This window comes from Trachemys scripta, chromosome 21 (assembly GCF_013100865.1).
Source record: "Trachemys scripta elegans isolate TJP31775 chromosome 21, CAS_Tse_1.0, whole genome shotgun sequence".
Taxonomy (NCBI): domain Eukaryota; kingdom Metazoa; phylum Chordata; order Testudines; family Emydidae; genus Trachemys; species Trachemys scripta.
Window position 1 is genome coordinate 13,218,090 of NC_048318.1, and position 71,732 is coordinate 13,289,821.

Consider the following 71,732-nt stretch of genomic DNA (forward strand, 5'->3'; position numbering starts at 1 on the left):
CAAGCCAGTGACCCGAGTCAGAAGGTCAGCATAATACAGTATGGACACATTAGCATGGCTGTGAGACCTGAGTCCAGCAATTATAAACCCAGTTTTACAATGCAGTGTGGATGCTCAAGGATGGGATTAGAAGCACCAAGTCTACAAGCCCAGGTCCCACAGCCCTTAGGGTGTAGTGTAGACAGACCCTCAGTGGTCTGACCACTACGAGAATTGGACCAAGTGGACATGGCAAACAACAAGGTACTCATCAAAATAACTTTTAAAGAGCCTTAATGGATTATTTCCTAAAATTGAGATCTCAGAATCAAAAGTTTAATTCAAAGTGTCAGCACTCTAGATGAAACTCACCCCTGTGCAGAGATCCCACCTATGCACTTGTTAAATGCCATATAAGACCAGACATTTTTTAAGCCTTCTGCTTCCCTAAATTGTGATACGCAAATTATGAAGAACACTAGGTTTACATGTCAGAGGATCCCTTTCACAGATCCTTTATGTCTGTAGAGATTCTGCTTGGGGATGCTTATGCCTCATGTTTTAATGTGCATTTAGCAAGTAGATTTAAATGTACATATACATGTATATGTTCCCATTACTCTGGAATAAAAACTGTGCGCCAAATGCATTATTTGTGTAACCAAATGAAGCTCCATTAGCATGAATAGAATCGTGCCCATTTACACAGGTGGTGCATTTGACCATCTGGGCCAGATCCTCAATTGGTGTAAATCAGCAAAGCTCCATTGACTTCAGTTGAGTTGCATCAATTACCACCTGAAGATCTGGCCCTGTAGTGCCAAAGAGAACCTGAAGCACATGGATATTGCACATGCGTTTTAGAGCACAGGCCCTGAATGAAATTACAGAGCCAAAAAGGGCCCTGTGCACGCTGGATACAGTTCTATTTCAGTTTTTCTAAGCTTGATTTTTGAGGTGAGATAAATTGATCCTCTCCAGAGCGGGAGGAAATGGGGGTTCTGGTAGGATAAAAATGGGGGTGACTGATGCTTTTGTATCGTTGCAGGAAAAGGGTTTTTGGGTGTGTACAATCCTGACCCTGAACTGCTGCACAATCTCATTGTGCCAAACAAAATTTCATCTCCTGACAAAAGTGTACCATTGTCAGCAGCAGCTCCAGGTGAGGTTATGCAGCAAGGCTACAAAAAGTAGTTTCTGTAAGATTTGCCTTTGGTTACCAACATTAATTCCCTGCTATTCTGAACTGTGTCTGCAGTGAACCGTTAATAGCTATATTCAAAGCGTACAGACCTTGTCCTCCTCCACCTCATCATATCCCCCCAAGAGATTCCCTCATTCTAAGCCTGATCCAAAGCTTATTGAAGTCAACAGAAAGAATTCAATTGACTTACGTGGGCTCTGAATCAGACCCTGTCTCCACTAGGATATTGCCAAGCAGTTGTCCAGGGTCAAATATCACCACATGCAGAATGTCCACAGCTTTGTTCCTTACAGTAAATCTGTGCCTTCCTTCTCTCTCTCTCTCACTTTAACTGTTACTATGTCAAGTAACTTCTTTATTGGTTCCACAAGCCCCTTGCAAAATTGATATAGGACTCTCTGGCTCATACATCCTAAGGTCCTAGTGATTCTGTTGGCAAAATGATTCTCTATATGAGTTGGAACTATTATTATTTTCAACATCCTTGCAAGAGGGGTGCCCACAGTCAGTTTTACCCATGCTTACCCAGCCTCAAATCTATGGATGAGCCAATTGCAGTAAAATGCAAGAGTGTAGTTTTGTTACACAGTGAAATGCTTTAAGAGCTGGAAATCATGCAGCTAATGCCTCACCTTTAGAAGAGCAATTTAAAAAAGGATGAAAGGACAGTGCACAGTTTCACAAAGTCAGGTAAGAGCCAGAGTGAGAATCAACATTTATCTGCCACCCTGCCTGTAAATTTGGTTTATTCTGGAAACAAGATTTAGTTCTATAAAGTTTAATTATAAAATAAGCAGGAAATACCATATCCTGAGGCCATTATGTATACAGACAGCCATGAAGAGTAAGATCCTAGCCCACTGAGATCTCTGTTTTCACAGGAAAGACTGACAAGGAAGATCCTCAATTTTATTGGGCTCAAAGCCAGAGGCCTTCAAACTCTACATTGCAAATCACGTTTACAGGCATCTTAAATCCCACTACATGCATCAATGGTAACGTTACCATCATCTTCATTGTTTCCAAAGAACATTATCCAGTGTATGATGTGTAAGTACACATTCTAAACCCAATAGAAGTTTGCTAATCCACATTTATCTAATCCAAAGAAAACATGGTTGGCTTTTCCACATCTCTCAACACAGATTTAAGAACAGAAAACTAAGCAGACGGGAGTGGAATCAATTATTATTAAATCTGCATTATTTTTTACAAAACTGGCTGCAGAATATATACTGGTACTTAAGGAAAGAGCTTCACAAATAATTAAAACTAAAGTGCAATTATCATAATAAGTGACCAAAGTGCATTTTGTGATGCCATCTCTTTGCTTTTTAATTGTTGTGTTCGTTCACTTCACTCCTGTGCAACAGGTCAACACAAGTTCTATGCACCACTTAAGTCCCATTTCAGCCCTGCTTTGGCTTTGTGCTGACCCTCTGCACAGGGATGAATTTCATCCTTAGTCACTGTCACAGTGTTACAAGACTCACCATCTCAGGGTGTCCCCTCACAGCAAGACTTGGGATTGCAGCTGTCTGCCCCTCAGTTTTACCACAATAATCTTGCTGCAGTGACTCGGCCCTCTGACTAAGCCATAAAGAGAATTCCACCCCATCCAGGGTATGCAAGTCCAAAACAAACAAAACACAAAGTCTTTACCCCACTCTCCAACAGGCCCCAGCTCCTCCTTCCAAAGGGGTGTCTATCTTCTCTCAGATTCACACACTCTTCTGCCCTCCCTCTGGGTTCAGCTTTCACCCTTCCCAGGCTCCTGACCTTCTCTCCACTCAATCCCTCCTGGGCTCCTGTTGGTTGCTCCCTACTCTTTCCTGAGCAGCCACTCTCAGGCCTTCCTACCTGGAGTCTTCCACAGGCCTATGTCTGCTTTGTGCTCTCCACTTCAGCCAGCACAGGTGTAGCAGGGCAGGGCTAATGGACCAGAGCTGACCAGCCCAAAGCCTTCTGGCCTTAAAGAGGCAGGCTGGCCTGTTCCACATGGGTACAAGGCAAACTGCACTGTAGACTCCTTTTAGTTCCTCTCAACTGCACCCCTAAGATGACAGGCCTGGTGCCCTGCACCTCACTCTGGGAGGTACCACATGGTCCAGCCACTCTTAGACTGGATCTCTGCGCTGCAGCCCCCTGGTTCCCAATCATGTTAACGGTATAGGACAAACCCAGCTTAGGCACCTCTACAAGCTTTCCTTTGGGAGTCTGTGACAGTACAAGTTCACAGTGTCACAGACAGTGTCTTCAAAACAAAACATTCCCTAAAGGTACAAAGCATATAGAGCAAAGGATAAAACAAAATAAGGCTGATATGCCTGGGTCTGACTTAAACCTTAAATTTTCCTTGACAGCTTTTGGAAGTACCACTCAATCCCACTAACTCCATCTCTGGCAGGGAGAAGCAGATGGCACTCTTGCCAGCTTTTCACTGTCACAACCTGGACACCCGCTACTAACTTACCCCAAAGTCCCTTCCCTTTGAGATTTAGGATCCCCTTTGATCCCAGGCTTTAGCCTTATGAAGAGTAAACCATTCTAGCCTGCATGGAGCCAGACAGACAGTTTCTTTCCACTGATGGTCCGAACCTTATCTTTGTCATTGTTTCATTTCCTGTGGGTTTCCTCCTTTCCTCCTTTGATTCAGTTCTTTCTGGCATTCAGGCAGATTATTTGAGGAGCATATGATATTTGTAAAAAGTACGATATATAACTCCCTCATTCTTTACACGTACCTATTCATGGGATTGAGCCATTTGCAAGCGGTTTCCCAGTCATTATTGTGCATTAGCAAGTTTCTGCTGTAATTATGTACATTATTTGCAAAGTATTTTACAAACACATGATGTCAAGAGCCAACTTTTGTTTCTGCTCCTAGAAACAACTTGTACAACACAAATAATGAATTTGACTGGGGAGGATTCCGTAGCCTGGCAGAGGAAATCAAACTGGCCTTCCCCAACATCCTCCTCTTCCTGTACCAATTCGAGCTTCCTGGCACCTATGTCCTTGGGCTCAGTAGTAACCAGCACAAAAAAATGGTTTGTTTCGAGGAATTCTATTTTTGCCTTTATGATGCTATTTTCAGTGGAGTGTCTCAAGTTCCAGACAATGGTTTGGTATCAGGAAACTTCAGAATGATAATGAGTCTCTGTATTTTACGTACATTTTGTTGAGTTGGTACAATGTGTGTTGGGGTGTGTGGACATGTCTGAGTACAGTGGCTTGTGAATGAGTATGTTCGTGTAGTACATTTGAGTGTAAAGAGGTGAGGGGAGAATGGGGTCAGTGAAGATCTGGCCCTCTGTTTAAAATACAAACCTACTATTTGTGTTCAGATGGATAGACCCAAAGTTGCATATGTCTGACCTGCTCTTTTTACACGTATGCTCATTCCATAAAGTATATTAGAGTCATGCCGTATGGTGGACAGTGTTATGAAGATGGGCCATTCTTCCCAACAACTCCCAGGCATGTCATACAAGTGGGCATTGCAAGAATCCCAAACCTTCCTCTGAAACCTGACTGGCCAGCTATTATTGGATTAATAACAGGGCTTCTCATTTTCCTTATTACCTGCCTGTTGCTGATTGTAAGTAAAAATGATATAATACCTCTTTTCACTGCACCACTTCCAGATTTTGGAATTAGGATTAAACTACATGTTGTACACACATTTTGAAATTCATCCCTGTGCAAAGTTCCCGCAAAGCCCTATGCACCGCTTATGCCCTAATGCAAGGGCTTAAGTAGTATTTAAGAGCTGCATAGAAGGGTGAATTTCACCTATGCTTCTTAGTTCAGTAGACCAAGACCTAGATACTACGATGACTGACACTATCAATATAGCAGAGAGATAGATAAAAAGTGTATAATATTGAGAGTTCCAGGGGTTATAAATCATGCCCATGGTCCCAGAAGATATATGTGATTCAGCCACTACTCTAATGTTCATTCTCCGTTAACAAGGATTGTGTTAAATTGGGAACAATCATGTGATCCAGCTACAGCGGGGGGAGAGACAGGAAGAATTCTTTTATTACCAGTGGCTCCCTTTTCTCCAGTTCATCATCCAGAGGCTGGCAGGAGTCAGTGGGTTTTTAGATATTTCTTCGTGAATTACATGATTGTTTCACAAATGAGAGACCCACACCTTAATCTTAGCACATTAGGCAGGGGAGGGATAGCTCAGTGGTTTGAGCATTGGCCTGCTAAACCCAGCGTTGTGAGTTCAATCCTTAAGGGGGCCACTTAGGGATCTGGGGCAACAAAACCAGTACTTGGTCTTGCTAGTGAAGGCAGGGGGCTGGATTCAATGGCTTTTCAAGGTCCCTTCCAGCTGTATGAGATAAGTGTATCTCCATATATAACTACTGTTAAGGTTTGTCTTTAATGAATCAGCCTTTCAATTGCGAGTGAACATGGAGCCAAATTCTGGGCTCCTTAGGGCAAAACTCCCAGTGACAGCAACAAATACAGGATCGGGACCACAATAAAAAAACCAAACAGTGATACAGTCTTTTAGATTGTAAGTTCTTCAGAGCAGGGATATCCTATATGCTCATAGTGCCTAACACAGTAGTGTCCTCATCCTGATTGGGGCCTGTTGCTGCTACTAATAAATAAATAAATAATTGATAATGATGGAAAAGCAGAGATGATTTATTAATTCATATGTCAGCAAACTCGAACTGCTGATGACTGCAATTCCTGCCTCTTGACTCATGTGGTATCTATTAAGACTAATCATTTGTTGGGTTTAGAACAGATCATGTGAATGCTTTAGATTAGAATGTGTGGGCCAGATATTCAGCTGGGGTAAGTCAGCATAACTTCTTTGACTTCAGTGGACCTATGCTGATTTACACCATCTCAGGATCTGGTCCTGCATGTGATGATGCACCCTGTTGTTTGAATGAACAACAGTATAAAAATAGTAATATGTAATAGTCAGAGTAACGTGTTCACTCGGTTTCACTGTGTTTTGTAGCTTCTTTGTCAAGACTTGGGTTGGTCCAAAGAAGGAACGACCTGCCCTCTGTTTCGAAGGCTGCAGCTGAAATATAATCTTGACAAATATTCCTCCAAAGGATCCACAGTGATTTCAGTTAAAAAATGTCATCCCAGGCTGAAGAATAAAGACAGCTTGGATAAAAACTATGGCAACTCTGATGAGACAGAAGGTCAGATAATTTTAAAAAAAGTACATAATAAACAGTTATTCAGGCAAAGAGCTGAATCTAATTTATTTGACATATTCATGACAGAATCCTATTTCTAATTATGTACATTGGCTCATATATTCCGACTTGTCTCCTCCCCTCCTCTGAATTACTATAGATCACTGGAGATAGATTTTGTGGTCATTCAATTTTCTATTTCAGACCCTCTTTAAAAAGTAATAATAAATACTTTCATTTCAGCTTTCTTCCTAGAAACAGGTGAAATCTGGGAGTCTGAAGAACAGATAAACCTGGATTCATTCAATACTAATGTCTTCTTTGAAATTCTGCTCACGCAGTCACTGTCAGTCACAGCCAAACTGAGCCAATTTAAAGAAGAGGTAACTGGTTTATTTGTTTTTTATCATGCTCACATGTATGTACAGATGATCCTAGCAACCATGTGCAGTATTATCTGTAGTATTACTGCTATATAAGGCATGTACTTCATTCCAAATTCTTCTATACCATGAAGCCATTAATATGTATATGCATCATTCATACAAGCTGTATTTAAAAAGCATAGGCCAGCATTTAGGAGATTTGCCTAGGAGTCAGGTAATCTCAGTTCTATTCCCAGTTGTGCTACTGAGGTGACATGTGATCTTGGACAAGTCACTTCACTTCTCTGCCTCAATTTCCATTGGAAAAAGGGAGGTAGTGATGTCTTATCTTTCTTTGTAACAAGGGTTAAGAGCCATAGATAAAATTTAGGAGAATTAAAACGATACATTGGTGTGGATAGACAGCTAATGCAGTTAGTGCGGCTAATGTGGCCTTAACATCAAAATGAACCATATGTGTTATGTTACTCCAGTTTTATACCAATGTAACACAGCTGAAATCAGTGGAGTTAATGAGATGATGATTCAGGCCACTGATCTGCAGCGTATGACAGCATGCAACTGTATGGATTAAGGACAGCAGGGGGAGCTAGTATTACAGTCTGTGTTATAGTGTAGCATGAGAGAATTGTATAAGACAAATGTTTGCATGCTACTGTATCTGTAGATATATTTTAATGCACATGGTTCATTTTGATTTTAAGGCCACATTAGCTGCACTAAAGAGTGGGGAATACTAAAATGTTTACTAAATAGTATGATATTTAGTAAAATGATCTTGTGAGAAGAAAGGCACATAAAGAGGGTACACACTGAAAAATACTTCTTGCCCCAAATTACCTACATGCCTAAAACAGCCCCGAGAACTCCTTTGCTCTGAAATCATTTCCTGAAGGTGGTCCTGCCAGGAATGGCATCATAGTGTCAGCCACTCAGCATTTCTAATATTGCAACATCCGTCTAAGGACGACTATTTCATGAAGATTACTTTCAGGAATTTTATCCAAAGTATGGTGAGGCCCTGACTATTATTATTTATTTGTACTGAAGTAGCACGTAGGAGTTCCACTCATGCACCAGCACACCATTGTGCTAGACACTGTACAAACACAGAACAAAAAGACAGTTCCTGCCCCAAACAGCTTACAATCTCCCCAAACCAGGTAGCAAAATGATTGCCTTACTGTACAATTATCGTGGAGAGGGTTTTGTATAGGCAGCAAAGATTTCCAATCAAGGTGAAGTCATCTAGTATTGGTATTTTTAAAGAAAAATCAGATGCCTGTATGGAATATAATCATTCAAAGATGTATTTGTTTTGTGCTAGAAATTCAGTGGCCTTTGGGCATTAAGAAGGGTCCAGAACAACAGCTACACCCTCATTTGTTTATTTTTCATCTTGTTTTCTTCTCAGTTGAAAATCTTGTATCACAAACTTATGACCGAAATAGCTTCACTCAGAGAGCTTTGGATAATGAGTCTGTGTATCCCAGAGAAGGCAGAATCTTATGACAGCATAATGATGGGGAACTATATGAAAGCAAAATATCAGGTAGAGCTCAGTTTTTCTTAGATTTGTTTACACATAGACATAGAAACTGAAAACCTCAATTTGGCTACATGTATTTTCATAATATTAGACACAGTCATGTGGATTCTTTCATTTCTGTTGTGTAATGGCATATTTTCATAAGCTACCATGCAAATAATATTTCTGCAAAGTATGTGACTGATATACTAGAACATCTGAAAACTCTAAAATTGTTGGAACAATTCAATGTTAATACAGAGACATATTTCTGAAGGTTACTCACTTTTCTGGTGCGTTTCCCCTTTTTTTTTTTTTTTTTTTTTTACTTAGTGTCTGATGCTACTCTCTCCCCACTTGTGGAAGACCATATCTTCTCCCTTGCAGTGACCCAGGGTTCAGTTTTGGAAATGTCATCCATGTGTGTGTGTGTATATTTATTTATTTATTTATTTATTTAGTCGCAGCTTCTTCTTCCATCTTGTTCACAGATAGTGTGTTTGACTGTATTCTTCTGAAAAACCTGTGAAGGAAATGTAACGATTTGCAGTTTATAAATAGAAACACCCACACTCATACATACACACAGAGACACATATATGTACAAACATATAGTTCAAAGGTATAGAAGCAAAATGAACTTGATCCCTTAAGTTCTAGCTGGCAGGTATGGACCAATATTTTGAATCACTAGACCATTCAAGTGAGGACACATGAAAGGCACTTACCCTCCAGGTAATTATTACCCAACCTACTGGAGCTATTGGCCTTTGAGCGCCCACGTGGGGGCAGATACCTTAAAATTGACTCTTTTTCCTCCAGTTGTTACCTTTTTAGTAAAGGACGGAGCCGCTGCAGTCTCAGCTCATGTCCTGAGAAACAGGTGTCTGCATTTTATGTTACAATTAGGCAGAAGAGGAGATGCTGCACAGAAAGCATCTGGCTGCTGAATATGATGAGATTGTGAATAAACAACTTCACTTATTACACTATGATTTGAAATGCCAAGAAGAGCATTGTGTCCTGTTCAAGTCTGCCCTGAGAGAGGCAGTGAGATTGGCGGAAGTACTGACAGAGAAGATGGCTTGTGGAGGGAACAGAGCCATGTGGTCTAAACCAGACTACCAACGGTAAGTAATTTGCTTTAGAACTCTGCATTAAAGTGTTGTTGTTTTTAGACAGACAACGCAGTTGTATAGTACTGAGTCAGTGGGTTGGTTTGTAACCAGCACCAGCATGGGTTTGAAAGTATTGATACCACAAGGTTATTGAAATCATGTTCGTGGAAAGCAGGGCTAGGAAAACTCAAGGAAAAGGAGAGCTGGGGATATTCAGAAGAGCCCAGTTAGACCTTAATGTCCAAAATTATTCTGATTCCTTTTCATGCTTCCTAATGACTTTTTCCCATCTGCCACATCACCGCAGCTTCCAAAGAACTGTCCTGTCAGGCCAGCCTTCCCAGAACACCAGGTAACACTGGTCTGAGTAGCCTGGTCCCAGTGTCAGAATCAGCATGGGAGTATTAATGAAATGATTTTAAAAGCAGGGAAGATAAAAAGCATATGTTTCCTCAGTCCTTAAAATCCTTTTTCTGATGGTATTGATGTTCAGAGATGGATTATGTGCCTGCTGTGGGATTTTCCTGAAATGGATGCCATTCTGCCTTTTAACAGTTTTACCTTATATTCAGATTACTGACATCCATCTTTCTCTTGTGAGTTTCAGGTTATTAGCCCAGATAGATGCTGCAAGCAACAGAATGTCAAGTGCAGTAATAAAGGAGAGTCACAGACTCAAGGCATGGGGTGTGCTGGGAGATGGAACAGGAGCTCACCTCATTATCAAAGATAAAACCAGGCTCCTCACCAAGGAGGAGCTACTGGGTAACTACAAACTCTGGCAACTAGTTAGTGTATGTTCAAAGAGAGCTATTATCACTTTAACTGCTCAAATATGCAGATGTAACCCACTGGTTCAGTGCCCTCTTCTAGTGGCTGATCCATATAATAGGACAATAGCCTACCACTGCTGCTGGCTAGTGCAGTTGCTCAGGTAGCAAAAAAGAGGATTTGTTGTGTTGTTATGTGTGACCATCTATGGAATTTCTTCAGATAAACAATTCTGATAACTGCCACATTTTCATTGTTCTTCCTTAGGCTTTTGATAAACACACTGAGAGGTGTCTGTGTATAACTGTATGTCCTTTGTTAGTGATTCTATATCAGTGGAGAGGGAAAGGAACTATTTTGTAGCTGAGCTGAGTTAATTTGTTCCTGTTTGAATGTTTGTTTGTTTTTAATGTTGCTGGGTGTGTTTTGTTGTTGAAAAATTAATTAAATATTATGATGCCTAGAGATCTAGTATAAGCATTTTTTTTTTTGCTATTATTTAAATCTTCTGAAATTAAAACATAAAATCTACCTTGGACATTTCCATGTGTACTACAGATTAGGGCAACATGAATCTGTGTGCAGAAATCTGAGATTGTTAGCCACGCTCATATGGTTGCATAAGTCCCATTAGCCTCATGGGAGTCATGCATAGATATTGAGGAGAGAAAAGAATAAGGATTGGGAAACTGTAACTCTCTTCCCATACAAAAGAAGTTGATAGGAAGATCTGTCTGTAAGCCTTTACTCTCCTTCCTGACTCTCTCTGACCTACATGTGATCTCTGATCACAAACTATCATAAAGAAATAGCCATAGATTTCTGATTGAACCTAAGATTGGAATCCAACTGTAGACATACAGATTTGGAATTTCAGAAACCTAGGGTCTAATGGAGGATCTAATGTTGTTTTTCATTTGCTTTTCTCATCTGTCACTTATTGCTCTCAGACTCGGATGGCTGTGTGAGGGCACCTGACACCCTCTACATGGATCCTATAACTGGACTCTTAACTCCCAACCCAGACTGTGTCATGCTGTTGGTCAATCACTGCCCCATGCCTGTGTCTAGGGATCAGTTCCTGCACCCCGAGACTGGAAAAGTGCTCCCTGTGGCTGGTAATGTTGGCTATGATCCAGTCAGCTCTAAACTGATCTCTGCTGTTGACTCTGCTTCAGGTATGGGACACATGGGGATAATTAATATATCCACTTGCCTACGTGGGGAATGCATCTGTGGGAGCGATTTTAGTAAAGCCTAATATACTTATCCATATTTTTCTTATAACAAAAACCTTATTTGCAGATTGGCCTATGACCACCTCATTGCCTGCTTGGCACTAGGAGATTTTGTTCACCTTGAATTGGGCCTTGCCATGGACTGGATTTACTGAGCACACCACGCTTATATAAAGCAAATGTTTAAATATTTCCTGTTTCTGATTATTATTTTTCTCTCCTTTCTGTTCATTAAATTGTACAAAATATTATATGCTAAAGAACTTCTCATGTTAAGTAAGTGGCAAAAGCAGGAATTAAGTTGGAAAAGTATGTCAACCAAAGAAAGGGAATTCACTCTCTTCATTTAATTCTTCATATGAAGAAAGAGGAAGTTTATGAAAATGATCATCCTTTGAAATCCCCAATATGTCTCTGTTCCCAGCTCTAATGCAGAGAATTGTATTAGCGTGGGGATTAATTCCCTTATCCATTGAAGAATAAAATAGTTTGTAACTGTCAAATCTCTTCTGTTTCAATATTTAGGTGAGCTTTGTAAGTCTGAACTACCCATATTCCCCTATGTTCCGTATCCTATCTCTCCAAGGACTGGCTTACCACTGAAGACTAAACTTCCTAGCTTACAACCTGACAGAGTGTTTAAACTGGGAGGACTCATGCTAGATCCAGCTACAGAAATAGAAGTCCCAGTGCTAGGAGTTACAATCCATCCCCAAACAGGACAAAAACTGTCCTTGGGTGGGACGTACATGAATCCCCTTACAGGAACAGTGACGCCTCTTGAAATTGGAGGGCCTATGATTGAACCAGAGGGAGGAAAGATTGTCCCAATACTTGGAGTCAGTTTGGATAATAACACAGGTAAATGATCTTCATGTTTCTTGGGATGGAAATTCAAAGTGAGGTTGTTTCTTCCTTCCCTTCATCCCCTCACACACCTCTCCCATAGCTAGTCAGTGGGTAGATGTTTGCTATAACCTTATTGAGGAGGAAGATGTCCCATCTAAAAGGTCTATAGAACTTGTAGTTCCCACTGGAACGATCGATGAATAGTCAAACAGTTAAAAGAGGGCAGAGAAACTCAATAGCCCACCATGGTGGCTCAATTAAGACCCCAAATATTGTTTAAAACACCCCAACATCAGCTAGCGCCACTGACAGTTCTGCTGTATGTGTGTGTATAGCACAAAGTGACACATAGTGCAAATGCAAATTATCATCGATTCACTAATCCTAAAAATGGCAGCATCATTAGATTCAAACCTTTAACCTCCCCTCCCCACATTTGATTTCTCCTGATGAACGAGATACTACCATAAGCAGCTGAATAGCGGCATAGGTTGGACTCAAAGTATCACAGACAGAAAGCTTTCATTTCCCCAGAATATTATTTCAGAAATTATTGTCCTAAAAATCAATAACCTGCCCCACTTTCCATAAAGACGACTAAAAAAAGAAAGAGAAGCAGTGACTGATGACTAAGAGGTGCGGTAGTCATTAATTATATGACAAAAACTAGTAAAGTTGATCTGACTCTTGGAGATAGTTCAATTGCTCTATTAATATAATAAAAACAGCATGAAATCCATTCTTTAGGGGCTTCAGGGCCAAAAGCTCTAGATTTATAGAAAGCATTTTCCATACACTTATGTTCTTCATAGCTAATTTTAGAAAACATATCATACTCAAAAACAGAGCAAACAAGTCGCACCCACACTGAAGGCATGAGGCAGCCAAAGTGGAATTGTTTTCGTGTTTAGTAAGGCGAGGTACAATATACATAATTTAGAGCCAGAGCCTTAGCTGTTGTAAATTGGTATAGCTATCCTGGCTTCAATAAAGCTATGCTGATTAACCCCAGCTGAGGATTCTGGCCCTTTAGATAAGAAGGCAAAAAGGTACAGTCAGAGTCTGACTGAATTTCCTTAGCAAAGAAGCAGGAAGAGTTCCTGAGATTCAGAGATATGTGTGAAAATCTTTGTAATTTCAACAGGACTAGAGAGCTCCAATCACTCTCTGCAGGGGACACAGGATTTCCCTGCAGGATCTTGCAAGATGTGCAAATTTTGTGTTTCATACTTGCTATTACAGTGGAGTTAAGGGTGCGTGTTCAGGTCCATGATTAGAGACCATCTACAGAGGTGTTTAGTGAGTGGGAGGTTATTCTCTTGATTGACTGTTCACTTAGAAAGTCAGTTCTTAAAAGTTCAACACTAATGCACCTTAATGGTTACCTAAAATACTACATACCCCACAGGCTCTGCTGGGAATATCACTCTACAGCAGTTATTACTGAACAAGATGCATAAAAATGCCAGAAACATCAAACAGCAAAGCCACAATTACATGTTTTTCTTATTCTCTGTCTCCGGGGAGTCAGGCTATGCATAGCACAGGCCTTGTTGGCTCTAATCATTGTAGTACTATATTATCGGACATATTGCCAAATGAAATGTGTCCTGGAATGTGCAATACCTTTCTGGCACTGCCACTGGCCTGCTGGGTGACCTTTGACAAGTCAGGACACATCTGTGCCTCAGTTTCCTCATCTATAAAGTGGGTAGAGTAATCAGAACTGGTCAGAAATTTTTTGAAAATTGTTTTTTCATCAAAAAATGCCCATGTATTGAAACCAAAACTTTTTGTAAAATACTAGAAAAAAATATTGAAAAAAGTTTCAAAATTGTTGAAATGTTTCATTTTGACATTTTTAAATAAAAAATTCAATTTTTCTGGTTCCAAACAACTTTTTGTTTTGAAATCTAATTTCGTTAAACTGAAAAAGGTTTGTTTAAAAAAAGAGAGAAAAGATAAAAATAAGAAATAAACATTTCAAAATTATCAAAACAAAACATTTTGATTGACCTGAACCAAAATAGTTGTTGGTTTTTCAATTCACAAACATTTTCAGGATTTCAATTTTTTTTCCTAATTCAGGACAGTAAAAATTTTCAAACTCTCAAAAATATTCATAGGACAGAAAAACAGTTTCCTGCCCACCTCTAATAATGATACTTATCTCCTATGTGAAAAACTTTGAGAATTATAGATGAAAAGCACTATATTAGAGCTATGTATTATTATCCAACTTTATTGTTAACATTCTAATTTTGCAAATGCAGCGCAATTTTCTAGAGTCAAAGTAACAGATACATTTAAAGTATTTTAAAGTTGTAAATCACTGTAAACAATGGACATCAGCATTTTAGTCTATTTTACATGCGCATTTAGGACCTGATCCTTTTCCCGTTGCAATAAATGAATTTTTTGCCATTGATTTTAATGGAACAGGATCAGGTCTATAAAGTCTGGGTGATGTTCTGATTTCTTTTCACTGTTCCTTGACTACAGGAGATTTGGTCCCAGTTGGGGGGCTGATGGGACCCTCGGGAAGCCTATTGCTTCTTGGAGACTCCTTCTCTGAACCTCTGAGTAGGAAGACTGCTCGGATACATGGAGCTTGCCTTAAACAAGATAAAGTGCTGCCCCATGCAGGAGGTTACCAGGCGCTGTTGGAAGCTAACACTCTTGTCGCCCAGATCCATGTGGTTAAAGCCCTGAGGCAGTATAAAGATTCAATTTGTGAAGATATGTCCTTAGCAGCAGACAAGCAGGAAGTCCTGAAGGCTGCAGTAGAAGACATGAAAAAGTCATTGTCAATTAGGCTCCATCATGCAATTCACCGGCTGCGAAGTTTGGAGAAACAACATGAAATAGCTTCAAGCCTCAAAAGTAATGGTGGCAAATTGGGTACGTACGTTGCATAAAACCTACTGAAAAAAATTGCTTAGAACAAAAGTAATCTGAGCCTATTTTAATGATTTAGAGACAGATTCTCACTGATGTAAATGAATGAAATTCCTTTGAAATCAATGGAGCTATATCTAATCACATCATCAGAGAAGTTGGCCCAAAATAGCATAAGCATTCAGTGCCATATTAGGACTACAGTGGGATGAGAAACACATGCCAAATACCTGCTGTCTTTAGCAAATCTTTACACTATGAACTCAGCCAGGTCTCATTTGGATAACTAACGAGATTCATTGTGCATTCATCAGCCTTTAAATGGCTATTTCCATCAAGAAACAATTCCTATTCAGTTTAGCAGCACGTATTGATATCTTCCTGTAGTAGGTCCTAGCCGGGGCTCGACCCTTCTGGACAGGAGGGGAGCCACACCGACTCACTGCTGTGGGAACAAGTAGTCAGTTAGTCCCGGAACTCCGGCTCTTTAGTGCAGAGTCGGAGCAGCCACAGTTAAAGCTCAGGCCCTTGACTGCAGGGGCTGAGCGAGCAAAGAGTTCAAAGCCCAGGCCCTGGATCAGGGCGGGGCAAACACGGTTGGCTCAGGCCCGGGTTTGCAGGGGCTGAGCGAGGAAACAGTTCAAAGCCCCGGCCCTGGATCAGGGCGGGGCCAACACAGTTAAGCTCAGGCCCTTATTTGCAGGGGCTGAGCGAGTCAACAGTTCAGAGCCCAGGCCCTGGATCAGGGCGGGGCAAACACAGTTAAGCTCAGGCCCTTGTTTGCAGGGGCTGAGCGAGCAACTAGTTCAGAGGCCAGGCCCTGGATCAGGGCGGGCCAACGCAGGTAAGCTCAGGCCCTTGTTTGCAGGGGCTGAGCGAGCAAATAGTTCAGAGGCCAGGCCCTGGATCAGGGCGGGCCAACACAGGTAAGCTCAGGCCCTTGTTTGCAGGGGCTGAGCGAGCAAATAGTTCAAAGCCCACGCAAGGCACGCCTAGGCTTGCTGTAGCCGAGTGTCGGGTGAGGGGGATGCCTGCCACCCGTGAGTGGGGGTGGCAGGGGGGAACGCAGGCCCACCCACTCCACTGCGTTCCAGCCCGGGGCCCTAACAGCGGTTGCTGCCGCTGCTGGTCAGTGGGGTATCCAGACCGCAACACACTGACATAGGCTCACATTCAGTTGCAGCCGGACCGGGGTCGGCTATCCCCGGGCCACTTCCGTGATCCCCCTCAGATCCTACCTCGGTCGTTGCGCCGGGATCGGGCCAGTCCACCTGCATGGGCTCCTCTGGGCCGGGGCTCGGTGGCAGGTCCGGTAGCTCTGCCGGGAAGTCAGGCCAACGGTCCTCAGGCGGCTCCTCTGGGTAGCAGCAGGGGCGGAGGGGTTCGGGTACAGTCTCACCCTCGGGGTTGGTGGGGTGAGGCTCCCAGGGATTCTCCCAGTAGCGGGCGTGAACGGGCTCCGGCGGCCCCTCCTCGTAGCGGGCCCGGGGTAGCTCAGGCCAGCTAGGGTCTTCGACGGTCTCCTGGCCGGGAGCTCCCGGCCGCACGTCTGCTCCCTGTGGTGGCTGGCCGCCGACTGAGCTCTGGCGGCCGGCCTTTATACTTCCTGTCCCGCCCCTTGACTTCCGGGGGGCGGGGACAGGGGGTGGTGGTCCCACCCACTCTGGTGCCGGCACGTGGGCTCCCTCTTCTGGACAGGAGGGGAGCCACACCGACTCACTACACTTCCTCTCTTCTTTTTTAAATGAATTAGGGATTATCAAATATCCTGGTACAGAGATGTGGATTCCTGCAGTGTTTGGAATGAAAATCCCAGATCCTGGTGGGTCAGATTTGATGGTGCCCATCCTAGGAGTAGAATGTGATTGGAACACTGGGCATCCAACCCCACTTGCAGGAACCATGGAAGATGCAGATGGAAAAGGTGGAGTAAGAAACCGGATCACACAACATAAAGCCATAGTGAGGCAGTGGCAGGACTGTCACCAATATCTGTGTTGCTTTCAGAATCAGTAATGTGCCGTGACAAAGAAAAAGTTAATGCATTCATACAAATTTGAATGTGAAATTCTGATTGGTGTAGTGTGGACCTGTACACAACAGTCAGCTTCAACTTAATGGTGAAAGAGAGTTAGACCACTGACTGCAGTGGCCTTTCACCTCTGGAAACGTATTCTGCCTGCACATCCGTGTACTTCTTTAGGCCCAGTGGGTGATCTAAAAGGCCCCACTTTAGTCTCTGACTCAGGAGAGCTAGATATGACTCCTTGAATGGGCCAGAGGGGATAACTAGAGATACAGCCCCAAGGGTTGGGGAGACTGCCCCCACAGTGCTCCCAATTCATGCCAGTTCAGGAACAAGAGACATTTGCTTCGGACCTGAACTCAGCCGTGTACATGGCAGCTCAGTGCTGCACGGCTAGCTCAGAGGTTTGTTTTACCAATGGGCTATTTAAGATCATAGTCATTTCCTTTTATGGTTTAATAAATGTCAATCACTGAACTGGATGCACAAAAATTAAATGGCTCACTCTCCTCATCCTCTGAATTCTAAAAAAAAATATTTATTTATTTTGCCTTTCTGCAGGTCTTGTCCCTATCACAGTTGGTGCCAGAACCATAGATCCTATTACAGGTGAGACTGGCCCAGTTATAGGTGCTCAAACTGATCCTTGGACAAACATTGTAATTCCTATTGTTCAGTCCCTAGGAGCTTTACCAAGAGGAGCAGCAGACCCAGATCTGGTAATTAGAGCCTCAACAAATCAGAATTTGTTCCAGATTTGACAATGCTTAGAAATTCCCTGCTTATGCTTTCAAACTATGGGGAGACAATTCTGCTTCCTTCAGTATCCTAACTAAACAGACCACAGCTTTTTCTATTAGTGGATGTGTGAGTTTGTCACTACCAGAGTATATAAAAAATTTTTTATTGTACTGTACTGTATGTACATGAGTGAGCTCCCAGAATAGGGTGTTGTTGGAACTGGAATTAGTATAGAAGGAAATCCAGCCATAACTGGAATTTAGGGTTTTTTTAGACGTTTGTCACCTACTTACAAGGGATTTGGTTACCAAACATTTCTGAGAGTGGTTTTGAGGTGGTTTTATGTGATTTGGGGGCATTGAGTGGCATTTGGGGACGAAGGTAGATAGTTCTGTAAAGAGGGTATTGGAGGCCTCCTAGTTTTAGTATCTTCATTTTTGAATAGGCATTATCAGGATAGACAGACTTCTGTGACATCTTAAGGATCCATTCTGTGGCAGGTACTATTGAGTTCTGGATCAGGAAACTGTAAAGTCTGCTTCCCAGTTTATATTTTCCCACAGTTCAATAAAAGTTAATTTAAATGTTTTATTACACTTGATACTTGAAAATGATCAGAAATAAATTAATTGTTGCTCCGACCTATTCTCCCAATATCCCACTGTTTTCCCTTCCTCTGCACTTTATTTTTCTCATTTCTTTGTCACCCCTTTTTCTCCATCTACATTGTCACGTTCCTCACTGAAATTCATGCTACCTTCATTACAGCTTTGAAGCAGAAACTTCTAAAGTGAAAGTTGTAAACCTGCACAAACTTCCCATTGCAAAGTATTCATCTCTCTAATGCAAAGTAAGTGCCTATACTGTCAGGCTGGAGAATTTGTAGAAATTGTGGAACAAGGGTTTCCTCACTGGCACAGAGAATCACACACGATACATAGGTTTCTGACTTCCTTCAGAACCCTGAAAACCTGAGCTGCTGTTTTTGGTGTTGTTTTTCAGCTGAGCATTCTGGAAAAGGAGATAAATTCAAGACAAATGTACTGGCACCGCCAAAGAGAAAGGGAAGAAGAGCTTCTTAAAGAGCTAAACTTTGTATTTCTTGATGTCCTTGATGCTGTAAGGGAAGGAAAGGCACAGAAGGTGCAGTGGATCTTCTTTGTAACTGGCTTCAAATAATTCTTCACTGGACTTTTTTTCTCAAGTGCTTAAGGGAATCCACTTTGTGCCAAATTTTCAAGCTGATGTTTAGAAATATAGTTGCTTCTCTTTTTGACACAACATGTGTGCTTTGTGTGGGCTCATCTACAGTTGAATTTTTCCACCAATGTACCCTGGTGCTGTGCTAGTGCAAATTGACAGTCCAAGTCTTTTTTTACACCAATACATTATCTACACTTGGTATTTTCACTGGTGCAGCTACATTATTGTGTTATACCAGTGCAAAAATCCCCAGTGTAGACAAGCCCACTCCTGTCGCTATTATTTTAGTAGCTGTTGCCTCACAGTAGCAGAGTAATCTCCAGTAAAAACTCAGAATGGATCTGTTTTAAGGCTCACTGAAATCAATGGAAGACTCCCAATAACTTCAGTGAGTTTTGGATCAATCTATTTGAAATCAGAGAAAGAGAAAGGGATTGGGGAAAGGAAGACAAGACAGAGAGGAAATGAAATGACAGATGTTAGGACAGCGTGTGTATCCTCTGTTAGCGAAGGGAGGAGGCTAGGAGGAAAAGAAAGTATAGATAAAAGCCTTATTCTTTCTAACCACGGCCATCACAGTTATTCCTGTTATCTGTACTGCTATAAGAACTTTTTGGAACAGCTGGGTTTTTTTAGGCTTCCCTGTCACAGGAGATAATATCAGTGATAATTTCTGTCCTGATTCTTACAGATAAGGTACAAGGATAAATTAAAAGTCATTGAGGAAACCTGTCACTTCCTTGAGGAACCCTCTCTTCAGGAAGCTCAAAGAAGAACTGCCAGGGATCGGAGCAGCCTATTGGGCTCTGAACTATCTTTGTTATCTAAAGGTAGGAAGCAGAGGCTTTAACGGGAAGAAAGTGAGGCCCTTCTGTACATACTGTGTGAAAATCACCCCTGTGCAGAGGGCCAGAGCAAGGCTGGTACAATACTTACGTCCCACTTAACCACTCAAAATAGGGCTGAAATGGGACTGAAGTGATGCATATAGGGTAACCAGATAGCAAGTGTGAAAAATCGGGACAGGGGGTGGGGGGTAATAAGTGCCTATATAAGATAAAGCCATGAATATAGGGATTGTCCCTAAAAAATCGGGACATCTGGTCACCCTAGATGCATATGTTGGGCCCTTACTGAAACTGAGTGGGTTTTTTTTTGTTGGTCCCCTCTCAATACCAAAAGAAAGGGGAAGGGCCAATGAGAAATCAGGATCCTGAGACTGACAGTCCCCAGGGCCAATGGGGAGAGGCCAGAGCTCCAGGTCAGCCCGACTGACAAGTCCGGCAGGCCAGTGAGGGAGTGTGAAGCCTGGGGTCCCGTCCTCCGTGTGAGGGATGCTGAGAGCAGAGCTAAGGGGAGAGGGAGCCGGAGAAGGCCGAGTGGAACTGGGGAACTGACGGTGAGCCGGGGCCGGGCTCCAGCGGGGAGCTGCGGGGACAGAGCTGGGGGGTGGACGCCGGCCGTGCCACCAGTAACACCAGAGCCGGGTGTGGTGAGCAGCTGGGGAGCGCGCGGGGGCACCTGGGCAGCCGGCCCAGCCAGGGAGATGGCACCAGGCCAGGGGTCCCGTGAACGTCCCAGAGACGGCTGTTGGCACTTTCCCCCTGCCTTGTTTCCTTGACCCTTTCCCATTTCCCCTCTTACTTTTCATACTGCTCTTTGCTATTTAATACATTGTATTTGCTTTGAACTTAATGTAGTGCTCACTGGGCTGGGGTGTGGAGAGAGCACCACAGAGGGGAGACACCCTCCCCGTCCTAAGTGACCACGACGAGACTGGGGGTTTAGTCACCCAGAATCCTGGGCCCAGCCTTATCGGGATATGAGGCCTCTGACACATGGGAGAGTGAAAAGGGAGTCCTCAAGGTCAGGCAGGCATCTGGGTAAAGGGCGTTGGAGCGAGGACTCAGATCCTTTCACTCTCCGATTCCACCGGGGTAGTGCAGAAGCCAGGAAAGTTCCCTACAATAGCAGGACCATTCTCCGACGGTCTGCACAGGGGTGATTTTCACTCATCTTGAGAAATCTCACTGCAGACCTGAACAATGTCTCTTCAGTTCTGCTGGAATCTCAAAATCCCATGCAAAATCCTGCCAATTGCCCCAGAAATCCCACCCTGTTCTGCAATGGCTCTGTATGTCAGCCTCATCGAGGTTTTTTTTTTTTTTTTTTAACTGCACTATGATTGGTAGAACTCACACTCTGAATAAATCTATAGCAAGTTCTCGTGGGTGTCCTAAAAGTTGAAAGAGGAAATAGCGGGTGAACAGACTTGACAGATAAATCATTTTTGTGCAGCATGCCACAGAATCATCAGAATCAGAAATTGAAAATTCCTTTTAGGGCATTTAATCCATGCCCTTAATCTGTCTCAGAAATTCGGTAGCTTCCCCTATATAACCACTCATTAGGACTCAGTTTCCAAGCTGAGAGTAATTGCTAACATTCTGTACCTACAGCTGAGAAAGATGAAAAAGAGCAAGAAGTACAAGTTATACTGTTGATCAGAAAGGCACTGGAAAAAATGGTTCAATTTATTCAAAAGATGCAGCTGGAGGAAGGCCGATTACAAAGGCAGATGAAGGAGAAAGCATGGCAAAGGAGCAAGAACTTTAACACCGAGACAGCACCCAGATTCAAGCCCAGAAAGGTGAGGTCACTGTTAGGTTGAGTTAAATATTACTAACCTTATTCTGCAGGAAACTATGGTCTCCCTTTGAAGCACACTTTAAGCCAGTTTTAACTCCCCAAGAACCTCCGATCTCATACAGGGCCTTTTCCTCCCTTATCCACAGACCAGGCTGAAGAAGAAAATGAGCAGAATGATATTAAACAAAAGTCAGTCATCCTAGACAGCTGCCACTCAGATAATAAATTTTAAACTTGTACAGAAAAATATAGCACGATGCTGTTACCAATGGTAAAGCCATATTTCCTTTGAGATAGAAAATCCAGTTTGATTGTGAAACAGTGCTGGTTAGGAGTCAAATTGGCCAGACTGAAATTAGGAGTTAGAAAGAGGTATTGTCAAATATGATGTTTAGTGTTATGTTTCTGACTGATACAGAACCTCTTCATGTTGGCAGTTTAAAAAAACATTAAATCTGTTACATGGCATCATAGACATTAGAGCTAGAAAAGACCAATTAGATCATGAAAGATCATCCCCTGGGGACCGATTCTCAAAAGCTTTCCCAGTCATATGTTACATGTATGTAGAGATGAAGCTTCAACTGCTATCTATAGCCCAGTCAAGTGACTAGTTAAATAAATAGGACTCTTTTTCTTTTTATTGTCTTGTGACTTAGCCAGGATGGGCAGGGATGGTGTCCCTAGCCTCTGTTTGCAAGAAGCTGGGAATGAGTGACAGGGAATGGATTACTTGATGATTACCTGTTCATTCCCTCTGGGGCACCTGGCATTGGCCACTGTTGGAAGACAGGATACTGGGCTAGATGCAGGGCCGGCTCCAGGGTTTTGGCCACCCCAAGCAGCCAAAAAAAAAAAAAAAAGCCGCGATCGTGATCTGCGGCAGCAATTCGGCGGGAGGTCCTTCGCTCCCAGCCGGAGTGAGGGACCGTCCGCCGAATTGCCGCCGAATAGCTGGACGTGCCGCCGAATAGCTCCGGAGTGGCCTGCTTGCCAGGCTGGTGCCTGGAGCCGGCCCTGGCTAGATGGACCTTTGGTCTGACCCAGTATGGCCGTTCTTATGTGTTTGTGTTGGTCAGGCCTTCATCTAGCACCTATCAGATTTCAGTGTCTGCAAGCTTTTCCTTTTAATTTTACCCTGTTACTCTGAATTATTCTATCCAAAACAAACCTCCTTGATGTTTACACCTTTCAAATTCTTGCAGGCTTTTATCACGTCCTGCGTCACTGCTTGATCCAGCTGCCATATTTATTTATTTGTCTTTCTCTTAAACTAGTCCCTTGAGGCCCCTTAATCATTTTTGTTACTATTCCCTGAACTCTCTGCACTTGTCTGGATTGCTTTGGTGATGAGATGACCAGAACTGAGTGCACTATTCTCGATACAGTCACACAAGCTTTATAGATAAAGTTCTATTTTAATCATAAGAAAAATGCAATCCTTAATTTAGGCAACTTGCTTCTCATTTGCTGATATTTCATACCATTTTTTCTAGGTCATACTACATCATGTTGCTGAATTTCAGGAACATATAATGAAACAACAGGTCAGTGTGGAGTCTGCATACAGCAGACTGGAATATCTCAGGGACTTGTTGGACATCCAGGCTCTGCAGGCAAAGGTACTGACTTCACCTGAAGGTTTGAGATAATGTTATGTATTACCCAATTTTCCAGCAACGACAGGCTGTTGGTATGTTCTTAGAATAAAATCTTAGCATGGAATCAGACACCCAGAAAAACAAATCACCCTATTTGAGAATTACAAGAATTAGTTTAATTTAAGAATTTATTTTATCATGGACTTTGAAACTTGTACACTAAATAAAAATTCAATTAAGAAATGTAATATTTTGGCAGCAGTGTTAGAATGATGTGCAAGATGTCAGTTTGGATCTGCATTTTTAACAGGTGAACATCCTCCTCCTAAAGGTACTCCCATAAAGCGTGACAATGCCTGCCAGGAACCCGGGAGGTGGGATGTTTCCAGAGCCTGGGCTCCATACTGAGCCCAGATGTTTACACTGCAATTTTATTGCCCTGCACCCAAGCCTCACAAGCCTGAGTCAGTTGACATGGGCCAGCTGCAGGTGTTTTATTGCCGTCTAGACATATCCTGCATGACTTAGAAACACAAATCCCAATGACTTTTAATGGGTCTTGTGCTCCTAAATCACAGAGGTCCTTTTGAAAATCCCACCCTTGGTATCTATAATGTTTTAATTAAGGGCTGTGTCAAGAAAAATTTAGATCCAGATCCAAACCCTGTTGACATCAGTTGAAGTATTTCAATTGGTTTCATGGGGGTTTGGATTAGGCTCTCTGTCTTTTTGAGTGGCCAGTTTACATAGTCTATCTATTTTAGGCTACTTTGGTAAAAAAAAAAAAAGATCACTGGAGTTATCAGGGTGGTCATGTCTGAACACCTCCCCTCTTCTCTTTCTCTTACTTCAAAATGCCTTATGATGTTTGGTCTCCTGAAGTTCCCCTTCCCCCACATCTCAGCTTCTTTTCACTCCTGATGAGTCTGTCACCAACATCTATAGCTGAACTCCAGCTTATTACTCTCAATGAAATAAGGTTATTATAGGGCAGGGTTGGAGAGGGAGAGTTTGACCATGTATATGGCACTTGCAAATGCATCCCACATAAACTGGGGACATTAAACACGTGAAATAAAATTAATTTATTTTTTGTCTTAAAACCCTTTACACAAGCTTCAGGAATGTGGACAGTTTAAAGAGATGGGAGCTGTGGGCCTGTTACCACCCAGCCATACACTCATTAGGAATCCCCAAACTATTTGTGATTAGGCAAGCTTGTAGCACAGTGCACACCTCCTAGTCCTGTTATAAACTGATTTGCATGTACAAGGGTTGCATGGAAATATTAAGAGTGATAAGCTGCATTTCCAGTGGTATTAATGACTCACATGTGAACAGCAAGTCTTTGTCTGATCTGTGCTATTTCAGGCGCTTCTCTCTGGGACATCACAATGCTTTGAAAACTACCAAGGGACCAGATTTTATGGTATTGCTGGTGTCCCCCACGGCACATGCGCAGTCATCCATCGAAAACTGATTCCATTGTTGAAGTCTCTGGTTCAGATACTGGAGGAAAACAAAAGGAGTGATAGGTCACTTGAGACTCTAATTCTTCAGTCAGGTAAAGGTAGAGTCAATAATTTCATTTTATTCCAACTCAAAAACTGTTGCCGGATTGAAAAATTCTGATTTGCTAAAAACTGAAGCTCCAATCCTGCAGCAGAAAGTTAAGCATGTGCTTAATTTTATACATTTGAGAAGTCCGCTGAGTCAAATGTGTACTCAGATGTGTAAAATGAAGCATGTGTGTAAACTGTTTCCAGGATCAGATATGTAAAATGAAGCATGTGTATAAACTGTTTCCAGGATCAGAGCCTATCTTTGCAACCATAAAAATAATTTATAGAAGTTTACAAAATTCAGATAATCTTTTATTAGACTATTCAAAAATTGAAGTGCATTGTGTGTACACTCTCTTTTGCAAACCCCCATCCTTCTGGAAATTTCCAGAAGCAAAAAGTCAGTTTTCATCAGAATGATGTTCTTGCTATAGGCCAGAAAGTCAGAATCAAAACGCCGTCGGTTAAGATTCAAAGGAAAAAATAAGGTCTAAATCTTAGAGATTTTCAGTCTCTACTGATAAAGGAAGGTGAAACTGCAGATTTCTGAAAAGAATAATAAGTGAGGTTTTTTACTCACGAAAGCTTATGCCCAAATAAATCTGTCTTTAAGGTGCCACCGGACTCCTTGTTGTTTTTGAGGAGAATAATGTATATGCTGAGAATTCATCATAATGTACAGTAGATTGTGTTAACTTCCAGGGGGATGGCAGTTTCCTCTTCTACATTTTTGCAAGAGAACAAGATTAGGAGCATGGTGACAGAGTACTTGAGTTCTTGCATCCATGGACGGCAAGTTATATACCCATGTGGTGCTCGGGCACCAGCAATATTCGGAGCCTAGGGGCCCAGCTCCAGGAATATTTGGGGCCAGGTTTCTGCCCTGGCCCCACCTGCCGCCCCCCCCCGCCCCCCCCCCGTGTCCCCCCGCCCCCCCCCGCTGCCCCCCCCCCCGCACCTCCCAGCCCCCAGAGGGAGCAGAGCGTCCCTGCCTCTTCCATCTTCCCTTGTCTCCCTGCAGCCTCCCTTCCCTTTTCCGGCAGGACCCTGCAGCAGCACAGGGGACCCCCCCCACCCACAGTCACCGCTCTTGCCCCATGCTGGGCAAGGAGCAGCCCCATCCCTCACCCCCAGTGAAGCTACTGTTAGGGGCAACAGCAGGGGAGGAGGCGCATGCAGCACCCCTCCCCCCCGGCACCCACCACTGGGGAGGGGAGGGAGATTCCTGGACCTGAGAGGGGCCCTAGGAGCACATGCAGTGACATTGGTGGGGGTGAGTGTGCTGCTGGGGGGGCAGGAAAGGGGGGCTCGTCCCCCAGAGCTTGCTGCTGCCGGCAGGCAAAGGGCTGGGGGGAGTCCTGGAGCAGCCTGCCTGCACCCCAAACTCATCCCCAGCCCTGCCCCGCCCCAGAGCCCACACCCCCAGTCAGAGTTTTCACCCCCCACCGCACCCTCAACCCTCTGCCCGAGCCCTGAGCCCCTCCAGCACCCCAAACACCTTATCCCCAGCCCCAGCCAGAGCCCTCACCCCCCCACACCCCAACCCTCTGCCCCAGCCCTGAGCCCCCTCCAACGCCACAAACTCCCCAGCCCCAGACAGAGCCCCCACACCTAACCCTCTGCCCCAGCCCTGAGCCTCTCCAACATCCCAAACTCCCCAGCCCCAGACAGAGCCCCCACACCCCTACCCTCTGCTCTAGCCCTGAGCCCCTCCCACATCCCAAACCTCCCATTCCCAGCCCCAGCCAGAGCCCTCACCCCCACACCCCAACCCTTTGCTCTAGCCCTGAGCCTCTCCAACACCCCAAACCCCTCATCCCCATCCCCAGCCAGAGCCCTCACCCCCACACTCCTACTCTCGCCCTGAGCCCCTCCCACACCTCAACCCCCTCATTCCCAGCCCCAGCCAGAGCCCTCATCCCCCCCGCACCCTAACAGTCTGCCCCAACCCTGAGCCCCCTCCTGCATCATGAACCCCTCATCCCCAGCCCCACCCCACAGCCCTCACCCTACCCCTCTGCCATAGCCCTGAGCCCCCTCCCACACCCCAAACCTCTCATCCCCAGCCCCACCTCAAATCCAGCCCCATCCCTGCACCCCCTCCCTCCCCCAAACTCCCTCCTAGAACCTGCACCCATCCCTCCACACCCCCTCCCATCCCCAAACTCCCTCCCAGAGCCTGCACCCTGCACCCCAGACCTCCTCCCCCACCCAAATTCCCTCCCAGAGCCTTGGGCAGGTGGGGGGCGGAGTTTTGGGAGGGCGGAGTTTGGGCGGGGTGGGTTCTGGGCACCACCAACATTTCTACAAACCTGCCACCCATGCTTGCATCTTTACTCAGGCCTGAGGATGGATTTGGTTACTTGGATTATACAAGATCTTTGGAATCAATTGGTGTTAGATGCTTAAAGACCTTTGAGGTCTTGCATCTGAAGAAGTGAGGGTCTTACCCACGAAAGCTTATGCTCCCAGTACTTCTGTTAGTCTCAAAGGTACCACAGGACCCTCTGTTGCTTTTTTGAGGATCTGGTCTTTTTTCCCTAACTAAAAGGTTTCAATCCTGGGAAATCTTGAAATATGTAATCTTTGTGCATCTGTCTCCATTCCATCTGTCTCCATTCCATTCCATTCTGCTGCAGAATGGAGTCTCTACCTTCAGCTTGGCAGTAAGAAGCCTTGTGCAAACACAGAAATCAATGGCAAAGCTTTTACTTTCCCTCATGTGAGCATTCAAACTGTAAATTGTGATGTAACCAGACTTGTAGTTACATAAAAGTTCTAACTGCTGTTTATTGACAAACAGAGCTGAAATATACAAGCTATCAAAATGTTGGATACATTTCAGGATGCAAACATTCAGTCAATATGGAATATGTCTGTCTGCAAACCTAGAGAGAAAAACATAATGGAATTTCCAAAGCAATTTAATAACAGTTTCTTTCCTCTATTTTATTATTCCCCTTTCTCATAATTCAACTTCCTTTCCAGTCTCTCAATATGAATGATCAAATTAAAATGTAAAGATTTTTTCCTGTTTTTAGATCGGTAACAAATATATTTTCTTCTTAATGTCTATCAGCCACAATCTCTGCTAAGATCATTAACTGTAAGGTTGGGATTTGAACGATTAGTTTTTCAAAGGTCTTCTCTTCCATGTAATATCTTCAATATAATCAGATCCAGTGCTGTGTCATTCATGTACTGGAAAGGTATAGCTGTTTTATGAATCCTGAAGTAACTAATAATGCATCACTGATCAAGGACCTGATATATGCTTAAGTCCTGTTGAAGTCAATAGGAGAGAAGTATGTGCATAGGAATGCGGTTGTTCGCAGGCTTAAATTTAAGCATGTACTTAAGTAATTTGGTGAATCAGGGCCTACATGATGGCAGTTACAGCATCTAGTTCATTTCACTCTCTATCATTCATCAGTCTCTTTGGAACACACGGAAGATTTCAGTTAAAATGTGGAAGCAGCCCCAAAAGCCTTAAGATTTGTCAGCACTTTAGAAAGAATTGGTGATTATAAAAATACCAAGACTGCATTAAAATAATTAATACAAGAAGAATCAACTGGCCATTCCTCTTCTTTCTTGAACCAGCATTGATTCCCGTTTCTGTAGCGATATTTCAGCTAACATTGCTTGACTATTTCCAGCATGGAAGAGAAAGCTGTCACATAATGTTTGCAAGGTCAGAAGAGGAGGGATCAGCTTGCATAGAGTGCTAAGAATTGCCAAGAAAGAGAGTCAGAATAGATAAGTATGAGCTCACAAATTCCATTCCCTTATAATAATCTAACGTGTTATCTTGCAACATCTATCTCACAATTGTCAGCATCATTAAGGCAAATTCCAAAAAGATGTAGCATCTTTGCAGATCAAGCACGATGGACATATAGTGAACAGCCCAGCCAGACCATCTTAAAGGACCTAGCTAGAGATCGATCCAGATGGTACTCGATCTGCATCTATCACATCAGCTACCTCTTTATTTATCTGTCTGCAGCTCAACATCAGTTGACTGGTGCCCTTCCAGTTCTTCTTCATATGCAATTAATCATTCACTACAATGGAAATTAGATTGAATGAGCCTTGTATCAAATGTTGGGACTAGTGTTCGCTAGTGCATGCTGTTGAAGCTTATTTATATGCTGTTAGATCAAGGCAAGTGTTCCAAACAAGATTTGCTTTCCTAATCGACAAAGCAATAAAGACTTCAGGAACTTTTACATCCAGGTTTGTGAACTGTGCAGGATTTAGTGACAAGTATATAGTACATTTTATCTTGCTACAAAGTTACGTGTATTCTGTATAATGACTTGTTTACAAATGTTTCTTCTGAGTGGTAAAACTAGAATAAGCAGATAACCTATCTAGATTTGTTCACATATTTGGTTATCTTCTGTCCCAGACTGTTACTAGATATACTAGAGAGTACTGCAGAGTGACAGATATTAATCTATTCAAAATATTTCATTGAAAGAATTGTGAAAGGGAGCTTGAATGCGCTGAAAAAAGCCAGGAATTCAGAAATAAATGTAAAGGTCCTTTACTTCTTTTTGGTTTCTCCTGAAGGATACTCCTCAAGAAGCACCTTAAAGGCATCTACAGCTCAGTCTGAGGCATTCAGGACTGCAGCAAGCCAGGAAATTGCTCCAGCTGCCACTCCATCACCTGTGCTGCCCTCTTTTTTCTTACCAGGGGGATCCCATATACAGCAAGAAATCCTGACAAGGTCAGAAATATTAATTCTTCTTTTTTAAATCCTCCTTGCGGTTTTAATTGGGAAAAGGTATTCTTTGCGTTTTGTCCTGAAGTATTATGTAGTGATGCTGTTTGAGCTTGAACAGTTGCTGCAATCCATCCTATTGGTAGACGACACTTGTCCCCCATATAGAATGTGTATCAGCTTGCAAAGTGCTTTAGCATTCTTCATGATAAAGGCTGCATATAAATGTAAGATCATTTCTTGTCATGCTTAATTTATTTCTGATGTTTTGGCAGGTTTTTTTTAGAAAAGCACGCCAGTGAAGTGGTGCATTTAGAGCTGTCCTTAATGACGGAAGAAATAAACATGATCTGCTACTTTTATGAATCAGCCAAAGCTAAGGAAAAGGAAGAATGTAAAGAAAATTGGGTGAGACTGGTGCTGAGTAAGCCTGAAGTTTTCATTCAGAGTATGGGAAATGAGAGTTTTCTTATTTCCTTTCTGAGTGGCTTTCATTTTTTTCACATCACATGACAGAGATAGAATATCTCCCAAAGCACATAGGAAGCTGAAGCACTGACCATTTCAATGCAAAACATAGAGGCCAATGTTTTTTAAAATGGGGATCTAAAATTAGGCTTCTATATCTACAGATAGATATCTACTTAAGTGACCTGATTTTCAATATGAGCCCCTGCGTGCTGAACTTCAGGCCACTTTTTTATATGAGTTAATTTTTGGCTCATATGTTTAAAAATCTTGGCCACAGTTTAATTGATTATTTTCATTTATGTGGTCTTAAACATGAAACAGCTGAAGCAGAAATGTCTCTGTAGTTTCAGGGGATGAAATTCCGTAAAGAAATGGATGTAGCCAGCGACTGGGACACATTTCTGAAGGAGTTAGCTGAATGCCACCAGCGTGCTGAACAAGCTCTCTATCAGAAGCATTGGGAAGAAATCAAGCAGTCAGGGCTCAGCTGGGATCTAGTAACACCCAAAGACCACTTACGTTCTCGAGATGAAATTCTACATCATTTATCACGGCTTTGTGCTGATTTGCAAATCACAGATTCCCACATCAGATATGATGTCACTAAAAAACAAGATGTGAGTTCAAGGTCTTATTTATATAACTGTAACTAAGCTGTCACTTTACTAGTTTTTTCTTTTCTCTGTAACAAAAACTGGTTCTGGTCTTGACTGCATGTGTCAGAAAAACATGATTTGAATTTTCAGCCTTTAGTTTTGCCAAACAGAAATTTTATTTCTGATCCAAAAATTAACCCTGTCACAGACAACAATTTGTGGAAAGTATTTTATGTATTGGTGGTAAAGTGAGGTAAATCCATCCACAAGATAAGTTGGTTGTAGAATGAATTTCTATGTTTTTTACGTTGAAAACTCTCAGCATCTTAGTCTCTTTTACTCAACAGGAAACACAGTCTTTGGAAGCAGAACTAGCTCCAGACTCAGCAACTCAAATATTACAAGCTTCAGCCGTCAAAATAGTAAAGTTAGAAGTTATGAAACAAGTGTGTCTCTATAGAATATTGGATCTCTATAATGAACTCCAGGTATATCCCGTTCATTACTCCTCCATTTCACTACCCTCACATGAGAAGCTAATGGCAATTTGCTGAGGTCTGCATGATATCTTGAGAATATAAAATACTACATGAACATGCTAAGGATCATTCAAATTCAGACCTTTTCCAGTCAGAGTTCGAAAATATAAAGGAGACTTGAATCGGCTAGATTTCAGCTACAACAGGATAAAGCTCACTGCATCTCACAGCCACATCAGTGGCACAAGCTAAGCACAACCGGTGGCATTTTCAAAGTATAGGACTTAAGCACCCAGCTCTCTGACGTTCACTAGGAGCTTAGTGACTAATTGCCATTTGTGCGTTTAAAAGCTTCCCCCAACTTCCCAGATCTGTCAACACAGATATTCTTCAGGATGCTTCCTGTCTCTGGTTCATATCTCCACCCGAGACAATCACGTCTTGTTGCCAATTAGACTTGATGAGGCAGCAGGAGTTTCTTGGTAGAATTCAGAGACCACTACTTGCTGACAAAAGCGATAGTATTTTATTAATTATAATGTAATTGTATTACAGTAGTACCTTGTGTCCCCATATATACACAAAGTAAAAAATAGTCCTTGTCTTGGAGAGTTTATCTTAAATAAACAAGACAGAAAAGAGTGAGAGACAGGAAGTATTGTCTATCCCCATTTTATAGATGGAAAACAGTGGCACTGAGAAATTAAGTGACCCACACACAGTCTTTAGCAGAACTCAGATCTAACCCAGATAATCCTGATTCCCATGCCTTAACCACAAAACCATCTTTCCTCCTTCTAAAGCCATGCATGTTTGGGGCGTGGTTTGCCAGGCGTGTGCAAAGTTTGAGCTACTTCCCGCCGCCTTTTGTAGTGCCATTTACATCTATGCTTATTCTATATTTAGGAGTCCATCTATCAACTGTGCATGCTTACTGTGCACACACAAACTCACAAAACATATTCTGCACCCTGATCCTCTTCAATCAGAAAGCATGGGATAGAACATGTATGTCAATAGGGTGGGGTTACAGTATAATGTACTCTGCCTCATGAGTTACACAAGAGCTAGCTATAGACTCAGCAACTCAAATACTCAATGCTAGAAACAAAATCTCGAATGTAGCAGCCAAGGAACATTTATTTTTCCATATCACTGTGTTTTCTCTCTTAAGAGACAGACCTGTCCAGAACGTGTGTTAAGGATTCTGAACACTTTACACTACAGAGCTACAGGAGAAACTGTGGCCCAAGAGGTGGCCCAGATTAGTGAGAAGCAGCAAGTGGAGAGAGCTGTGGCTTTTCTCCAGAAACACCACAAAGAAGGAGACTTACTTATTGGTTTAAAGGAAGAGTCAGAGACTGAACTGAGGAATATGCAGACACAGTTCAGACTGGAGCTTCAAACCCAAACAGAAGAAAAGGTACAATTGCTATCATGTTAATCTCTCTCTGTTTATGCTGCTTTAAAGTAATGGGCAAGCACATGTATCTGACCATTGTATCAAATGTAACGTTGTCTGTGGTTTGCAAACATTTGATTCATGTATTATCCACACAAAAAATGGTAACAAGGATTATCCAGCTTCATCAGGTTTCTATATTAATAAGTGTGAATTCTGTGGGGCTTTTAATTGTATAGATTCCCTTGTCCTTCAGTACAGTTAATTTATTTTTTTCTGTGACTGCTATGGTCAAACTTTTGCAGGCAAAATTTGAATACTTCAGAGCACTTAGTAATCTACAGGGAACCTAGTCTTAAAGAGTTTGCAATGTTTTCTTCCTAGGTGCAAGCCAAGGAAATGCAAGTGATTCAGGAGGCTGAAAGACAGGAGTTACCAAATCATATTGAGCATGTGGCATATTTTATCCTATCTCAGAGACACTTGCGGCAAACAGTAATAGTGCTACAAGACAGCTGCAGATTCCAAAAGGCAGACTTGTGGACACAGACTGAAGAAAGAAACCTGTGCGAGCTTGTCATAGATGTAAAGCCCTTTTTTGTTGTTATATTGCATGTGTTTATGTTTTAGGATTTTTCAAGGATTGTTTCCTTTCATAGAAATGGGCAGCTCTAGATTACAGTATATCATATAGTCATTTTTGTAACAATTTACACATGCCAAACTGTACCTGAAATCTTCTGAAAAGTAGTATGGTTTACTGTATATGGTGTTGATTTGGGACTCAAGATATCTCCGGTCTGTTCTCAGCTCTACCATGCTTTGTGCCTATGAGCAAGTCACTTTGGGCGAGAGTTTCAAGTGTGACTTCTAATTCTGGGTGCCCAATCTGAGATGCCTAAGAGGTAACATTTTCAAAAGTGATCTGAGAGCCTAAATCCCATAGAAATGAAATGTGATGTAGGCTCCAAAGTGCCTACATCATTTTTGAAAGTGGGACTTAGGCTCCTAAATCATGTAGGCACCTTTGAAAATTTTACCCCTAGTTGTTATTATTTATATCTGGAAACCCCAACAAAATGTGCAAGTGTTTCCAAACATAAAGGAATACATAATCCCTATGCCACTGAGCTCAGAGCCTAAACAAACAAACAAACAAACAAACAAACAGAGGATGAGGGAAGGGGCACAACATATATACGGTTATATTAACAAATATATATATGATGTGTAAACTAGTCTCAGATTACTCATTAAACTCGTCATTGGTATCAACAAACTTCCCAAGGTGTATTGGAAACTGTGTGAAAAATAACAAGCTATCACTTTAAGAGTGAGGGATTTTTTGATCCTAACTGCATGATAGGGAGTTCTAAGGGAAGCTATGTGATCTGGATTGTCTGAATCAGCTTGTAGACAAACAGCCTAGAATAAGATGGGGTGAGCTGTGCCTCTCTGTTTTAGGGAGTAGCCTGTTTTGTCTCTCTCTCTGGTTTTGGGTCTTGTATATTATCATTCTGAATTCTAAGTAATAAAGTAGAGTTACGTTGCAACCTTCAAGCAAGAGGGTTTGTTCATATCTAATTTTTCTGTGTGTAAGCTCTGAACATCACACTTCTCATAGGCATTTTGGCAGCTGAGGGGTCATCAGGAGAGACCGGAATGTGGAGAAGGGAGTGGCCTTTCAGATAAACTTAGGAAAGTTCCAATTTTGAGACGTGCTGAGCGCTCACAGCTGTTGACTTTACATGGAGTTGTGCATGCTAAGCACTTCTGAAAACTAGCCCCTAAGGCTGGGCCTGTCAAATGAGCCTCAGTGGAAGTTAAGCACCTACCTCCTTTATTTTTATTTAATAATTTATTTATGTGTAGATTTATGTTGGGCTCCTTTGAAAATCCCAGCCTGGGTTTCTAAGGTTGACACCCAAAAATGGAGGTATCCACAATTAGAAACCACTTATGCAAATGCAGGCCTCCGCCTCAGTTTGCCCATCTATAAAATGGAGACAATAATGCTTTCTCACCTTTGTTAAACATTTAGAGATCTATGGCTATAAGGTGCCATATAAGTGGTAAGTATTATTATCTGCTTCCTATTGTGCTTGATAGAATTTTGGAAGATCCTGTAGTTCCTATACCTTTCTTTAAGTTCTCAGTGAACTGGCTTTTGGAAAGTAAAATGACCTTCTAGAAAAATAAAAGGAGCAGTGTTTTATACTTACGTTCCATGTTATAAGTGTTGTGGAATATTTCAGGTAATGCTGGATGGCAGTAACACATGGGCTTTTTGTGTTTCAGGGGTCATTGGTTGATGATGATATGAAGGGCATCTTACATCTATTGAAAGATAACATGGAGTACAAGCTTTCAGGGCTGGAGCTGAAACAAGCTGGCAGATTATTACAACTGAGAGAGAAGCAGATTTTGGAAATAACCAAATGCCTGAAAGACCACTCTTTGGACACGGTAAAATTGAAAAGAAATTATCTAATGATAATGACCAAAATATCCACTCTCAAGCTCTGTAGATAGCCTGTTTGCTTCCAATGTTTTTCTTAACAGCCCATGCAAAATTCTTAGTAACATCTTGGCCCTTAACGATAGAATGCATGCGATAATTTGAAATGAGCACAATTGTTTGTGCAGATCTGTTTTTGTACAGCTTTATATTGAGCAATGGCTTTGTTTAAAACTTTCAACTTGTGAGAACAACCATTTAAATGGATCAGTATCAGTTTTGTTGCACTGGGCTTCAAATAACCAAAACTGATGAGAGGCTAATGTTCACTTTTAGAGTTAGGGACGGGTGGTCAGAGCTCCTAGGTTCTAGATCCAGTGTTGCCACTGAGTTCCTGCGTGGCCTCTTGCAAGTCACTTAATCTCTCTGTGCCTCTTAGTGCATGCGCAACGTGCCTCAAGTGGCACGTGACCAGGATTCATCACCGAATTTGGTCCGGTGGTTGATCATTAGCTTCCCCAGCCTAGGCCAGGTACTAACAGGAAGCACAACATGAACACTGATCCATATCCCCCCCTCTCTGTGCCTCCTTTAATGTATCTGTAGAATGGCATTATAATACTTACCTGTCTTGCAGAGGTATTATAGAGACAAGGTGGATGAGGTGAATCTCTCATTGGACCAACTTATAAAAAATATTACCTCAGCCATCTTGTCTCTCTAATATCCTGGGACCAACAAGGCTACAACAGCACTGCAGACAACTTACAGGGATATTGTGAGTCTGCATTAATTTATTTTAACAGAGCACATTGAGATCCTTAGATAAAAGAAGCTAAGCAATTATCTTTGTTACTATTATATAATAACGACATTCTTTCTGTGAATAAAATTCCTGTTTTTCTCTTCTCTTTTTTTGCCTTTCTGTGTGTATACTCTGCAGTCTGTGGATGAAGCTGGCTTCACAGCCAATGATCTACAGGAATTCAGAAAGCAGAAAATAAGGGAACTGAAAGAACAGCTCAAAATCTTCATGGGCGATAAAAAAACTAAGGAGAATACTTCAAGCAATCCTGATCCACTACAGGTAGAAAAACAGCAAATTCTGTATCTTTTCAAACTGAATTGATTGCACCACATGCATGTCCAAGAGTGTAACGATACCTAAGCAACAACTGCAGCCTATATAATATAGATTATACTGTATACTATGTTGTTGTTTTTATATGTCCCCTTTGGGCTTAATTTAGTATGATCATTTGGTAACAGAGACTTCAAGGTTGTGATGCTGGAGTTCAGATACTTGTAGCCTGAGCAGTTAAGGGCTTGCCACAGTGGGTCATGATGATGCTTACTGCCTCCTTTCTTCCATGCCCCCACTCACAGCTCTGGGAAGTGAGCCGCGCTTATATAATAACTAGCTGCACATCTACCCTCAAAATAGGACTTCAGTGGTGCATGTGCCTTGTCCTGGCCATGTACACAGGGCTGTTCTAGAGAACAAAGACATTGCCATGTAGGAAGAAAAGTTCGAGCCTTTCTACTCCATGGCATCCCATTCTCCCTTAAAGGGAAACACAGAGGTTTTCTGTCATTGGGTTGTCCCATCTCTAGTGACAACCATTCTCACTCTAGCTAGTGCTGCTTCACACTTGCTCACCCCTTGCCTTTTATTGGCCGATTGTATGCAGTGCTTCTAAGTTCTGCCCCATAGCCTAAAACATTAGGGAAAGTGAGGGCCTCCTACACAATCAACATGTGTAGAGGCCACTTTTTTTTTTAAACTGACTCAGAAATAAAGGGCCAAGCCAGATGTGTTTGAATAGAGCTGTATCAACCATCCTTATGACATAATGGTAATGAATTAGCTCAGAATCCACAGTATCTGTCCCAGACAACATGATACAGATTTGGATGTCACAGTGGCTCCGTTACATCATCATACAGTCAGTTAATGTTTGCATTATAAACTCCAGTTTAAGAGTAGGAGCAGGTATTTCATCATTGAAGAAATCTAGAGGAAAACTATCTTAACTGCCAATAATCAGAAGTATTGTGGACATCAGTGGTACATTTTTTACAGGAAGAAATGTAGGTGATTGACAAAAAACATTCTGCCCTGCAGATCAAAAAATCCACATTGGAAAGAGAAGATAAAATAAGTAAAGGGAATGATATCTGGGAGATTTTCCAAGCAAAGCAGCTGCCGCTGGAAGAATCTCACCAATGCCAAATATCAGATGAAAGAGTGAATCTGCTGTATCAGCTGGATCACGGAGAGCTGAGGAGCTGGATGAAGAATGTACGCTGTAGTCCCAACATTTGCATTTTGCAGCATGACGGCACATGCAGTGGAATTCCCTCATAGGGAGTTTTTAGATACTTATATTTTTTTAAAATTCTATATCCCTTAGAAATGATTATGCATACTCCAGAAATGCCATAGATAGATAGTTTTATGATTACCATGTTGCATGGATGAATGAAATTTGTAGAAAATAAGTGGGTTACAGTAGTTGGTAATTGTCCATAAGTAAATATACACTGGTTGTGAAATTCATTCATATGATGGTTTTGAGGCGCAGATATAATATGTCTTATAGCAACTGATGCATGCTATTCAGAGGGAGTTTCTAAAAGACTTTGAGAGATCCTGAAGCCTTATACCAGGGTAGTGTCCTATGGAAGAGTCTTACGGAGTGTGAGATTGTATTTCTCAGAGATCTCACCCATTATGTGTTTTACAAACATTTACATTTTTCTCACAATTCTTGTTAGAAAATGATGAAAGAACACAATGAAACTGTGGCCTTCCTGCAAAAGGCTTTTCACCAGGACCTGGAGAAACTGAGAAGGAGGCTAGAGCCGGCAGAGAAGAAAAAAGAGAAACAGCAAGAAAACAGCCCTGCGTCATCTGCAGCTGCATCCTCATCAGCCAAAGAGAAACCCAGCCAGGCAGAAGACCAGGTTCTCTCTCTCTTGGCAGAGAGTAGGTCTGATTTTTCAATAGGAAATGTAGCTAATCCATAACTCCTTGTTGCAAGGAATATGCATTATGGGTATTATTGATGTTTTAGTAATGAAATAAATATTCAGATCACAAGTACAGTACAGGATGAATGAGATGTTATGTGATCATCTGAAGAGATGCCAGTCTCTCAGCTAGGCAGTAACTGGAAAACACATGCAGAAAGTAAGGGCAGAAAATTGATCACCCCCTGCATTACTAAGATTTAGGTGTGAGAATAGACCGTTGCTTGGATGCCAGCAGTATCTAGGATACAAATACATTAAATATTTAACCAGGATGAGTTTCATTCACCTCCATAGAGTTGAACTGAATCACCAAATTTTAGAAAAGTTCCCTTTGCACCTGCCATAGGAGAAGTTAACAGGGACTTGAGGGGTACTTTCCTTGGAGCAATGAGCAGAGTTCATTCATTAGGATCAGGGGAATGAATCATTCAAGACCAACTACCTGTGGTTCCAGGGACCACTAGTCATTTGTTTATTCATTCGTCAATTGCAGGCAATAGGCGTTAGCATAATCTCATAAATACAAATAAATGGTCCAGATGATATAAAATCCTTTTCTCTGTGTCACCTACAGTCTGGAATATACGTAAATCGGATAAGAGATTGGAAACAATTGCAGGGCATAAAGGCCCCTGAGTGCAGCAGCATATGCAGATTCAGCTAACAAATAAGAATTTGGAGTGTACCATTCACCCTAACTGGCCCCAGTGCACTTGTGTCAGTCCAGTCAGGAACCTTTATGAACTTTCCAGGAGTGGATCAAGATCCATCAATCATCAGAGCTCCACACAAGGATATCCCACCCCATCCTCTTGATAGACTTGACCCATTCCTGTTTCTTTAATCTTCCCAAGTGAGAGAACCCAGCCAACAAATCAAACTTTGGTCATCTTAAAACTAGTTACTAATAAAGTAACCCTAGATTATAAATAGAAAAATCATAGCTAGATTATGGAATAAGAGAAGAAAGAATTATGTAAAGCAAGTATGAGCATCTCTACAATTCTTTGTTGAGAATTTCACTAACACATCATGTATGTTGGCCTCATAGATGTCAAGATACTGAAGCAAACTGAACAGTTGTTGGCATCAAGGATTATTCTCCTGAATCCCCAGTTTAGGTCACCTCTTCTGTATGGTAAGCCCTTTACGCAGTTAAGTCAGTACATTTGAATAATATAGCCCCCTGAGAGTCACTTCCTTCAGTATGATTCCATCCATGCTACATCATTTTGTATCAAACTAGTATCCTGTGACCTTTGTATGATGCTTCCCTATCTCCACACAGTAGCCGCGGTGTAGACAACAGTTACATAAACACATGAAGCTAAATGTTGCATTCCTTAATTAATCAAAACTCCCATTAATATGATAGGAAACAGAATTTGGTCCTCTTCTAGAAAATCATTTTTAATATATTTAAGATGTTTTAAATCAAATTTCTTTTCTCTTTTAATCAATCAAAATGTATCATTGACAAACAGAATGCCTTTAATAAAAAGCTTCAAAAAATTACCAGGAGTATTTTCTATGCAGTCCAAGCAGGAGTTGTGGAAAATAAGAGAGATTTATTTTCTCCATTTTATTCATAACAAACACTGCGGAGAAGATAACTCTCTTTTCAAATTATTTTAAAACCTCGTTAGTAACCAGCACTTAGATTTGGGCAAACAATTAAACGGGTTGCTCAAAATATTACCTTCATTGCACCAGTAAATTGTTTTATTCCAGAATATGAGATTCTTATTTGCCTCATGCACACACTGTAAGAGACAGTTATTTTTCACAGTTATATTTTTATATTTATTTGTGTAGATGATGATAAAGCCAAGTATATGAAATCTTCTCCACTTCTCACTCTTCTGAAAGATGTGAATGACCAGCTCCAAGCTCATGCGATGGCAGTTGGGCTTCTGGAAAGCCATCTGCAGGAAAAAGGTAAATTTCCTTCCCTTCTGTTTTTAGTGTACATTTTTAGCACAATTCAGTATAACCATTGGAAGATCTCTTTCTGTGTAAGCTTAGAGTTGGCTACTACTCATATGTATTGGGATTAACTCATCTCCAGCAGGGTAGATGTCCTAATGTCATTTATGTTTATTCTGTGATGAAAGTATGGACTAATGGTAAATATAGGGGGATCTGAGAGTTTGGGGTCAATTCCTGCCTTTGCCAATGATTTACTCTGTGACCTTAGGCAAGTCATTTAACCTTTCCATGCCTTGGTTGTATAACAGCACTTACCAGTTTTACTGGATGTGATGAAATTTGGTTAGTTGTAAAGCTTTTTGCACTTTGAGATCCTTGGATGGAAGGCATGATACATCAGAGTCGCTTTATTTCCTATTAAACAGTGATGCTATAAACATTAGGAAAAGTGTAGTAGATTATTCACTGACCAATTGTGTGCTTAATAAGCCTCGGGCTTTAGTCTAATACAGGGGTAAGTCTGGTCATGTTTTAACTAAATCTGAGGGCATTGCTGCAGATCTAGCCACCTTCTCTTTGTCACACAGGTTACAGGCATAAAGTGCTCTTATTATATACCTTTTAACAATGACGCTCATGCTTTCAAGTAAACAACTTACTTTCATTTCTCTCTAACAGGAACAGAAAGATTCCACTGACTAGGGTTAAACAATCACAATGTATAATGCAGAGTCTGCGTGTGCAAATATAACAGCCTCAGAATTAAATAAAATGACAGTAATAAATAGATAATAGACAATTGGGTATTCTATTCTATATAAGTTCTTACACCATGCTCAACACCACAGCATCTGAGTGCCTTCCAGTAATGCATTGAAGGATGTGACTAATATCTTTCACATACTGTTTTCTTTCATCCTCTCATCAGGAGAGAAGAGTATGCAGTGGAATTGTCTTGTTTGGTAGGGTGTTTTGTTATTGTCTTTGTCATTTCTATTACTAAATGTTGTATAAATAGTCCAGAAAATGGGTTGTGTGTCATTTAAAAGTGTTTGCAATGAAATCAGTCTTTCCCAGAAAGCTCCACCTGCGCATTCGTCTTGTCCCTTAATATTTCATGATAAAAGAAAATGTACATTGGTGCTAAATTCAAACGTAAAATGAAAATAAGTGAGTCTGTTGAAATGCTGTTGTTCTCTGCAGACACAGGAAGTTCTTTTCATGATATATTGGATGCTCTGATGACTCATAAAGGTGAACTAATACCAGTTCATCCCCCAACACTTTCTGCAAGAGAGTTTGTAATATACCAATATGGCATCTCCATTCTCCAGTTTCTCAGGCCTCATATCAATGTAAGTTTAACATACTACAAGAAAATATTTCCATTCTCAGAAGGAAGCATGCATTTGTAGAAAAGCACCAATAAAACCCAGCAACATCCTGCAGGAAACCCGTCCATTGTAGGTGAAGGATGGATAGAGAATGCTCAGTGAGAGATTCAAAGGAGTCAAAGCCATGTTTCAGCTACAGTAACTTGGAAGAATGGTCATATGGCTACGGTACTGGGCTGGGTCTCGGGGGATTGCGTTCAATTCCTGGCTCTGCCACAGACTCTTTGTGGGACCTTGGTCAAGTCACCTGATCTCTTTGTGCTTCAGTTCCACTATAAAATGGGCATAATACTTCCTTTGTCTATTTGGCTTTTAAAATTTGATACAGGGAATCAAAGGCCTGCTCTACACCTAAAACTTAGGTTGATTTAGCTCAGGGCTGTGAAAAATTTCATTGTGCAGAATAGTTAGATCCGCCCTACCGTAGATGCAGCTACAACCGCTTCAGGGGGTGGATTTACTACAGTGATGGGAAAAACCCTTCCATCGCTGTACTAAGCATCTACATGACAGCACAACAGCAGTGTAGCTGCAGCTGTGATGCTGTAGTATTTGTAGTGAAGACATACCTTTATATCTGTGCTTGTACAGCACTAGCACAGTGGGGCCCTGATCTTGGTTAAGGCTTCTAAAAGCTACTGTAATACAATAAATAAATAATAATAATGGAGCACTAACCACCAGAGCCGCTAAGCTCGAGTACACTTTGATTTATTTAATTAGAAAATTGGCAAGATGAACTCCAGTGATATGCTAGGGACATTTTAAACACCCTCCATTTTCATGCAATATTTGTTGGCTCTGCTTCTATTGAAAATCAAAGCTGACATTTAATGTAATTTATATCCCACTAATCCATCTTACTTTGAAGATATGAAGTACATACAAATTTTTACAGAAACAATTATTTTTCCCTTTAGGCTCCAGAAATTAACCTGTGTGTTGCCTCCAGCATACCTCTCAGTAACACCACAGGCAATGCCTTCCAAAACTCTTTCTTTTATCAGGTATGTCAGCTTAGATCCTTGTCAGCATCCTCAATATTGTCAGATATATTAAATTTTTGGATTAAGGAGTGAAATGCAAATACGCTTCCTATTTAGCAAGTCATGGCACATTTGATTCCTTCTAGGAAAAGATTGCTTAACAAAGAAACAAAAAATGTCGCTGTGAAAGAACCACCTCTCATCTGCCAGTGATATGTCCCAGTTAGCTAATCGAGCTCTCTAAGATAGTGGTCATGGGGCTGTGTGCCATAGATGGGTCATACTCATAGCTTGAGAGGGCTGGTAAAATTACTGTATATCTAGCGACAATCAGTTTCAGTTTTCGAAAGAAATCTTTTCAATCCAGATTCTGCCACCCTTACTCACACTGAGTAACACCTTACTCTGCCAATAGCCCTAATTGAACTCAGTGGAGTAAGAGTGCTATGAGTAAGGGGCACAAAATCTGACCCATAACTATTACTTATTTCTATATAGGGATTCTGCAGGAAGAGGTGAGGTTTTGTATCATGGTATAGTTGGGGAAGAGGAAATTCCCTAAAAGTCTTCACACCCACTAAAATAATCTAAAAGTGTGTTTTTCATGAGAGAAAAATGTAAGGGTGCACACCAGCCTGTCCTGAATAAAACCCTTTAATGGTTGCACTTTCTGCATATGTTTATCCCCAATGGACTCTAGATAGTCTGTCCAATGTCCATGAAAGTAGCAGCCCAGTCACTGTAAACATCACCTCACGTCTCTAATGCTGTCTTGTTGTCTCTGCTCTGGATATTATTTTTTCTTCTCAGATTTCAGAGAACAAATTATTCATTTTAAGAGAGTATCTGGGTTGTGTGGGCAGCTTCATTCTGCTGCTGGTGCACTGTCTGGCTCACATAACTGCTGCTGACCTCAGCCATGACTCCAGCCCCACCTTTCAGAGACTGTTTTATCAGGTATAACGATACACTATATATCCAGTTACATTAAGGCACTAACTCTTTGCAGAGATTTACCTTATTAAAACCAGGGCTCTCTTTGGCACCTTATGGCATTGCTTGGAATAATAAGCAGTAAGGAGGGAGGTGGGATAAGATGCTTACCTGTTGACTGCAATGCAGACAAGTTTCCTGGAGAACATTAGTGGCACGGTATCAATAACATATGATGATCATGCTGGAGACGCTGTCAACAGAATGCTGGAAACGTATCCAAAGAACACGGCTTCAAACTACATGGCACCATATTGTAAAGCAACAGAAAGCTCCAAAGCAATGTGTACTCATCCCTTCAGTACAAACGATACTGATTCAGAAACATCTGCAACACGCTTCCATCACTGGGTGGTAGCGTTGGGGACAACTATATTTCTAGCAACCTACTGCCACCGCGGTGCATGGAAGTCTCAAGTGGTTGGGGAAATGTATTCAGAGTTCTGAGCTGGGATATCATTGCAAAATAAGACCTGCATATTACCACTCCCGGCCCAGAAAATGTAGCCACTATCTAGATCTCTTTGTGTGGGATTCAGCTTGGGCCGCTGGAGATTCATAGAATCCAAGGGCAAAAGAGTCTACTGTACTTCCCCCAAATAATTCTTGTTTGAGCTAGAACATATCTTTTTTTTAAATGATCCAATCTTGATTTAAAAATGGGCAGTGACGGAGAATCCATCACAATCCTTGGTAATAGTTCCAATGGTTAATTACTCTCACTGTTAAAAATTTAGCCTTATTTCCAGTCTGAATTTGTCTAGCTTTAATTTCCAGACATTGGATCTTGGAGATACCAGTTATCCACCAATATATCTCCTCGGGCACACAAACAGAGATGTGATTCCCCAAAGGATTGCCTGCAGAAGGCTATCCTTGGTGCTCACGCAAAGGTTGGACTAGCAGCATTGCCCAGATCCCAGCACCGTGCAAATACCTCACATGGAACTCTGCTGGTTCTGCTCATGCCTGACCTGATATTCTAATCATGGGTGTCTCCTGAAGAGAGACTGTTAAGAATGCCACATTAACCCACATTGTGTGGTGCATCTGTGATCTGCACATACATTCTCAAAGGACTAACTTAAAGCAAATAAACTAATTTCTTTCGTGATGCGAATCTAGGCTTCCAGAGCTGAAAAGTTATTGTTCTAACCTGTTGTCCATCTACTCTCCTTTTCCTCTCCCTTCTCCTTGTTAATTATTACTTTTATGAATGTTAGCTTTAAATATTTCTTGGACAAATGCGTTCAGGCTTTTAAAAATAATTTATCTCCATGTCTAGGCACTAAAGGCCTGTCTCAGTGAAATGTTCTCCCTTAGACTCCGGATGTCAGCAGTTCTCCAGGACAATAAATCCTCTGTGAAGATAAGTGAGATTCTGTTGAAGGGAGAACCATTTTCTGGGGAGAAACTAAATCTCATCTCTCAGCTTTTTGATGCAAAAGTAAACTCCGCCAGAGAGATGGAGGTGTCCGAGGAGGTAAGTAGAAAGGTTATGAACCCTGGTATGTTTCAGTGTCCCCAACCTTCTTATTGCTTCACAGACTGGAATTCTAAATCATATCTTAAACTCACATTTCCCACATCATTGCTCAGTAAAATCAGCCTTGTGCAGAGGGCCAGCACTAGCTCTAGGCACAATTTAAGCTCTCAGGTGGGACTTAAATGTAGGGTGACCAGATGTCCCGATTTTATAGGGACAGTCCCACTTTTTGGGTCTTTTTCTTATATAGGCTCCTATTACTCCCCCCCCCCATCCCCATTTTTCATACTTGCTGTCTGGTCACCCTACTTAAATGCTGCACAATTCTGGCTCTGCACAGAGGTGAATTTCACCCTAACTGGTGTACATATTGAATATAGTCAGGGGTCTGTTTAGTGCCGGGCCTGCTAAGACATCCTTAGGGTTAGGGTTAACAGCAGTGGAGCTAAACCAATTGTCCAATCTGCACGATGGGTTTATTTAAAGCTATTGTCACATACAATTCAGAACTAAAGCAAGCAACAGTGTCCTAAAGGCAGACAAATCCCTGCTGCATTCAGTGTTTAAAGAATAAATGTGACATCTAAGCATCCAGGTCATGCAGTTGAACATTAAACACACTGTAAATCATATGAAGCGTCTAACCCCAGCAGCTTCCTTTTGTTTTCTATGTCAAATGACCTTTGCTGGCTGACTTTCATTAAAGATATTTGCTCAAAGACAAGACAATATAAAGGTCTCTTTCGATCCAGTTTTCTACCAGACTAAACAAGGCCTGTCACAATGTCTTTGTTGGAAGGTTTTTTTAAACAAGCAGTAGATGAAATCCTCAGCTGGTCAGCGAGGCTGACTTACACCAGCTAAGGATCTGGCCCAGTATTTTTTTTTAAAGGAATGGTAATTCTGTTCCTCTGCTTGCTTAGCATCTTAACATCACCTGTTACGTTCTGAATGGACAAACGTACAGAGATTGACTAGAATGACTCATGGTTCATTGGACTTAGAGGTATAGCAGGGTTATGGAAGAGAGAATCATTGTTTCTGTAGCAAGTCTTATTCAAACTGCCTCAAAAGCTGACATTTCATCTGAAACTGTTTTGGGTGAGGAGGAATTCAGAATATCCCAGGGCAGTGTAAAAAGCAATGTCTTTGAAGATAAATTGCAGACAGTCCATAAAGGGCTTTTAAAACCAATACTGACGTGTCCTCCCTTTCTATCCCTATTGTCTGGTACATGAAGAGGAACAGGAACCTCTTACTCCATACAAATCTTGAGGACCTGCTGAAGAATAAACCATCTGTAAAGAAGAAAGAGTTTCTCACCCCCACCTCAGCTGGCAGGAAAGAGAACAACTTTGGTGGGAGGACAAGGTGGGAATTATTTTTAGATGTTTTAATAAGTGGCATGCAAATAATTTCAGTGTTCTGGCACAAAGCAAGTGTATTCCATGACCCCTCATTTAGTCCTGACCTCACCATATGATACCAAGCTGATCTTCCTAGTCAGGGAGTCTCAGGCACAATGGGATGAATAAAGAACAGCAGGTCAAGTTCTCTGCTGGTGTAACTCCATTGACTTCACCGTTCAACAGCAGTTTTGGGCCTTGAATTTTAAGCCTATGTCACAAACAATGACTTATCAAGCTTTTCCTTTGCTTCTCTCCATCCTACCACCACCACCTGTCTTATCTAGATTAAGCTTCTGCCAAATAGTCCTCATCCTAGTCCCATTCTCCGTGACAGAAACAGGGATATTGATTGAGCTGTGGCATTTCTACTGTCTGTCTTATTTTAAGTCATAAGCATTTGCTTCTATTTCTTCAGCTCAGAAGAGGAAAGCTGCTCTTACTTCAGCCTTTTGGAAGTGGAAGAGCAGTTGGATACATTAACTGAGGAGCTGGTGAAAGTCATGGAGGAAGAACATCATTTTTTAAAATATGCAGCCAATGAAGATTTGCTCTTTGATCATCTTAAGATAATTGGTTTGAAGAAAGACTGTTTGGTAAAGCAAATAGAAATATTAGAAGGGAAAATAGCAAAAGGCAGAGAGGTGTTTAAGTAATATTAATAACAGCAAAGAAAAAAAATTGGTGACTTGCTTCTAGCTTGGGTGTCTGCACTCACCTTCACACACACAAAGTTTATTCCAAGACACGTGTATTGTTTTTCATACTCACTCATTATTAAATCTGATTTAAAGGCATCTATGGTAGCTTAAAAACTGACAGGGCCTAAGGCTAGTCGACTCCCTGATTTCTTCTGAAATATCCCTTAGCAGTAATAAGCAGTCAAGATATCTTGGTTATTGTCATTACACAAGCATGTGAAATCTCAGTTAACTGTCAACTTAGCAAAGGACTGCAGGTGGGGTTTTAGAACTGAACTCCCATCTGTTATGGTTATAGTGCTTAATAAGTGTGTTTTGATAACACTATATAGCACTAACCACTACAAACATTGGAGAGGACAGTCACACTGATCCCTAGCGTTTAAGTTTACAGGAAGACAGTTTCCTGTCCCATAGACATTCTAATTCTGAAAGGTGCTGAGTACCTCTCACTTAGATGGACTTCAGTGTGAGCTGAAGGCTAGATCCTCAAAAAGGTATCTAAGCTCTTAACTTCTGGGCTCAAGTGCCCTCAACTCCTTGCAAGATCAGGCCCTAGTTTATACACTGGTGTGATACAAACAAGAATCTGAAGGGAAAGGAGCAGATGGCCTCACACAGGAGATCAGCAACACAGAAGAGCGTTTTGTATATGGATTTGAATGAGATTGATTATTTCTGGTGCAATGGTTGTGAATCATTGAATGTCTCTGCTCTAATACTGTCAAACAGCTGACACAACTGTATCCAATTCCTTCTATATTCTTTATTGGGTGATTTGATTGTAGTGGCCTATTAAAATAGGTACCTGTTATACCTTTAGAGTTCCTAGATCAAACTAAACTGTAATTTATAAGTTGCATTCATTTGTGAAAATGCAAACAAAAAAGGTTTTGAAAACAAAAAACCTAAACACAGGTCAGAGCTGAAGTGGCAGGTGTCCAGGCTCTCAGGTGTACTGCAGAAGTGAATGGGAAGCATTGCTCCTGCATTCCCAGCCCTACTTTATGTAAGTCACCTACCAGATGGAGATTGTTAATTTATTGGATAGTTTCCTGAAGCACTCTGTTAGATTGCTGTTAATATAGCAACACTGCAGGCTCTTTATGAAGCCTTCTAAATAGAAATACTGCCCACTTTATAACAAAAGATGGAGTCTTCCTACCTTTTGTGGAGGGATCATGTGGAGCCTATTAATCAACAGCAACTACATATATTCTTTGAAAGAATATCTATGCATAGATGACAGTCAAGACCCATGTCAATCACACACACACACACACCCACCCCTTGTTTTGGTTACAGCCCAAGAAGATCCACCCAGACATCTGGAGCTGCAGGAGAATTCCAGGATCAAATACAGGATTTTTTTTTTGCCTGTAGCTGTGATGGAGAGAGGTAGGCTTCTGCATTCTCTCCCTTGGATCATGCCCAATCCCCCCCACAACAAAGTATGTTTAGGTCACATATGCTTGTATAGTGGTCATTGAATCTCTAAACTACACATTTCTGTTGAATTCTATCCTAAGAAAATATCAGTTTAGGATGCTCTTATAAAGAGCTTTCAGTAGAGGAGGGAAGACTTTCTTTTGGCATTTACCCTTCACACACCTGGTTATAAATCACAAATGCAATATTTTTTAAAACCACAACTAAATTTATTAATCTCCATGTTTCCTTTTTAAGTTACAAATAGAATTACTAGTTTTCAGTATCTCTTATCAGAGCAATTTAAAAATACATTAAAAGTTTAATAAAATCTTTACATTTCAGGTACATAAAATTAGGGAGAGAGAAATAAAACAGACAGGAGAAGGCAGAATTAAGTGCTTTTCTGTTTGGATAGGTTTTGTGGAAGCATCAAGCTTCCTACCACAGAGTCCAGTATTTTAGTGACCCATAAGAGCCAGGGTTAGAGTGGTGCAGGCACTGCTCTATCGGTTGGTGTTCACCCAATGATATCGATCCATACGAGGTCCAGAAAAAGCAGCCATTGGCCAGTAGCATTTGAAGCCCTTGTGCTGGGGATAGTAAACACTTGCCTGATGAGGTCCATTGGTTGTGTAGGTCTTCTTGCGAGGATACCGAGACCATGGCTGAACGGGCAGCTTGCAGTAGTCACTGAACTAAAAACAAAAACAACGAGAAGTCCTTGTGGCACCTTAGAGACTAACATTTATTTGGGCACAAGCTTTTGTGGGCTAAAACCCACTTCATCAGATGCATGGAGTGGGGGGGGGGGGGGAAGCAAGCAGAATATATATTATAGCACATGAAAAGAGTTGCCTTACCAAGTGTGTGTGTGGGGGGGTCAGTGCTAACGAGCCAATTCAATTACAGTGGAAATGACCTATTCAACAGCTGACAGGAAGCAGTGAATAGGAATAGATTAAAGATTTGCATTGAGCTTGGCCTCAAGTTCCTTCTCAGGTATTACAGTTAGTGTAGAGATAGAGTCACTGCTTATTCATGCACATTTGTTGATTTGGGGTGACAGGAGGATCAAGAGCAGTACAGGCAGCCTACAGCGGTACTGACAGAAGAATTTGAGTAGGATAGTTTGGTCTGTCTTCCCCAGTAGATCATATTATAGGCCAGACTCTAGCTGTTTCCTCCTTTACAGCAGGAAAGAAGGTTAGGATACACCACCAGCATCTTACCTGGTAGACACTGTTTGGGTTGCTGACAGTAGGGATAGCTTTAGCTTCCTTGGTATAGCCCTCCTCATCTGAGGAGGTGCCAGAATGATAATCCGAGGTTGCTTTGTCAACAGCGTGGCTGATGCGCTGAGAGAGTTCTCGGTCCTCCTCAGCACCTTCAAAGTGAACGACGGTGAAAGGCAGATTCTTCTCACCATACCTAGAGCGAGGGGGGAGTGTTTGCTCAGTTTCTTGCATAACTACAGCTTTGCACTAATACTATACAGGTCCACTGGTATTTACTCGCAGACCCGTATGACATTACTCTCGACTGTCTTTATGGTAGAGTCCCAGGCTTTTAGTACCCTGTTATTACTTCTTTCCCATTAATGGGAAGATGCCACTGTTGCAGGTTTGTGGATTAGCAAGATACTAATTCAGGAGTTTCTGCTGTATTCCAGACTGAAGGGACTCCTCCTACAGGGAGAGTTGGTGAAGAGTTAAGAGAAGTTTTAGGGCTTGTCTACACCGGCAATGTTAGAGTGCTGCCATACACGGCTTGTGTCATTGCAGCAGGAGAAACACACACACACACACACACACGTGCACTGTCTACACTGGCGCTTTACAGTGCTGAAACTTGTAGCGCTCAAGGGGGTGTTTTTTCACACCCCGAGCGAGAAAGTTGTACCGCTGAAAAGTGCCAGTGTAGATAAGCCCTTAGTTTGAGAGCTTGGAGCCAGCACCAGTCCCTCGACAGTTTAGAATAGAACAAAGTGCACCCTTCTAATCAAGTCTGACTAGTTATAGCAGGGGTTGACAACCTTTCAGAAGTGGCGTGCTGAGCTTGATTTATTCCCTCTAATTTAAGGTTTCGCGTGCCAGTAATACATTAACGTTTTTAGAAGGTCTCTTTCTAAAAGTCTATAATATAGACCTAAACTATTGTTGTATGTAAAGTAAATAAGGTTTTTAAAATGTTTAAGAAGCTTCATTTAAAATGCAGAGCCCCCTGGACTGGTGGCCAGGGCCCGGGCAGTGTGAGTGCCACTGAAAATCAGCTCACGTGCTGCCTTTGGCATGTGTGCCATAGATTGCCTACCCCTGAGTTATAGGATTGTAAGAAAATCCACAACTCCTAATCATCATATGCTCCTTTGTAAATACATTTTTAGAACCATGTCCACATCTGGCTTCTGGAATGCCTTGTATGCAGTGTAGCTGTGGACAACGAGGAGAGTAAGGATGTAACAGTCACCTGAGTTCAGGCCTCACCTGCAGCACACATCAAATGGATCAACCCATATGGTGATCTCTCTTGGCAAACCAAGGTTATCAAAATCCACATTACTCTCATAACAAGCTTGTTCCAGTAAAGGATCTCTTGTCTGATGTTTGTTTATCCGTATACACCTAAAGAGAGTAAATAAGGGAGAGTATTATACCACAGGGCTTGTGTTTACTGCAGTTAACTCAAATCCTAGTCACACATCAAAACCTTTAGCTCAAGTGTGGGGATACTGTAAATTCAGCTTATCTGGGCCCTAAGTGCTATTCAAGATATAGCCTGTGTTAGCACAAATCAGTTGCCAACACAACCATTGTTGCTCATTTGTTATTTTGCAGTGTAGTCACTTTCACTCAAGTGGAGATTAACTTGAGTTAACTCTGCAGTGAGAGCAAGCCCTGAGTTATACATGCATTCTTATCAAGAAATCATTAGTTTCCCTAAGTGTGCAGCCAGCCTGCATTACCACATCTGCTCTATTCCTTGGCCCTTCATTCCTCCTATCAAGCTTGACAGGAAGAAAAAAGTTCTTAGTAAACCCTCTTCAGTTCATTGCTTTTTCAGCATTTGCCTCATTTGCTTTACTGCATCCTGTATTATTATTCCTGGAGTAGTTCCTACATTTTTACATGGATGTTCCCAGATTCTTACATTCGGTCTATTCCAGCTTGCTAGATGCTGGTCCCCCTTTTACCATAGGACCAAAGCATGGGGCCAAGTCTGTTACCTGAAGGCTTGTCCCCTAGATGGGTTGTCTAGGTACCAGTGGTTCTTATACTTTTCAAACAGTATTGTTGTCAGCTTAGCTGCAAATTTCTCAGTTTTGTGCTTGCTCAGTTTGTCTTGCTTCTTCACCAGCCTTGTGATGAAAAAGACTGTGGCAGCAATTTCATCTTTCATTTTCTTTTTTAATCTGGAGTGCAGGAGGATGTACTAGCTGTTAGACCATCACTGCAGAGAGAGAAAGAACGAACTATGCTGAAGAAACTCTAACTAGCATTAAGGTACTAATTAAGTTTCACTAAGGGCAAATGGTGAGAGGCCTAAACCAGCAAAACCAAAAAGACCTTAGACATCCTAGAGATACCAGGAAGTCACAATGAAGTGTTTTGTCACACAAGACTCAAATATTAAGCAACAGCATGACTGTCCTCTTCATCCTTATTAGTTTAAGGAAGACTTTTGTCAATTACACTATTGCCAGCCCCCCATGTTCAAACTTCATGAATCAGATCCTCCCGCCAAGCCACCATTTTGCTTTAAAGATTGAGATTTTAAGAAGAGGGGTTTGATTTTTGAAGCCTTTAGGGTGCACTCAGGTGACTTTTCAGGTTTCTCTGCAATCATGCCAGCTAAATGCTTCCCCCCCCCTTCCTTTAAAGCAAAAAAAAAAAAAAAAAAAAAAAGCCACCAAATATCAAAACTCATAAGAGTCACAAGTTGTCACCACTATAACTAGTTGTATGAATGAATAATGAAGGATTTTAGCTAGGCTAGTGTTCTCAGTTTATTTAGAGCATCCCAATAGAAAAACTATCACTCCAAGAATGAGCATTATTTTAACAAGTACCAGTTGTAGGCATAACAAGCTTATAAACAAGTGGAGAGTACAGGAAATTTATTAAGATAATGTAGTCTTGCCTAATAGGTTGCTCCTGTTTACAGAGAAGTTACCTAGTTACAGATGCTATTCACATTACTCATCACTGAAGTATTAAGCACCATAGAAGAACATATAGAGATTAGAGAAACAGAAGGCAAGGCAGTGCTCCCACCCAACAATTATTTTTGGTGTACTAGAGTCAAGGGTGAGCAACATCTATTAGGGAGTTATATCGCTTAATTAACCCTCAGTCCACTGTGTAGTGGATATAGTGTCATAATATAGTTCTTTTTCATGCCATAAAGGGGTAAATATTACCTTCAAAATGGTCCCTGTCAGATAAAAACTGATAAAATTCCAGCAACTTTAAAACTCTCAGATATACTTTAACTACAATGAACAATTCAAAATATGTTCAACAAAAACATGTGTTTGTTGCCTTAGTAAACCATATACTCAGAAGCCACTCACACACATACCAACTGTCACCACCTACTCTTACAAGCTGCAATCCCTTCTACTCTACAATCTTCTGCTTCAGGTGTATATAGAACTAGAACTCAACTGGCTGTTAAGAGCTTAACAACTGAACAGATGTGTTCCATTATGCTGAATACAATTTGCTTTCTTCCAAAGCTGTGACACTCTGGTTACTTTTTCCAGGCCTGAGAAGAGCTCTGTGCAACTCCTTAACTTGTTTCTTCCATCAACAGAAGTTAATACATTAAAAGATATTATCTCATCTACCTTGTCTCTCTCATATCCTGGGACCAAAGTAGCTACAACAACACTGCAAACATTCAAGACTACTATCAATTTATCTGTTTTCAACACCCAGGAGGCTTCCTTTCTGAAGTATGATTAATTCCGTACCTTCTTCAGTCATGTTTATCTATGTAATACCCATTAATTTTAGTATCTGTGGGGAATATACATAATCAAGTGAAGCAATACCAGATTAAATAATTAATCATTAATGTTATTCTCTATAACTGCTAATGCAGAATTGAAACAGACTAGCTATTTTCCCTGTGTAACCCTCAACTTAGTCATTATATATCTTTGAAAATTGTATTACTCTGCATTTATAATTAAAAATAATATATTATTTACTTCTATCAATAATATGTATATTTTTATATTACTTACAATAATTGATATTTTTCTGAAACACTTTTATAAAGAAGAGCTCTAGAGATTATTTTTAAAGGGTTTAGAAGAAGGCACTTTCTCAAAGGCGAGCCCTTTGTTGTTCAAGAGTTTGGATAATAATTAGCTAATGGCACATGGAGAAAGAAGCTGATTCTCTTCATCTGTTTGGGGCCTATTGCCATCTCTAAGACGTGCATTGCCATTGTCAGACAGCAAGAAAGGAAAGACTAAGGTAAAAACAGGTTAGCATCCAAATTGCATTTCTGTTGCTAGAAACAATTTAAAATAATGCATAGATATGAAGAAATCTATGGTCCCAATCATGCAAAGATCTATTCACTTGCTAACCTCACACACATGAGTGGTCTCATTGACATCAATGGGCTTTGTCAGGTATGTGAAGTGAAGCATGTTCCCAAGCCTTTGCAGGACAGGCGCCTAAACCTGCATTTTATGAATGGCTTTGTATTTGTGGATTTCTTTTGCCACTCACCAATAACGCCTTGTTTTATACTAGTGTCCTCTTGTGCCACTTAAAAGGTCAGTGTTTTCAATTTAAACTCCTGTTTTAAAGAGACAGCAATAGATAAGGAGAAGATAAGCCTCCACGGATTTATCATTTTTCCACTTCCTATTCCTCTCCTGCCTACATACTTATATGACTTCTATTACCAAATAACCTAAGTACATCACAATAGCTGTGTGGTATGGTCTAGTAGCTAGTGCACTAGAGTGGAACTCAGATTACCTATGTTCTATTCATGGCTGTGCCACTGGCCCATGGGTGACCTTGGGCAGGTCATTTCACCTCTCTGTGCCTCAGTTTTTCCATCTTTAAAATGGGCATAATTATACTGACCTCCTTTGTGGAGCTCTTTGACATCTACTCATGAAAAGTATTGTGTAAAAGCTAGGTATTATTATCCCTGCTTTATAGATGGAGAAACCTAAAGCACAGGGAAGGGAAATGACTCTTTAGGAAGTCAGTTTTCAAGCCAGGAATTGAACCCCCATCTTCTCTAGCCTAGGTGAGTGTTTTATCCACAGCCTTCATTCCCAGGAAATGCCCTGCAATGCACAGTGCAACGTATGATGATAAATATTGGTTTTGTTTGTTATATGGGTAAAACTTGAGTCATTCTTTCTCTTTCACATACAATATAACGTGGCAATAGCTGTCAGTGCACGGCTTTCTGGAGGATGTTGCTTGACTGCAGGAAACAATTAAAATGTATTACCATGTAGATTTTCCCTAATTCCCTGCAAGGTTTAACAGAAGTCTTAGTTCCCTGCTGTGGAGCCCATATTGATCCCATGGCACATTACACACCAAAATTTGCACTGGGCAAGGAGTAAGACACTCACAAACAGGCACCTTTAGGCACAACGGTCTGTGGCACACTGGACTTTCATGCCAGAGGCCTGAATTGCATTCTAAAGATTAAAAATAGCTTTAAAGAGGCGAGATTTTGGTGGGTAGCTTTCTGGGCTGAATGCCTCAGACAAAAGTTGCAACCACATCAGTTTCTCTTTGTTTCTAAATATCTGTTGTGTGAAGGTTCCAAATGGAGGGCATCTTTTAATTGCACTGATTTTGCTAACAGGATCAAAAATGGAACAGAGGGAGGCCCTTTGTGGAGGGGAGGGGTAGGGTAGGGTAGGGTAGGGTGGGGTGGGCAAAAGTGGAGGAAGAGAGCAGGGAAGAGTTGTAGCAGAGAAAAACAGCTAGGGGCAGGTGAGGAAGCAAGTTTGATATTATCACATTCAGTACTTAACCCAGGCTATCATCTCACAGCCCTGGGTTTGGTCTGTAGTGCCCATTCCTACCTTTTACTCTAAATACTTCAGGGCAGGAATCTGCCGCTTGCTGATAACATTTTACCACTGTACAGTGAGTGACAATTAACAAGGATTAGCATCTATCCATTAAAAAAATATTTGCCCCTCCCATGGAGACCTTTAACTTATTTTAGGCATAGACAAAGAAAAATGGAGTAACATCAGGACAGTTTAGGGATTAGGTTAGGTCATCCCTGTAAAATTTCAACCTATTTTAATTTAGGGTAAGTATTAAAGAGAAACTGATATTTACTGTCTAAAATTACAGAGTATGCACAATATGCCATTGACATCAATAGGAGTTTTGTCATTGGCTTCAACACAGGATCTGATCCTAAACCAGTAACATTTCAACAATCATTCAGGTGCTCTCTTTGAGCTTCCCCATTGAAATACAGTTTCGTTTTGGGTTGGTGAAGCACATCAGCTGATGGAACTTTGAACCGTCTCCTGGCTATTACTTTCTCTGACTTGTCCAGGCAGGCCCTGAGAGTTATGAAATAGTGAAGCAGAATAATCATATGCCTGGATTCCACAAAAGGACAATCAAACAGAAGCCTAAGTTCCCTCAACACCTCCTTTTGTTCAGCTATTTGTGCAGATATTTAATGTGCAAACTGTAAATCAGCTGTAAACAAACTCTGCACCTGAGAAACCAAACCAACAAAGCACATAGCAATGGGACAACTCACAGAGTAAGCTACTACTCATTGGGAGTCAAGGCTGAAGCATCTGGCCCTAGATTCAGCTAAACTCAGCCACTTTAGAAGTCACGTGTCAAACAGAAAAGACAACTCAGTACGGTCCTTGGCAACTTTATATTCATCCTGATGGCTCAAGATATTGAGGTTATCATTGATTTAGATAAAAGGCACTAAATGTTTTTGACTGAACACTTCTAACATCATCCACCAACATGGTAATATAGAAGCACTTTTGGTTAATTATATCACTGAATGGGAGCCAGAAAAGTACAGAATTTTTCAACTTGCTGGCTTCCCATTCCAGCGAGAAAGAAAACAGCCATTTCCAAGTTAGGCAGATTTATTGATTTCAAATCATTTATACTGTCGCCACTTGTCACTGACTTACTTACAGGAGAGGCAGCCCTGGTTTTCTATATTTGGATAATAAACAGCTAAGAAACCCACTTCAAAGAGAAAGTTTGAAAAGAATATTCCAATGAAAGATCCAACCAACAAAAGCTACATATTAACAGAAACTATTAGAATCCTGACAGCTTTTGCAAAGAAGTAAAGAATGACGACTAGCCAGATATTTTGATTAATAAGTCATAGGAGATAAATGGGGGGGACATTTGGTCCCTTTACAAAAGAATGATTTCTTGAAATCACTGTCAGAAAAATACTGCATTCCTCTTTCTGGGCACATAAAGCCTGATCCAGACCCGATTAAAATCAATGCGAATCTTTCCATTTACTTCAGTGGGCTTTGGATCAGACCCCTAACTCAGCACAAACATTCTTAGTTAGATTAAATTACGGATCTCCCTGATCACCAGGCAAGCCTAGGCATGAACTACAAAGGGAAAAGAGTCAGTCACAGTTTCTCTAGTAACTGCAGGCCAAACCAAGTGCTAGCACTATTTTCCTAAACACATTGATGGTTAGGGCCACCCCAGTAGAATTTTTGCAGTTACATTATTTTACAAAGTCCATTGCTAATGAATACGGAACTGACACATCTGTGTGCAACTTACTTTTAAGAACCTTCCTTCTGCCTGTTCTGAATTACTTTTTCAAAAGAAAACATCTTTTTTATTTGGAAGCAAACTTCTTATGTCTGTTTATCGAGGCATCTGCCCATACAGGTGTGATTGATAAAGCCCGAGAGATCCCTACTCCAGGTAAGGCATCTGACCTATAACTAATGATCTTGGTATAAAATCAGTTAGCAAGAGCCATTCTGGAGTAAAAAAATCCTTGTTGGTTAAGAGATTAATTTGTCCTTGTGGGAGGAGGGCACTGGGCATTTGTTTGTTCTGGCTGCATTTCAGCCTGTTGTTCTGACAGGACTTGACCTACCTCTAGACACAATAATGTGTGAGTAATAGTGTTGCCTTCACAAGGTGCCATTTCAACTGTGAGCAGCAGGATGCTGCAGGGCAGGGTAACTTTTTTTTGGCATTGTTGGGCAATGTGATGCTAACAAAAGACACGTTCATTTAAATCTTCTCAACAATCTCAATGCAAAAAATTCCTGGCTGAAGCAACATAGAAGTTATTTTTAATTGCAGCCATAAACCAAACATTTTAAGATGCTTTCGATAGCGAGATAGATGGATTAGATTAACATAAATAGTAGACTTTATTAAGCAATATGTATATAGCGATTTGGCCAAGCTAATTACCTTAATCCATATGGGCCTGATTCAAAGCCCTTTGAAGTCAAGGGAAAGACTCCCACTGATTTCCGTGGGCTTTGGCTTCTGCTCTGTAAGAGCACTCAGGTTGTGTAAGAAAGCATGCGGTACAAGAAATAAGGGTAGATTTCAGACAGGATACAGTGATTCCACTAACTTAGGATGGATTCAACAAACACAGAACAGGTTCTTCCTCAGGAACCTGAATGTACCATGGCCCTAGCTGTAAATCTTTGGGTTTGAGGCCTGTTTGTATTCCCATATCTGCGAGTTACATTGTGTTTCCTGTGGTTAGAAGGGATCCTATGAGGTTTGTATGCAGGCATGTAGCAATGTTGAATGGCCTCTAATATTATTAATTCAACTCACACTATAAAGTAGGGGTCAGGGAAGAATTGTGGTTTGCTCAGGGGTATGGTGACCAGACAGCAAGTGTGAAAAATTGGGACGGGGGTGGGGGGTCATAGGAGCCTATCTAAGAAAAAGCCCCAAATATCGGGACTGTCCCTATAAAATCGGGACATCTGGTCACCCTACTCAGGGGAGTGGTCTTAACCCATTATGCACCATGTATTGCTAGGTCTTTACATGTGAACTTCAGTCTCTGGAAACTGAAAATGCAAAGAAACTTTTAAACCAATAAGACAAAGAGTTTGATGCTGGTTTGACATAGCTTATATTAACCAGGAAAGGAGAGAACACAGAGTTGACAGTTGGCTTTCTTTAAACAGGGTCTTCATGCCGTGCTCTAGCATTAGCAATTTTTCTGCTACTGTAATAATTTGGTGATTATGCCTATTCATTCCCCCACCTCACACACACACACTCACACCATTTTCTCATTTCAGGCCATGATTTTCAAAAGTGACTAGTGATTTTGGCCACCCAGTTTGAGACACCTTAAAGGGGGTTGATTTTCAGAGGATAGGTGCTCAGCACTTTCTGAAAATCAGGGCCCGTTAAGGCATCTCAAGTTGGGCACTCACTATCATCAGTCACTTTTGAAAATGTTATCTTTAATGTCTCCAGTGTCTGCCTACCCAGTGGACACATACCTGCCAAGCATCTCTCCCTCCAGCTCCACTTACAAACACACTTTCTCTCCTGCAGTTTCACCTCCCATATACTATAGGGCTCTGCAGAGCTAGAAATCCTTCCCTGCTGCTCCTCCTTCTGGCTTCCTGGCCCCCAGTGGGGTAGGCCCTGGGGAAAGAAGAGGGTGCAGACTGCACCATACTGGCTTTAACCACCTGCCTCCTGCCCTTGAGTGCCTCAGCAGCAGGTTGGGTGCACATGGGGGCAGGAAAGACAGGGTTGGATGGGAGAACAGGACTGGGCAGGAGGGTGGGATGCAGGACCTGGGAGAGAGACAAGGCCAGAGGGGTGACAAAGAAATGCAGGGGAAGGATAGTACTGCAGTGAGGAGACTGTAGCAATGGGCAGGAGAGACTCTGGGGAAATGTGGAGTACATAGAACCAGGTGATGGGCAAAGATAGAGACAGCAGTGGTGAAGGAAAAGAAAGAAAGAAAGAAACAGACAGGAGGTTGGGACCAAGAGGGAAGAGGAGGAGAGAAAACACTTCAAGTAAAGACAGGGGAAGGTGAGTCTTGGAGTCTAATGCATTTGTCTGAGCTCACAGTGCTGGCTGCTTTCTGTTTCTGCAGTGAGCTAGGCCATGCCAAAGTGATCTGTGGCTAGGTCTACACTACCCACCTGAATCGGTGGGTAGAAATCGATCTCTCGGGGATTGAATTATCGCGTCTCGTTGGGACGCGACAATCGATCCCCGAATCGACGCTGTTACTCCACCAGCAGAGGTGGGAGTAAGCGCCGTCGACGGGGAGCCGCGGAGGTCGATTTTGCCGCCGTCCTCACAGCGGGGTAAGTCGGCTCTGATACGTCGAATTCAGCTACACTATTCGCGTAGCTGAATTTGCGTATCTTAAATCGACCCCCCCCCCGTAGTGAAGACCTGCCCTGAGAGGCTGTGTGTGCACCCTGAGGGGTTCTGGCTTATCCCTCTGAGCCCAGACCTAAGGGAGGTTTCTGTGGGGATGACAGGATGCATGAAGAGGGAAGGGGCCTACCAGATGATGGGGGTGCTTTTGCTTTGTAGATGGGTGAGGGCAATAAAACCAGGTCCCCATGGGAGACTCACTCTGTGCATCCATATATTTGTCAATCTCTTTCTAACGTGCCTCTCACCACAGTATATAAGCACCTTGTACAAGCCTAACAAAATCAGGTTGATCCCAGTGGCCCCCTGAGATCCATCCCATCCTCATTTACACAGGACTCACTCTGGTCCTAAACAAGATTCACTCCTCTCCATTTACCACTCTGGGGTCACACTGGATTTTCATCTGGGTAACTGAAATGCCAAATCTAATTCCTGGGTTCTTCCACTCTGTTTGCAGCCACTGTTATCTCTTGTTATGCACTAGGAGACTTTTTTTCATATTCCACTTGGAGATCAGAGCTGTTTAAAAACCTAACATGAGGACAAAAAACTAAACTAGGGAAAGCGAAAGGGCGAGCACAGCCATGGCTGGCACACAATGGGTTAGGAAGACAAGCACTGAGGAAGCACTAGTCTTAGACAGAAGTAATCTATGAACTAGTCTCAGAAATGATGGTGAGTTAAGAATCATGTTGAATACCATAACCCAGACTGTCCCAATTGTAACTCCCGAGCTGCAGCCACTCCATTAAAGGAGAGTGGTGATATCTCTTTCTGTTCAGTCTATGTTCCGTATTTATTTTAACCATGGAAACTTCTTGCACAATAAAGCCTCCCATCATAAAGTCAAGCCGTCCATTTCAGAGCAGTGACCCATCCTCCATTCACAAGCCCCACCTGAGTGTCCATGACGACAGAGTGTATACAAAGGTTCCAGGCCTAGGGCTGCCCCACAACCAACACTGGGGACAGTCTAGCTGAGGATTCTCATGGACAGACATGGGACGGTCTGCTACTGCCTTGGGATCACTCCCAGAATTTCCAGCTTGCATGTTTGTCCTTTAAAACAGTGCTCAGAATCAATGCATGGAGTGAATAGGTGGCTGGGCTACTGGCTGAAAAAAAGGAGGGAAATGTTTAAAATGAAGAAAGCAGATGCTACCAGCACTTTTTTTCCTGCTTCGAATGCTTCCAGGAAGTATTTTGTTATAAATGCAATACTCACTATCAGGATTATTACAAGGTAAGCTCCTTCTAGGCAAATCCTGAAGTTTGTTTTACACACTTTGAGCCTGAGGCATTTATGAGGGAAACTTTGTAAAATATTACTCTTTTGTGGGCCAAATTCATTCATGGTGTAACTCCATAGTGTCTCTCATTGCAAAACAAGGACGTGTCAGGTAAACCTGCATAAAATATTTTATTGTATTATTAATTGTATACATCTTGTCCGAGACATAAGGTATAGCCTATTATCATTTCAAATATAGTGTTTAATTGGGCAGAACAATTATTAGTAAAATAGAATTTGCATTAAAGATTAGGAGACACATTGTAAATTACATAATCATACAAATTAGCAAGCAAATGAAATGAATAAGCATGAAGGAATACAAGTGAAAAGAATAAAGGTAGTACCCCACATGCACTTTGCACAGAGTTTAATTTATTGGATGAACATAGTTTAGTTGTAATTATTTAGGATGATACTTTGGGCTCTACTAGGAAAGATGCTGTAGTGTAGTTTGTAATAGTAACAAAGTCATAGCAGTCTGAGGCCCCAGTGCCACTTCAAGCACCATCTCTGCTTCTTCAGCATTCTGGAGAAATGGGGGGAGACCTATATGGGGCTTATCAGGTTTAGGGGTCAGCAAATTGAGAACGGGTAAGGTTCTACCATTATTACTGCTGTTGTCCTTAGAACTGTCATTACAATTATGATCTGCTAAGAACCTTTTAACAGGAAGTGGCACAATTCTAATATATTTTGGCCAAATTCATCTCTGGTGTAACACCATTGACTCCAGTAGAATTACAACAGGGATGAATTTGACTCAGTAAGTCTCAGAAATTCAGTATTCATTTGCCATAAACCACGTAGGATGTTACTTACATTCAAACACTTCACTTTGGCCCACATTTTGCAGCCTTCTCCCTCTGTGGGTTCATTTGCTCACATGAGGAAAATCTCTATCTCATGTTCACCAGCATGACTAAGTGTTGTACAATGGGTTTGTTATGGTCTCCAATTTCCATTTTATATATTCTCCTCACTTAATTTATGATATTTCACTGATTCAGTATGTCTTTGCACTAACTCCTTTGTGGTGAGTCATTTCATGTTGGAATTACTGGCACAAATTTATTTCTAGAGTAACTCCTTTGGAATCTGTGGAATTACACCAAGGATGAATATGGCCTAGTGTTTTAGTTGTCATTGTTAACTGTTTGTATTACAGGAGCATCTAACAAAATTCAGTGAGTGATCAAATAATTATTGGAAACTTTTTGTCTTTTTCTAGGTTTAGTTGCAGTGCTCTCCTCGCAGAAGTAGTGTTTGGTTTGTAGGCAGTGTAGTTAGCTGATTGTATCCATCTCTTTGCAATCACTAACTTTACTGCCATCAAAACAAGACACAGAATTCCCGGCTACAGCCTCGGCACAGAGAACAGCATGTCTTACAAGCTGCTGATGTCTAATTCACAGAATAAATCATCACATCTTTCATTTACAACTTCATTTTCAGAAATGTCAGCTGTTCCTCAAACAATGCATTGTTGAAGAAGTCAGGTGAAATCTTAGCCCCATTGAAGTCAGTGGCAAAACTCCCATTGACTCCAGTGGATTCAGGATTTCACCTGTTGTGTTTCATTTGGCTTTTTGAAAACACCTCAAACATTCAATTCTTTATGTAAAAGATTTGACCAACAAGCATTTTAGGGGCAAAGAAAACAGGCCAAAGAATTCAAGTCCAGTTCATTTGACTTTAAAAATTCTCTTAAAGATATGAACATGTATGTATCAATTCTTATTTAACAAACTAAAAACATGTAGATACTTCTAAAAATGCTTAGAGATCATATGCCGTATGCTGTAAATACATCTTCCCCATGTTAGCATATGTCACCCTCTCCACTTTGGTGAACTTCTAAGAATTAATTATAAAGAAATATCAATTCAACTTAATAGTACAAGCGTCTGCCATATTTCAGTGGCAAGACCTGCTCTTAGTAAAAGCAGATGTTGGAAATGAACTGTCTTGTACATTAGCCTAGTTACCAGGCAGTGTAGTTAGCTGATTGCTAAAGGTACAATCACTAACCACACAGCCAGGTAAAAAGGTATGTAATGCATCTTGTTGGAAGTCTGGAATACTGAAGTGTTTCCACAACACAAAAGGCATTTAGCCTGGCTCCTTTGTAGAGGTGCACAGCGCAGAGACAAAGAAGAGCAAATGAAACGTAATGGATTCCCCATACACATGCAAGTGACATCAATCTAATTGTCAGCTCAATATTGTTAAGCTGGAATAAAGCTGCATATTAAAATGTTTCATACCCTTGGATGCATCAAGAAAATGCAAAACAGAATCTGAAGAGATCTTTTTATTTTGTAATTTGCAAACATAGGGTCTGATTCTGATTCATAGATTCCAAGGCCAGGAGGGACCACTGTGATCTTCTAGTCTTACCTCCTATATACCACAGGCCATAGAACTGCCCTGAAATAATTCCTAGAGCAGATCTTTTCAAATCTTACTGACACCAACCTTACACCTGTCTAACCCCACTGACTTAAGTGGAGTTACTCACCATCTACACCCATTTAAGTGAAATCAGAATCAAGTTTGTAATTGTTTCAGGAGAATCACCTCCCTCTTCACTTTCCCCAATGGAGGAACTTTACATGGAATTTCCTCCATAGCAAAACCTGAAGCCTTACCATGGGCCTGATCCTATGAAGTGGTGAACTTCTCTGGAAGGTGATAAAACACCCTCAATTTCTATAATCTTCATTAGAAGTTCTGCTCAGCACCTTGCAGAATGGGGTCCCATGGGAACAGGGCATGGGATTTGCCTGTGTCCATAGAACCTATGTACCTACAACTCAGTGTGGAGTTGTGAGCTTGAGTCTCATTGTTCATAGAGACAAGGTAGGTGAGGTAATATTTTTCATGTGAACCATCTTCCTTTGTCTTGTTTGTATATTTTTCCCTTGGTCTTTTGTGAAGTAGTGTATTAGATGTCCCTTTATTTTTGTTCCTCTGTTTATCTTGTCTACAGTTAATATATGCAACAAGTTGTAACAAACTGTAACTATCATATACAGAACAATATAATGAAGTTGTTAATTTATTTGAATGAGGGTCATACAAATCAAATTTTAAAAGGCAAGAAATAGCACTGTCACAAGGGGGCTGGCCCCTTTAAGTAAAGTGGATCCAGCATACCTGGGACAGCACAGGTAGGTCCCATAGTGTCTCAGTTAAGAGAGTGGTGTGGCACTTGAGGCTAATAAATGAGTGGAAGACTGCTGTGAGAAAGGGGACCGTCCTTGGAAGAAGATGGGAGGTTGGTTGGGGAAGGACAGCTACAGGAGGGGTATGAGTCCTAGAACAAGGGCCCCGCTCTAGAGAAGCAGCCCCAGGGCCTGTGTTCGTGCAGAACGGAAAAGGAGAGCCAGAGCAGGGAGGCTGACAAGGGGTAGGGGTATGTCAACACTGCAATACAAAACCTATAGCTGGCCTAGGTCGCTGACTCAGGTTTGGGCTCCAGGATTATAAAATTGCAGTGTAGAGTTTCGGCTCAGGGCTGGAGCCCAGTCTCTGAGATCGCACGAGTGGGGAGAATCCCAAAACTGAGGCTGCAGCATGAGCGTCTACACTGCAATTTTATAACCCCACAGCTTGAGCCTGACTCAGCTGACCTGGGCCAGCCGGGGTCTTTTATTGCAGGGTAGCTATACCCTAGGAGACCAGCAGAGGGACTATCCTGATGGCCTTTCCAGGCAAAGGCTTGAAAGCCAGGAAGAAGCTGCAGAAAGACTGACTAGGGTGTATTTTCTGATAAAGACCAGGTGGGGACCAAAAGAAAGCCTGGGTGTGGCAGAACATGCCAGAGCTGGGATATGAGGTGTGCTGTTGGACTGTGGTTTGGCACTCTCATGGACTACATGCATTCTGTGTGGGATAAACTGACTGTGTTTGGGGCTTCCAAGGACTGTGTGTGTTTTTTGCAGAATAATAAACTAACCCTGGGAAGGGGTAATACTGGACACAAGAGACCATCTGGTGGAATCTTTAATGAGCCTGAGAAGGGAAACTGAGGCAGTTACCCTGATATTGTTGTGCCCACCTGCAGGCACTGGGAGGGGAGGGAGAATTGTGGCAAGCAGAACAAATGTATCATGCTAAACATTTCAGTCGCAACAAAACCTGTCCTCCACTATACAGCAATGGTGCTATTCCTGCATAGAACACTCTGGGCTACATCCTCCCGTCCTTACTGCAGCAAAACTCCTGTTGACTCCAAAGAGACCGTGCTTGGCTCTATTACCACTTCAGAAAAACATCACACTTCATCTGAAAACTAGAATTCTGTGTAACCACAAAACATAATACAATTCTACTGTGCAGTAAAAGTGAGTGCTAGATTGGTGGGGAACTAGTTGTCTCATCATCTCATGGTACAGATCACCTCAGGGAGTTTGCTGGTTAAATTTGGCTCCTGGATTGGTAGTAACTGAAAGCTACCAGCTGATGGTGCTATGGTGCCCTACTTGTGAGGTCTCAAGTTTTAATTCCAGCAGCAATATTCTAATTGGGCCACATCACGTGTGACAAACACCTGCACTCCCATAATGTGTCCAGATCAGCCGTGCCCTCTGATGGATACTGTCCGTGCCAGATATGCTATGGGGTGCAATAATATCACCAACTGGCTACAAAACCCAGGGCAGCACTCCCTAGAAGAATAAACAGGGTTCTGGGTCAAGTACTGCACTGGGGGAGATGGGCAAATCTGCGCTGCTTTTTGCTGGTGCTGGATTAATGCACAGATGCACTAGGCCTAGCCCTTAAAATTCAATTATTTAAAAACTAGATGAAAACCAGGCCCCAATTCACCATTGGCCTGCCTATAGGGTACCCACGTGCAGCAGGGACAGGTGGGTGCGAAATGCTGCCTGGCTCCCTTGGAAGCCTTTTGCTCTCACGGTGCGTCTGTGCAAATGAGAACACGCGGTGCAGGGTAACATGGGCCCCATGTTTTTAGATTAGGAATGTCTCTTACATCACCACTTTAATGTAAACTAATGTAGGAAACTGCACTGCCCGAATTCCTCAGCAGCCTCGACCATAACATTCAGCGCTGCAGAGCAGCGGAGGCAGCGATCCAGCCTGTCTCTGCTTTATCCTTACAGCAGATAGAGGACTGGGCAGGGCCGGCCTGGCTGCAAAGTGGGTTCCCTGGGGAGCTGGGCTGAGTGTGCACACACCGACCTGCACGGTGGGGCAGTGGTTCTTGGGCTCTATGGAGACAGCACAGGGAAGCCCCGGGGCTATGCAGCCTCCCTTGCACGGGCCGGACTGTTGGTCTTTGCCGGCTCTGCTGAGCATGACATGACCTTTGCCAAAGCCTTCTGGAACTCAGTGACCCTGCAGCCACCACTGGAGTTCCGCCTAAGCCCCAGGGGACTGCAGCTTCGAGACCCCTGAGAGACCCTCTGCATTCCTACTTATCCCCTTAGTACTGTGGGGAGACTCCCAACATCCTCTTTTACAGGGGAGACCCCCCACATTCCTTCCCTCTGCCCCCCAGCACTGGAGAGAGACCCCCCCAACACCTCTCCTCATCATTGACAGAGACTCCTATGTGCCCTCTCCTGTGTGAGCACTGGGGGTGAAAGTGCCCTTCATTTCCTTCACGCTTTCCCCTCATCTTGTAGGGATGACCCCCATTCCTCCCCAGTAGTGGGGGTGACTGAAGATTATTACTGTTTATTTCCTATCTCCCTCATGTTGGAGAAAGCTTAGAGAACCCCAGCCTCTGCTCCTCAGAGAATCTGTATTTTAGATATGACCTGGGTGGGAGAGCCCAGATGCAGCTCATGCTGACAGGGCAATGGGCGCTGGGTGGGAAAAACCAGAGATGGCTTGAACTGACTGGACAGGAGGCGCTGGGTGGGAAAGCCCAGAGGTGGCGAACCCTGACTGGGCAGGAGCCCTGCATTGGCTGGGCAGGAGGCACTGGACAGGAGAAGCCTGGAGGCAGTTCACACAGACTGGGCAGAGGTGCTGAACAGGAAAGCCCTGAGGTGGCTCATGCTGACTGGGCAGAAGCAACAGGCCGGGGTAACCACTGAGGTGTCTTGTACTGACTGGGCAGAGGCACTGGGTGGGAAAGCTGTCAGGAGCCCTGCACTGACTGGGCAGGAGGCGCTGAGAGGGAAAGCCATGAGGTGGCTCATACTGACTGGGGAGGAGGCAAGCCTGGTGGCAGCTCATGGTGACTGGGCAGGAGATGCTGGGCAGGAAAGCCAGTGGTGGCTCGTGTTGACTGGGCTGAAGCAACAGGCCGGGGTAACCACTGAGGTGGCTTGTACTGACTGGGCAGTAGGTGCTGGGCAGGAAAGTTCAGATGTGGGTCAAGCTGACTGGACAGAGGTGCTGGGAGGGAAAGCCCTGAGGTGGCTCACGCTGACTGGGGAGGAGGGGCTGGGCGGGAAAAGCACTGAGGGGCTCATGCTGACTGGGGAGGAGGGGCTTGGCGGGAAAACAACTGAGAGGCTTATGCTGACTGGGCAGCAGGCATTGGGCGGGAGAAGCCTGGAGGCAGCTCATGCTGACTGGGCAGGAGATGCTGGGCAAGAAAGCCAGAGGTGGCTCATGCTGACTGGGCAGAAGCAACAGGCCGGGGTAATCACTGAGGTGGCTTGTACTGACTGGGCAGTAGGTGCTGGGTGGGAAAGCCCAGAGGTGGCTAACGCTGACTGGGCAGGAGCCCTGCATTGGCTGGGTAGGAGGCACTGGGCAGGAGAAGCCTGGAGGCAGTTCACACAGACTGGGCAGCGGTGCTGAACAGGAAAGCCCACAGGTGGCTCACGCTGACTGGGCAGGAGGCGCTGGGCGGGAAAGCTGACAGGAGCCCTGCACTGACTGGGCAGGAGGCGCTGGGAGGGAAACCCCTGAGGTGGCTCACGCTGACTGGGCAGGAGGGGCTGGGTGGGAAAAGCCCTGAGAGGCTCATGCTGACTGGGCAGGAGATGCTGGGCAAGAAAACCACAGGTGGCTCGTGCTGACTGGGCAGAAGCAACAGGCCGGGGTAACCACGGAGGTGGCTTGTACTGACCGGGCAGAGGCACTGGGTGGGAAAGCTGACAGGAGCCCTGCACTGACTGGGCAGGAGGCGCTGGGAGGGAAAGCCCTGAGGTGGCTCACGCTGACTGGATATGAGGCGTTGGGTGGGAAAGCTGACAGGAGCCCTAAACTGACTGGACATGAGGCGCTGGGTGGGAAAGCTGACAGGAGCCCTAAACTGACTGGACATGAAGCGTTGGGTGGGAAAGCTGTCAGGAGCCCTGCACTGACTGGGCAGGAGGCGCTGGGCGGGAAAAGCCCTGAGGTGGCTCACGCTGACTGGGGAGGAGGGGCTTGGCGGGAAAACCACTGAGAGGCTCATGCTGACTGGGCAGGAGATGCTGGGCAGGAAAGCCAGAGGTGGCTCGTGCTGACTGGGCAGAAGCAACTGGCCGGGGTAACCACTGAGGTGGCTTGTACTGACTGGGCAGTAGGTGCTGGGCAGGAAAGTTCAGATGTGGGTCAAGCTGACTGGACAGAGGTGCTGGGAGGGAAAGCCCTGAGGTGGCTCACGCTGACTGGGGAGGAGGGGCTGGGCGGGAAAAGCACTGAGGGGCTCATGCTGACTGGGGAGGAGGGGCTTGGCGGGAAAACCACTGAGAGGCTCATGCTGACTGGGCAGCAGGCACTGGGCGGGAGAAGCCTGGAGGCAGCTCATGCTGACTGGGCAGGAGATGCTGGGCAGGAAAACCAGAGGTGACTCGTGTTGATTGGGCAGAAGCAACAGGCCGGGGTAACCACTGAGGTGGCTTGTACTGACTGGGCAGTAGGTGCTGGGCGGGAAAGCGCTGAGGTGCCCTGCATTGGCTGGGTAGGAGGCACTGGGCAGGAGAAGCCTGGAGGCAGTTCACACAGACTGGGCAGAGGTGCTGAACAGGAAAGCCCTGAGGTGGCTCATGCTGACTGGGCAGAGGCGCTGGGTGGGAAAGCCCTGAGGTGGCTCATGCTGACTGGACATGAGGCACTGGGTGGGAAAGCCCTGAGGTGGCTCACGCTGACTGGACATGAGGCGCTGGGAGGGAAAGCCCTGAGGTGGCTCACGCTGACTGGACATGAGGCGCTGGGTGGGAAAGCCCTGAGGTGGCTCACGCTGACTGGACATGAGGCGCTGGGTGGGAAAGCTGACAGGAGCCCTGCACTGACTGGGCAGGAGGCACTGGGACGGAAAGCCCTGAGGTGGCTCACACTGACTGGACATGAGGCGCTGGGTGGGAAAGAAGACAGGAGCCCTGCACTGACTGGGCAGGAGGCGCTGGGAGGGAAAGCCCTGAGGTGGCTCACGCTGACTGGACATGAGGCACTGGGTGGGAAAGCCCTGAGGTGGCTCATGCTGACTGGGCAGGAGGCGCTGGGTGGGAAAACCACTGAGAGGCTTATGCTGACTGGACAGCAGGCACTGGGTGGGAGAAGCCTAGAGGCAGCTCATGCTGACTGGGCAGGAGATGCTGGGCAGGAAAGCCAGAGGTGGCTCGTGCTGACTGGGCAGAAGCAACAGGCCGGGGTAACCACTGGCTTGTACTGACTGGGCAGTAGGTGCTGGGAAAGGAAAGCTCAGATGTGGGTCAAGCTGACTGAGCAGAGGTTCTGGGTGGGAAAGCTGTCAGGAACCCTGCGCTGACTGGCCAAGCGGTGCTGGGTTGGAAAGCCCTGAGGCGCCTCACGCTGACTGGGCAGGAGTCACTGGGCAGGAGATGCCTGGAGGCGCAGAAAAGCCCCTGCAGCGCTTTGCGTTGACTGGATAGGAGGCACTGGGCAAGGAAACCCCTCAGGCAGTCTGCCCTGGCTATGCCAAAGGTACTGGGCAGGAAAGTCCAGCGGCAGCTCACTGATGACAGGCAGAGGTGCAGAGTGGGAAAGCCCAGAGGTGGCTCATGCTGACTGGGCAGGAGGTGCTGGACAGGAGAAGCCTGGAAGCATCTCGTGCTGACTGGGCAGGAGGCTCTGGATGGGAACTCCATTGAATCAGCTCAGGCTGACTGGGCTGTAGGCACTGAGGGAAAAACTCGAAGGTGGTTCACGCTGACAAGGCAGGAGGCGCTGGGCGGGAAAACACCAGACCTGGCTTGCACTAGATGTGCAGTAGGGGCTAGGCAGGAAACCCCAGCAGTAGCTCATGCTGACAAGGCAGGAGACGTTGGGCGGGAAAGCCAGAGGCAGTTCATGCTGACTGTACAGAAGCAACGGGGCGGGAAAACCACTGAGGCAGCTTGGGCTGACAAGGTAGGAGGCGCTGGGCGGGAAAGCCCAGAGGTGGCTCATGCTGACTGGGCAGCAACAACTGGGCGGGAAAACCTCTGAGGCAGCTCATGCTGACTGGGCTTTAGGTGCTGTGGGGAAAACCCGAAGGTGGGTCGAGCTGACTGGGCAGAAGGGGATGGGTGGGAGAAGCCCATGGGTGCTTTGCGCAGACGGGGCAGAAGGTACTGGGCAGAAAAGCCCACAGGGAATTCATGCTGATTAGGCAGCCGGTGCTGGGCGGGAAAGCCCAGAGGAAAGCTCGCACTGACTGGGTAGGAGGCGCTGGGTGGGGAAAACCACTGAGAGCTCAGGTTGACTGGACTGTAGGCACTGGGGGCAGAGTCTGAAAGTAGGTTGCTGGGCAAAAGGCGCTGGGCGGGAAAACATAAGAGCTGACTTGAACTACATGTGCAGTAGGGGTTGGGTGGGAAACCCCAGCAGTGGCTCGTGCTGACAAGGCAGGCAGCGCTGGGCGGGAAAACTCAGAGGCAGATCACGCTGACAGGGCAGGAAGCACTGGGCAGAAAAATCCAGAAATGACATATGCTGATTGGACAGAAGCAACTAGGCAGGAAAACCACTGAGGCAGCGTGGGCTCCATGGGCATGATGCACTGGGTGGGAAAAGGGGGAAATGCTTCCACTAATTTGACAAGAAGAATTCGGTGGGAAACATCAAAGGCATGTTGAACTGACTGCCTATGAGGACCTAGATGCGAAATAACTGTGGAGCCCTGAGCTGACTGGGAAACAGGAACAGAGTAGGTAACCTCTAAGGCTGTTAATGCTCACAGGGCAGAAAGAGCTAAGTTTTACTACAAGCTCTCCTGCCTTCTGCTACAGACTGGTGCTGAAACCTAGGAATTAGAGTAATTTCAAGGAGGGACGAGCACTTGTCCATTTAATTAGAATTGACATAGGAATCACGGTGTCCACTAAACCCACACCTATTCCACTTGACCTCTCTCTCCTTCTCTCTCTTTCTAGCAACTCAAAGGACAAAATGAAGACGGCAGAAGCACCAAAGAAACTGCAGGAAAAGAGAAGAAAAGGCCAGTCAAAAACCACGCACACATTGCACACATGGCCGTCCCTGGGGCATTTACACTTGTCCACGTAGGCTTAATCCCCTTGAGGGACCAGGGAAAAGGACCTCTCTGTAAACAGGGATCAAGGTCCGCTCCTTGCCAAGAGAAACGCTTTATGGGCCCATTCCGCACCTGCGGCTGAGAGACCACCCTTTAAGAAGGGTTGAGGTCTCT

The 71,732-nt window shown here is 43.1% G+C and overlaps 2 protein-coding genes across 2 annotated transcripts; one reads left to right on the top strand and one right to left on the bottom strand.

Annotated features, from left to right (window-relative positions):
• Nucleotides 1-20,445: 20,445 nt before the first annotated feature.
• On the top strand, nucleotides 20,446-47,839 carry LOC117868568. Its single transcript, XM_034754632.1, has 22 exons — nucleotides 20,446-20,529; nucleotides 21,590-21,780; nucleotides 23,276-23,401; nucleotides 24,752-24,944; nucleotides 29,521-29,680; nucleotides 29,950-30,082; nucleotides 30,490-30,762; nucleotides 31,089-31,229; nucleotides 32,395-32,643; nucleotides 33,007-33,207; nucleotides 34,921-35,088; nucleotides 36,024-36,167; nucleotides 37,206-37,382; nucleotides 37,859-38,069; nucleotides 39,168-39,254; nucleotides 39,932-40,054; nucleotides 41,249-41,400; nucleotides 42,360-42,446; nucleotides 43,236-43,382; nucleotides 44,704-44,901; nucleotides 46,145-46,275; nucleotides 46,729-47,839. Exons 2-22 carry the CDS (start codon nucleotides 21,655-21,657, stop codon nucleotides 46,964-46,966), a joined length of 3,465 nt encoding a protein of 1,154 aa, XP_034610523.1. The 5' UTR covers nucleotides 20,446-20,529; nucleotides 21,590-21,654; the 3' UTR covers nucleotides 46,967-47,839.
• Nucleotides 47,840-48,718: 879 nt separating this feature from the next.
• On the bottom strand, nucleotides 48,719-51,885 carry BTG4 (BTG anti-proliferation factor 4). Its single transcript, XM_034754755.1, has 4 exons — nucleotides 51,666-51,885; nucleotides 50,926-51,063; nucleotides 49,672-49,870; nucleotides 48,719-49,137 (listed from the first exon to the last, which is right to left on the bottom strand). The coding sequence occupies exons 1-4, from the start codon at nucleotides 51,836-51,838 to the stop codon at nucleotides 48,946-48,948; spliced, it is 702 nt and encodes a 233-aa protein (XP_034610646.1). The 5' UTR covers nucleotides 51,839-51,885; the 3' UTR covers nucleotides 48,719-48,945.
• Between the last annotated feature and the right edge of the window lie 19,847 nt (nucleotides 51,886-71,732).

Coding starts and splice junctions, on each gene's coding strand:
- LOC117868568 (XM_034754632.1), top strand. CDS start 21,655: ATGGTTCAATTTATTCAAAAGATGCAGCTGGAGGAAGGCCGATTACAA. Junction 21,781..23,275: donor CCAGATTCAAGCCCAGAAAG/GTGAGGTCACTG, acceptor CATTTTTTCTAG/GTCATACTACATCATGTTGC. Junction 38,070..39,167: donor TCTCTCTCTCTTGGCAGAGA/GTAGGTCTGATT, acceptor TTGGCCTCATAG/ATGTCAAGATACTGAAGCAA.
- BTG4 (XM_034754755.1), bottom strand. CDS start 51,838: ATGAAAGATGAAATTGCTGCCACAGTCTTTTTCATCACAAGGCTGGTG. Junction 51,064..51,665: donor TCTAGGGGACAAGCCTTCAG/GTAACAGACTTG, acceptor TACTCTCTTTAG/GTGTATACGGATAAACAAAC. Junction 49,138..49,671: donor ACCCAAACAGTGTCTACCAG/GTAAGATGCTGG, acceptor TTTTGTTTTTAG/TTCAGTGACTACTGCAAGCT.